We start from the raw sequence: 65,101 nt of genomic DNA on the forward strand, positions 1-65,101 counted from the left end.
GTGTAACAGAAATAAAAGCAGCAGCGTTTTAATAAAGATATGAAATAAGAATTTACTGCTGTACGGAACACTGTTAACATTACAGAGATTCCTGTTACAGTTCATTAAAATTGATTTTGCATTTATGAACATACATTAAATGAGTTCAATAAACACAAAAGTTACTGTAAATACAGAAGTTTAACATTTAATGGTTAAAACTGCATATCAGGTAAATCAGTCTTACATAACACTCCATTCCTCAGACCTAAACCACGTGACTTTTCTCTCACGCCACTGTAGAGTTGCCAGGTCTGTATTTTATCCCCTTCATCAAGATGTTATTTAGTGCCAAAACTTCACAAATAAACAGAATGTATTCTGCAGTACTATACACTTAATACTATTTGCAAAAAAACACAACACGGTACGCAACTGATGCAAGTTAGAAAGTTCTGCATTCATTCGGAGGTTGTACAGTTGTAATTTTGTATTTGTAAGCTGTTTTTAAATAGTATGATATTTACAGAATAAGTTTTGGCACTACATCAGTTTCATACCAATTCACCTTTGTTTTTTTGAAAGAACCTCCCCACAGTTAGTGATTGAAGGTTAGGACAGGACCGGCCCATGTGGCTGTGCACAATGAAGATGTTTAGATTGTTTAATGTGATTAAGGTTTAGCTCAAATATCTAATAATGTTCTATAGTAAACATGAAGGTGTATAGATTGTACATGCACGACAGGTGGGACACTGGTGCAACCTGCTGTTCCTGATCTACAGAATAAAACCTCTTTATATCCCCCAACAGGTTACATGCATGATTTTTATTAAAAGGGAATATAATAATGTTATCACATTCTATTATTTGTACTGTCATCATGTTTGCTTCAACTGGTTTCAAAAATGTAATCTTGAGTTATATTTTTATTGAATATTTGCTTTGCGCATTTCAGTAATGGAGGAAATAGATTCAATGACCTGCTTAATCACATAACTGCCCCGCCCTGTCTATTGATTTTAGGGTTTGGGTTAACTTTAAAATACAAATCTGGCAACCCTGAAAGGTTCCTTTTTACTTTGAGTGTAGAGAACTTTATCAAGAGTTTGTTCCTCTGGTGTTCAGTGTGCAGTGTAACAGAGCGGATCTTTAGTTCTGGGTTTGAATATTATCATTAATAATGAGTATTAATTTCAGTCAGTGTAATTCAGTGTTAATCACTGGAGGGAACAGAGGACTGGGACTCCAAATCATCAAACATCTAGTGAGCATCACTGACAGACCCAAAAAAATCATCTCAACCGCCCGAAACCCTGCAGCAGCTCAGGTAACCTCACACAGGACAACACTACACTATACTATACTATACTATACTATACTACACTATACTATACTATACTACACTATACTACACTACTAAACTACACTATACTACACTGCACTATAATATACTATACTACACTATACTAAACTACACTATACTACACTATACTATACTACACTATACTACACTGCACTATAATATACTATACTACACTATACTAAACTACACTATACTACACTACACTAAACTACACTATACTACACTGCACTATAATATACTATACTACACTATACTAAACTACACTATACTACACTATACTATACTACACTATAATACACTATACTGCACTATACTATATTACACTATACTACACTATACTATACTACACATATAAAACTACACTATACTACACTTATAAAAAATACTATATTACACTACACTTATATACACTACACTATACTATACTACAATTATATACACTACACTTTTTACTACGAATAATAACACTATGCTACACTACACTGAACTACACAACACTACTATAGATTATACTGAATCACGCTACATTAATCTAACAATCTGTTGTTTGTAGGAGCTGCAGAAACTCGCTCAGTCTCATTCTGAGGTTTATATTTTACCTTTAGGTGAGTTTTTAATATTTCGTTCTGACTTTTAACATTCAGTTAGTCCAGTAAGTTCCAATAAAATCATTTAAAGCTTTTGCAAGTTTAGTTATAATTTTTAGTTTTAAATAGTTTCAAGATTTTTATTTGTCACATGTGCATTTATAGTAATGAGGAACGCTGGATTAGGCGCAGAGAGTGCTTTTGAATTACCGTTTACATCTTATTTTTAAGATACTTTATGCAGAGAACCTTCTCTAGCAAACAAACACTGCTGAAACCAGAACCAGAAACCTCAAGGCTGTGGCTTGTACCAGTGCTTAACATTAACCTCAACATTAACCTTGTTACAAGGTGGAACAGTGGTATTTGGGTGCATGCACAGAAAACTGGGCGAGGCTGATAAGATTTTACCAGTCATGCTCAATAGTCGAGTGTAGGAAGAGTAAAATTGTATATTTTTGTTTGGTTCTACATTTGTAGATGTAATGCTTCGTTCTGTGTTATTAATTCTTTTCGAGTTTCCACCGGTCCTCCAAGATGTTCCGTAGCAGAAATCTAAATCTAGAAGGACGTGTTGATGTGAAGCACAGTGATGGATTACCACCCAGAACTGTTGGAATCTCTGATCACTGCTTGTTTTTACAGACGTCGTTAACGAGGCGGGAATCGAAGCTGCTGTAAAGGAAGTGGCGTCCATCGTGGGTCCGGCGGGGCTGACCTGTCTCATCAACAATGCAGGAATGGCCATTCATGATGACATAAACACTGTGACGCGTGACAACATGCTAACCACGTTCCAGTGTAACGCGGTCGCTCCGCTCTTCATCACTAAGGTAGAGTTGGTACTTCATTAAGAAGAGAATATGAACAAACCCCAACTGTCAGAAAAGTTGGGACATGTGCTGGGACATTCTCTTGAGTGTTGAGATTTACAGTATAATGCAGCGCAAGCTAAACTATGTAACGGGTCTGGTTCCACCGGGAAATGCTCTGCGTGGGGCAGGAATACCCTGGACGCAGCACTAATCCATCCCTCAGATTCGGCCATCCGCCACCTCAACAGAGCCTCTGTAATAAAATAGTTTGTTTTATTAAACTGAAGCTCTTTGGGTTGTAATAAATGATTCTTTTGTCCTGAAACATGTGGAGTTGTGGATTAAATGAGCTCTACAGACCTGCTCACTGATGTCTGACCTAAATGTGAGCGGTGGGAGTGATGGACTGTGTTTGATGGTGTTTGATGTGTGTTTCAGGCGTTCTTGCCGCTGTTGCGAGCGGCTGCAGCATCAGTCGGTGGTGGCAGCAAGATGGGGGTGCACCGATCCGCCGTCATCAACATGTCCTCAATCGCTGGCTCCATCCAGGAGAACAGCGGAAAAGGAGAGTTTACCAAATTTAAAGTCTGCTCTTACCGAGTGTCCAAGGTAAAAAAAACTAAATCATGATCTGAAATCCTTTGCTCAGAATTCACACTCCAGAACGTTCTTGTTCCTTCTGGTTCCAGGCGGCTCTGAACATGGCGACGAGGTGTTTAGCAATCGAGCTGAAGTCGGACGGGATTCTGTGTGTGACCCTTCATCCCGGCTGGGTGCGCACCGATATGGGAGGAGAGGAGGTGTGTAAGCACAAACGTACACCATCGATCTGCCAGCAGGGGGCGTAATTGCAGCAGTTATAAGGAATCCCTGTTCGGGCATCGTCCCTCCCCTTACAGACACAGCCAATAGTGTGTCCGTGTAAGCACCCAGCCAGCACAGATCCGCATTTTAACAAAATGTCATGAAATGATTTGATGAGTACACACGGCTCCTTCAGATAACATTTTTTAAAACTGCACTTTGAATCACAACACTGTTAGAAATCACAGCATTTTATTTCTGTCTCTTTAACCCTCGACAGGCACACTTGAGTCCGGAGGAGAGCATCTCGTCCCTGCTGGCCGTCATCTCCAAAATGAGTGAGAAGGATCACGGGGAATTTTTGGATTATAAAGGGAATCGGGTCGCCTGGTGAATTTGAAGTTCGGCTGTCTGATGAACGTCATCGAGTTATGTTACGATTATTCATTTATCCTGGAGATTCGGGGATATCTGTGTGGTGGGTTTAATAGCTTAGATAGTCTAATCATGGTTTAAAATCAGTCTAAATGAACGTATACATGTTAATCATTACACCGTCGTTATTTAGCTTTTGATACCACTAAAGAAAAGCAAGATTTGGCACAGAAGTCATATCATTGTTTACAGTGTGGGAGTTTTACTCAGCAGCTTAATCTCCAGCGGCACCAGCGCATTCACACAGCATAAAAGACCTATTAATGTTTACAGTGTGGGAAGAGTTTTACTTTTTCAAGTTCATTCAAAAGACAACTGTGTTAAGGTGCAGCTATTTACTACTGACATGGACATGGTGAGATGTAAAGATGTGTCTCTCTAAACAAAGATCAGAATCGTCAAGACTGAAATGTTTATCATGTTACAAGATTATTATTATTATTATTATTATTATTATTGGTGCTGGTTATTTTAATGATTTTTGCCTAACAAATTAGAAAATATTATTCTAATCTGATCATCTTTCTGTAAACTCATCATTTTATTCTGTAACAATAGAACTGTTTATGTGTTCGTGTAACAGAAATAAAAGCAGCAGCGTTTTAATAAAGATATGAAATAAGAATTTACTGCTGTACGGAACACTGTTAACACTACAGAGATTCGGTTACAGCTCATTAAAATTGAATTACTGATTTTGCGTTTATAAACATACATTAAATGAGTTCAATTAACACAAAAGTTACTGTAAATACAGAAGTTTAACATTTAATGGTTAAAACTGCATATCAGGTAAATCAGTCTTACATAACACTCCATTCCTCAGACCTAAACCACGTGACTTTTCTCTAACGCCACTGTAGAGTTGCCAGGTCTGTATTTTATCCCCTTCATCAAGATGTTATAGCTGCTATTTAGTGCCAAAACTTCTCAAATAAACAGAATGTATTCTGCAGTACTATACACTACAACACGGTACTCAAATGTAAGGTGCAATTGATGCAAGTGCACATGTGTATTAGAAAACAGCTCTGCATTAATTCTTAAGTCACACATGTATTTGCAACAGTTGTATTTTTTAAATGTTATGCTATTTACAGAATAAGTTTTGGCACTAAATCAGCTTCATACCAATTCACCTTTGTTTTTTTTGTTTTTTTGAAAAAAACTCCCCACAGTTAGTGATTAAAGGTTAGGGTTAGGGGACAGGCCCATGTAGCTGTGCAGCACCTACACAATCCGCAGCACCACCATGTTTATACAATGAAGCTGTTTAGATTGTTTAATGTGATTAAGGTTTAGCTCAAATATCTAATAATTTTCTATAGTAAACACAAAGGTGTGAACGACATATAGATGCTCCATGCATGACAGGTGGGACACTGGTGCAACCTGCTGTTCCTGATCTACAAAATAAAAAACCCTCCTTATATCCCCCAACAGGTTACATGCGGGATTTGTATTAAAAGGGAATATAATAATGTTATCACATTCTATTATTTGTACTGTCATCGTGTTTGCTCCAATTAGTATCAAAAATGTAATCTTACCCGCTCAGGTGGCGCAGCGGTAAAAAGAAACGCGCTGCAACCAGGGCTGGATTCTGAGAGCGTGGTATCGAATCCAGCCTTGCTTTACCGGTTCGAAGCTGAGTGGCTATATGAGCAACGATTGGCCGGTTGCTCATGTGGGGGGGCGGGACAAAGAACCGGATGTGGGTCTCTCTCTGTCAGAATGCGATCGCGTTCTCTGCCGGCTGATTTGAGGCGCTTACACAGAGATGGGAGAGGGTGCCCTTAGGGTGTGTCTCTCCGCATGCAATGCTAGGTGGCGCCAAACTCGTCAATGTGTGGGTGGCAAAGATGCATCTGGCTGCTGCTCGTGTTTCGGAGGGGATACGGGTTAGCTTCAATCACCTCCGTCAGGGCAGGGTTCGGCATAGACAGAGAGGAAGCACGATGCTAATTGAACAATTGGATGCGCTAAAAAAGAGGAGAAAAAGGGGTAAAAATTAAAAAAAATAAAAAAATGTAATCTTGAGTTATATTTTCATTTTATATTTTGCTTTGCGCTCCAGTAATAATATCCAGACTCATTCTGCTCAAATCCATCATTTCAGAAATGGCAGAAATGGATTCAGTAACCAGTTTAGTCACGTTACTGGTCCTGATTCGTCCTGACTATTGATTTTAGGGTTTGGGTTAACTTTAAAATACAAATCTGGCAACCCCGAACGTTTCCACTTTACAGTGACAGTGGACAGTAGAAAACTTTATAAATAGTTCATTTATTATTAACTGTGTAGTTGTCAGCAGAGTTTCAGAGTTCAGATCTCAGTGTGCAGTGTTACAGAGCGGATCTTTAGTTCTGGGTTTAAATATTATCATTAATAATGAGTGTTAATTTCAGTCAGTGTAATTCAGTGTTAATCACTGGAGGGAACAGAGGACTGGGACTCCAAATCATCAAACATCTAGTGAGCATCACTGACAGACCCAAAAAAATCATCTCAACCGCCCGAAACCCTGCAGCAGCTCAGGTAACCTCACACAGGACAACACTACACTACACTATACTATACTATACAACACTATACTATACTACACTATACTATACTATACTACACTTATATACACTATACTACACTTATATACACTACACTATACTATACTACACCATACTATACTATAGTACACTTATATACACTATACTATACTACACTATACTATACTACACTTATATACACTACACTATACTATACTACACCATACTATACTATAGTACACTTATATACACTATACTATACTACACTATACTATACTACACTTATATACACTACACTATACTATACTACACCATACTATACTATAGTACACTTATATACACTATACTATACTACACTATACTATACTACACTTATATACACTACACTATACTATACTACACCATACTATACTATAGTACACTTATATACACTATACTATACTACACTATACTATACTACACTTATATACACTACACTATACTACACTTATATACACTACACCTAAATACACTATACTGCATTACACTTAAATAGATTACACTACACATGAATACACTTTTCACTGTGAATAATAACACTATGCTACACTACACTGAACTACACAACACTACTATAGATTATACTGAATCACGCTACATTAATCTAACAATCTGTTGTTTGTAGGAGCTGCAGAAACTCGCTCAGTCTCATTCTGAGGTTTATATTTTACCTTTAGGTGAGTTTTTAATATTTTGTTCTGACTTTTAACATTCAGTTAGTCCAGTAAGTTCCAATAAAATCATTTAAAGTTTTTACAAGTTTAGTTATAAGTTTCAGTTTTAAATAGTTTCAAGATTTTTATTTGTCACATGTGCATTTATAGTAATGAGGAACGCTGGATTAGGCGCAGTGAGTGCTTTTGAAGTACCGTTTACATCTTATTTTTAAGATACTTTATGCAGAGAACCTTCTCTAGCAAACAAACACTGCTGAAACCAGAACCAGAAACCTCAAGGCTGTGGCTTGTACCAGTGCTTAACATTAACCTCAACATTAACCTTGTTACAAGGTGGAACAGTGGTATTTGGGTGCATACACAGAAAACTGGGCGAGGCTGATAAGATTTTACCAGTCATGCTCAATAGTCGAGTGTAGGAAGAGTAAAATTGTATATTTTTGTTTGGTTCTACATTTGTAGATGTAATGCTTCGTTCTGTGTTATTAATTCTTTTCGAGTTTCCACCGGTCCTCCAAGATGTTCCGTAGCAGAAATCTAAATCTAGAAGGACGTGTTGATGTGAAGCACAATGTTGGAATCTCTGATCACTGCTTGTTTTTACAGACGTCGTTAACGAGGCGGGCATCAAAGCTGCTGTAAAGGAAGTGGCGTCCATCGTGGGTCCGGCGGGGCTGACCTGTCTCATTAACAACGCAGGAATGGCCATTCATGATGATGTACACACTGTGACGCGTGACAACATGCTAACCACGTTCCAGTGTAACGCGGTCGCTCCGCTCTTCATCACTAAGGTAGAGTTGGTACTTCATTAATGACGGGAGAATATGAACAAACCCCGGGAGTGATGGATGGTGTTTGATGGTGTTTGATGGTGTTTGATGTGTGTTTCAGGCGTTCTTGCCGCTGTTGCAAGCGGCTGCAGCATCAGTCGGTGGTGGCAGTGTGATGGGGGTGCACCGATCCGCCGTCATCAACATGTCCTCCACCCTCGGCTCCATCCAGCAGAGCCGGGGAGAGACATTCTGCTCTTACCGAGTGTCCAAGGTAAAAAAAAAAAAGAACCAAAATCATGATCTGATTTCCTTTGCTCGGAATTCACACTCAGGTTCCAGCACGTGTGATGATCATTCATGATGCTCCAGATTCACATTCCTCAGACGAGTACGCTCGTGTCCGCACACGTTCCTCAGAGTTCTTGTTCCTTCTGGTTCCAGACGGCTCTGAATATGGCGACGAGGTGTTTAGCGATCGAGCTGCAGTCGGACGGGATCCTGTGTGTGGCCGTTCATCCCGGCTGGGTGAGCACCGATATGGGAGGAGAGCAGGTGTGTAAGCACAAACGTACACCATCGATCTGCCAGCAGGGGGCGTAATTGCAGCAGTTATGAGGAATCCCTGTTCAGGCATCGTCCCGCCCCTTACAGACACAGACAATCATGAATTCTAATGAAATAATTTGATGAGTACACACGGCTCCTTCAGATAGACTTATTCAGATTGACTTATTCAAGACTTTTTGATGATGAACATCCCCTGATTTTGTCATTGATCTGAAGAACCAGTGAATTCTAACATTTTTTACGTGATTTCAACACTGTTAAAAATCACGGCCTTTTATTTCTGTCTCTTTAACCCTCGACAGGCACCCTTGAGTCCGGAGGAGAGCATCTCGTCCCTGCTGGCTGTCATCTCCAAAATAAGTGAGAAGAACCAGGGGGAATTTTTGGATTATAAAGGGGATCGGGTCGCCTGGTGAATTTTAAGGTCGGCGGGCTGATGAAGGAATCGATTATTCATTTATCCTGGAAATTTGAGGATATTTATGTGGTGGGTTTAATAGCTTAGATATTGAATTATATAACAGACACAGAAAAGCCTGATTGTGTCTGATTGGCTGGCAGGTTTGACGGGTGCAATCGTTTTCTTTTTTATAAGAGGGCAGCTGTAACATAGATCCAGTCACAAGTCTAATCATGGCTTTAAATTAGATTCTGAATAATTTTGCTTTTTTAACATCTGGAGAAGCCTAAAGGCTGATATGCTGGTCGACTGGACTCCTTGTTGCTGCTGCAGATGCGACCGCTGCTGGCAGACCGGTGTAACTGCACTAGTGGTGTAGAATTGTATAACTGTCCAATAAACAGTTGTGAAACCTGACTGAGCTTGTCTGGCCTTTTACTTCAAAAACAGATTTTATTAAAACAGACTGACCCTCTGTGTGATCTTTTCAGCTAGAATAACAGCCGCTCTACTGAGAAGCTTCACACAAGACTTGTGTGAATTTGTGACTATGTGTGTGGGAATTTGTGCCCCTTCGGCCAGTCAAGAAAGCCACAACTCATGTTCCGGTTCATCCCAGAGCTGTTGAGTGGGACTGAGGTCAGGGCTCTGTTCAGGAGCTTTTCTTCACGTCTTTGTAGAGCTTTCTTTGTGCACAGGGGCCCAGTCATGCTGGAATATGAAAGGACCTTCCCTAAACTGTTGCTGCAAAGTCAAATGCATATTTTCATGGCTGAAACACATGAATTCAGTCATTAGAAGGGGCGTCCCGATTTTTTTGACATGTAATTTATTGTCACCCTGATTGTTTCAAGCCTTGTATGAAGGTAAGTCGCTGAGTGGATGGTGTGTGTGTGTGTGTGTGTGCATCAGTTCCAGAAGTATTGGCACCCCTGCTAAATATAGGAGAGATATCTGATTATTAATTCAAATCATTTTCATCTACTGCAGTATCCTGGTCAGGGTCGCAGCGGGTCCACATTAGGCAGGAACACCCTGGACATAGTGCCAATCCATCGTTGAGCTGCTGCCGTACCCACCGCTCAGACATCGCCAATCATGTCTGTGTCTAGCCTAATAGACTGCTTTGTTAAGAATTCACCTGAACAGAAAACAGACCATTTGCCGTCTTTGGTCACTGAGTTTGGCATGTTCTTCCAGTGTTTGTATGGGTTTCTTCTACTTCCTATTATCAGTTATCATGCAGAAGATGGATTGCCTGCTGTAAATTGCAATCTGATTAAGTAAGTAAGGTAACCACTAGGCAGTGTAGCCTAGTAGTTAAGGTACTGGAGTAGTAATCAAAAGGTCGCTGGTTCAAGCCCCTCTACTGCCAGATTGTCACTGTTGGGCCCTTGAGCAAGGCCCTTAATACTCAGTTGCTTAGACAAAATACTGTCACAGTACAGTAAGTCGCTTTGGATAAAAGAGTCTGCTAAATACTGTAAATGTGAATGAGGTGGGTAAATAAGTCAGACCCAAGCTCGGATAAATAGGGACGGTTGTGTTAGGAAGGCATTTAGAGCCAGATGAGGTACGTGAACCAGAATAATCGAGCTGTAGCAACACATAAAAGAGGAGCGGCTGAAAAGAAGAGAAAAATAAAATATAAAAACTTATTTCTTCAAAAAATATAAAATTAGAAATGAATTTACAGCTCATGAATATAAATGGATTCTGTGAGACGATGGGACGCAGAGCCGAAAGCCATTTACAACTTTTATTTATCCACACATCAGTTCACATCAGCCACCAGAATGAGACTGAAGCGGACGACAGTAACGGAGACGGAGTTCAGACGGTCACGCCAGGGGTCAGAACGGAGCCTCGCTGTGCTGAGAGCTTCAGGGTTGGTTCATTTCCTCTGAGGTCAGAGAGAACGGCAGGTTGTCCAGGGCGCCCATATCTGCAAAACAGGGGTCACGTCTCGGTCCGATTAAAATGTAAATGTTCTGGATCTGCGTGTTTAAATCCACGCGGGTGCGTTAACGCTCACCTCTCAGTTTGAGATACGACAGGAAGCCGACGATGTTGTGGACGATGTCTTCGTCTGATATTCTTAAAGATCCTTACAAACACAAACACAAGAAACTCAATAATATCTGTGGTAGGAGCTTCATGTCTGATCTCTCATCTTTGGCTTAAAGATAAAAAACAACCTTTTATTTGATGTTTCGACAAGAATTGATGTTTTATAATACAGAACATGGTCAAAAGTATTGGGGCGCCCTTTCTAATTACTGAATTTATGTGTTTCATCTACAAGTCATCATACAATCAGTGATATAAAGGAAAGCACATGTTTTCAGCATATATACCTGTCAGCAGTGTAGCCTAGTGGTTAAGGTACTGGTCCAGTATTCAGAAGGTTGCCGGTTCAAGCCCCACCACTACCAGGTTGCCACTGTTGGGCCCTTGAGCAAGGCCCTTAACCCTCAATTGCTTAGACTGTATACTGTCACAACTGTAAGTCGCTTTGGATAAAAGCGTCTGCTAAATGCCGAAAATGTAAATATAAATATATACTTTGCAGCAACAGCCTTAGCCTAGTGGTTAAGGTACTGGACTGGTAAGCAGAAGGTTGCTGGTTCAAACCCCACCACTGCCAGGTTGCCACTGTTGGGCCCTTACACAAGGCCCTTAACTCTCAATTGCTCAGATTGTAAGTCACTTTGGAATGAAAAAGCATCTGCTAAATGCCGAAAAATACCTGACCTCAGCCCCACTCAACAGCTCTGGGATGAACCGGAACATCAACTGAGACTTTCATGACTGAATGGGCGCAAATTCCCATACACATACTTAAGTCTTGTGAGAAGCCTTCTAAGCAGAGAGGTCTAATACTCACATAGAGTATTAACACTGTGATCTAGCGTCCAAATACTTTCAGCCGTATAGTTTATAATCACTCAACCCTAGTGTTTACATCTCCTTATCATCAGCAAAATCTCACAACTTAGATATAGCCAAACCCCCAAAACACCAGGTAAAAAGAGACATGCACCCGTGAGGTTAATCATCACCGTGATCGTTACCCGATTTGAGCTCGTCCTCCACGGCCGCGTCCCTCTTCCCGGCCAGGCCGTGCTTATCGCTGAACATCCTGTGGCTGTCGATGGCATCTGATCACAAACACAAGCACACGTGATATTACACGCATCATCGACACGCCTCACACGCTGCAGTCCTGACCCACACAGCAGAACCCCGTCAGTCTCAAATGAGGTGCATTATCCTGAAATGATGCACCCGTTTTTTAGGCATCCTGCAGGGCTTCGGTCATTGGGAATTGCTTTCACGGCTCGTTTCTGCACAGCTTCAGAGCACAGTCACGTTACAGAGGTGAGGAGAGGGAGGAAGTATGAGAAGAAGAAGAAGAAATGACCAGGATCTCACAGCGAAGCCAGCACAGTCGGACAGACGGGCAGAGAGGAAGCAGGATGTATATTTATTGCTAACTCTATGTTATAGACCACCAAATTAGATTGCCCCTCGCTCCCCAAGACATAGCCAATCATTACTGTATGATACTGATAAAGAACCCTGTACATCCCAGCGTAAGTGGGCTAGCATAATTCAGTGCAATTATGTCCAGTTATTTATTCACTTTGCACTGGTTAAAATAAATGTTTTAATTCTACAGCTGTTAAATCGTTTACATTCTGCGCTGACCACACACACACACACACACACACACACACAGCGGTTTGCATAAAATCACAGAGCAATTTCCCGTGCTGACGTCAGCGACCTGCAGGAGCTAGCTTACATTCACCAAGCAGCTCTTCTCTCCCCCTTGCACTGGGAGCTTCCTTTATCTGTATTAGATGATCAATACGACCTGAAACACATGGATGAAGCAACTTTACCCAGCTTACACACTGCTGCACAATGTGTGTGTGTGTGTGTGTGTGTGTGTGTGTGTTTAACCTGAATGCAGGACAGAATTAAGACACACACACACACAAACACACACACACACAAACACACTTATACCAATACCAGCCAACGACAACACAACATGGAAAAGTGGACAGTACTGTTAAATAAAAGGGTTTTGAATGTTTTTGGTTGAGCTCGTAGCCGCTGATGCGCCGGTGCTTTCACATCATTATCACGTGAAAATCTTCTTCCCCTTAAAGCTTCTTTCAGCCTCCAAACAGGTGGAGATCAGACGGAGTAAAGCCGGACTATAAGCGTCTCTCAGACACGAGCGATTCCTCCTCCTCCCACCCTCACCGTGATGAAGAGATAATCAGTGTTATTCACTTCACCTGTCAGTGGTCATAATGTTATGCCTACTCGGTGTAGTTTGACCATAATATATGGTCAAAAGTATTGGGATGCCCCTTCTAATGACTTAATTCATGTGTTTCTGTCACAATCACTAGCAGGTGTAATAAATCAATTTTTAAAGGGAAATATGCTTCCAACTTTGCAGCAACAGTTAGGGAAGGCCCTTTCCTGTTTTAGCATGAGCGAGCTCTATAAAATATCTAAAGTAGCTCCAGTGTCCTGCACAGAGCCCTGACGTTTTCTTTTTTAATCTATCTGGCTTTAATCATTGAATTCGATATTCTATTATCGGTGTTTCATACAGACAGCAGATTTATCATTCCTCAGTACTCAGCCTGTCCTAAAGGAGAATAAAATCCAAGTACTACCCTCATGACCCCTCAGGGACCGTCCTGCGACCCCCTAGGTTATGAGGCACTGTTTTAATTAAACGTATCTGATGCAGCAGACTGAGGTGGAGCCCCACTGATCAAAACCACACAGATTCGAGGTGAACTTGTGTGTTTGTGTTTAAACTCACGGGGACCGAGCAGATATCCGGCGCTGTTCAGGGTCCAGCCGCGCTTCTCTTTAGCCTGCAGGATAAAATACAGGAATACAAATCATTTACCGTGTTTTTAAATATCCTCTGTTTATTTATGATGAGTTAAATACAGACCACATGTGAAAAACACTGGGAGCAAATTAGCTGCCACTTCATCTTCTATATTCTATCAATTCTTCATTATTACTCTCCTGCGTCATGTTCGGATTCATTGCCAAATCTCCAGAAAACCCACAATACAATGCAGCACAGTGGCACAACTGGTAGAGGTGCCACACCGCTCGATGGTACTGATGACCTGGGTTTGACGCTTGTTTCCTGTCACTGATGACAGGGTTTGGCATGTTGTCCCAGTGTCTTTCTGGGTCTGTCTGGGTACTCCGTTTTCCTCCCACCACCTTTAACATACAGAAGGTGGATTGGCTCCTCTAGCCAGCCTGTATAGTGAGGAGTGAGTGAATGTGTTTTTAGGGAAGTTGTAACCTAGCGGTTAAAGTACTGGACTAGTAATCAGAAGGTTGCTGGTTCAAGCCCCACCACTGCCAGTTTGCCATTGTTGGGCCCCTGAGCAAGGCCCTTAACTCTCAATTGCTTAGACAATTTACTGTCACAGTGCTGTAAGTCACTTTGGATAAAAAGGATGAGCTAAATGCTGAAAATTTAAATGTTTTTCTTTTTATTGCTCCTAATGTGTTCAGATGGTGCAGGACCCACCATGATCCTGACCAAAATGAGAAAGTGTACTATAATCTGTGATTATTATCAGTGACAGCGACTTAAATAATTTAACTGGTGGTGTAGAAAGTTCAGTCTCTATGATCGACTACTGCTGGGGAGGTAAATTCACTGTCAGATGTAATTCAAAAACCATTAAAAAAAAATTTATAATAAAAATAATAACTGGAACATATGTGAGCTCATTTCAGTGAGCTTTAGATAACCAGAGGAGAAGCCACACCATAGAGTTAATGACAATATAGACCTTTATACACCGTGTACGTATATCTTTGACCCAGCAGATCTTCATTAATAAAATAATAAAATCCCAAAATTGGGATAAAATATAAAATGCACATTCCTTTCAAGTCTAATTAAACCTTAAAATTCTGTTAAAATAGAAGAAATATAAATAGATATAAAACTGATACACACCGCAATGACCATTCCCAGCGTCTCTGTCAAAAGTGCCCCAAAAACCAGAGAGAAACAGACACCGCCGATCCACTTCTGCATCTGAGAAAAATAAAATAATAATAATAATTATTATTATTATTATAATTACTAACATGCACTCAGGTGCAGCTTTAAAATATAAAATGACAGAACCAGAAAAGCGTTCTCACCCTGAGTGTGTTCAGTTAGACCTGGTTTGATGAAATGTGAAGCAGGTTGGAGCTGCAGGTTTGTGGTTCTCAGGTTTTTGCTGGTTTTTATACACGCAGCAGCTCTACGTCACTAATAATCACCTCTACTGTATCTCTGTCTCACTGTGCTCTACAACTACGTTAGCATAGATCCCTTCATGCAGGCTGTAGATCTGAGCTGCTGTCCAGTTTTTATTGGGTTTGAATGTTAATGAAATATAACACATGAACGCCGGTGTGTTTAGTCTGAATTCATTCGAATCTGTGACACAGTATATGGTCAAAAGTATTGGGACAGCTCTTATTACTGAATTTGTGTGTTTTAGCTACAACAATTGCTAACAAGTGTAATGGGTCAATTATATAAAGGACTTTTAGGCAGCAACACTTTAGGGAAGATCCGTTCCTGTGCACAATGAGAGCTCTATAAAGACATAGGAATAGCTCGGTTTATAGAAACTCCAGCACAGAGTCCTGAGCTCAGCCCCACTCAACAGCTCTGGGATGAACCGGAACACCAAGTGAGGCTCTTTTGACCACCATCAGTGCCCAACTCTGTGGTATTCAGCTAGAGTAATTTATCATTAACTATTAAATAAAAATACAAAAACACATTAATACATTAATAATAATAATAATAATTATAATAATAAACATAGTAATATATTAATAAACATAACAATAATAATAACTTAATGTAGTATAACAATAATAATAATAAAATATAGTGTAATAATAATAATAATAATTTAATGTAGTATAATAATAATAACAATATAATAATAATAATTTAATGTAGTATAATAATAATATAATGATAAAAATAATAATTTAATGTAGTGTAATAATATTAATAATAATAATTTAATGTAGTATAATAATAATAATAATATTAAAATGTAGTATAATAATAATAATTTAATGTAGTATAATAATAATAATAATATAATAATTTAATGTAGTGTAATAATAATAATATAATAATAATAATAATAATAATTTATTGTAGTATAATCATAATAATATGATAAAAATAATAATTTAATGTAGTGTAATAATATTAATAACAATAATTTAATGTAGTATAATAATAATAATATTAAAATGTAGTATAATAATAATAATTTAATGTAGTATAATAATAATAATAATAATAAATTCACTAAAAACTAACAAACTATATATATATATATATATATATATATATATATATAAATATATATAATTTTTTTAAATAGAATTACTCCTTAAAAAATAACAATGGTTAATTTTTTTAAGCTTTATTTATTTTATTAATTATTATTGTTTAACAGGTTTGTCATGTGTCAAGGGTTAAATTCGTGGAATGCATGTAAAAGCTCTGTGGTGCTGATGATGCTATAAATAACACAGAAACTGCAGCTCTTAGAGATGCACTGGATTTAATATGGATGACCTGAGGAATGCCTGGTGAGAACATCATGTGTAAGAATGCTTTATTATTTCCCGTGTAGCCTGGAGGATGGTACGTACTCCCGCAGCACTGATCAGACAGGACGATGATGCCTGTGATAACGGCATGATACTGAAACATCATTCAAGAACCAGCAGATGTACTGGAGGAAAATGAGCAGATTAAAAAGGACAAAGATGATGAAGAAGAGCAGACTAGATGTTCTGTAGAAGAACCGTGTAATGGATCTCTCGTTCATGCTCTCTGTCTCTGTCTGGACTGCTGAGTTGATCATGTTTTTCTCTGATGAACAGACGTCTAGTGCTTTAGTTTCTCCAGATTCTTCAGCTTCTTTCTGAAGGAGTCCGTTATGAGACTGGATGACTGAAGGACTCCCTGGATTGCTGGTTTGAATGAAAAAATGATAGTTATTAATTTAAATGCCATGAATAGAGCTGCACAATGTGCTTTCTTGCTGTCTTTCTATCTTTGGAAGGAGATGTGCCCATCAGTCTGAGCTACACGACTAGCCACGACAAGCAGTGCCAGGATTAGGACCTAATAATTGTTATTTATTTATTTTTTGTCACACAATCAAGGTTGACTTAAACAGTTTGAACATTTTGGTGTCTCATGGCAGTGAGAATTAGTTTGTCTTAATGGAGGCGCTTTGAAAAGATCAGCGGCCATAAAAACTGAGCAGCGATACCACAGTGGCAAGAAACGTGGCACCATTCCACTCTACAGGAAATCATGATCAATACATACAATAAACTGTGCAGTATGAGCCACGAGACACCAAGACTATCTGATGAACTGTAGTATTCCAAGCCTACCAGCAGTCTGACCGGTGATCTTGACCTTTGCACTTCTCTCTTTTGCATGTAGGCAGATTGATGCGGAGCATGCAGACGGTTCGAGAAGATGAAGCATGTTCAAGCGTGTTCGATAGTTTGTCCACGGTCCTGTTCAGTCGCTCTGTTATCTGACCGGGAAGCTGTTTAAACAAAACAACAAACAAATAATAAAATAAGAAGGTTCTATTCTGTCAGAACTTATTTTATAATATCATCAAAAACAACCCAGCATTCTCAGAGTGAAGCAAGAAACATGGAAAAAGGAAATTGTACATGCTTTTCTTCATCTATACAAGAATACATTTATGCATTATTGCATTACAAAATGTAAGCTGCAATTCACAGAACAGTGTAACTCTGAGCTGCATTCAGAGCATTGCTGCCAGGGGGCGCTAGAGCAGCAACATTTTGTCTATGTCTAAGAGGGGTGGAAAAAGAGACCCTGACTAGAATAAAGCAATAGTAAACCATGACAGTGAAATTAAATTAATATATATATATATATACCACCTTTGTTAAGCCTACCATAGAGATAAACTTTGTTTGTATACATTTACCAACTCTAACAACTGTAATCTGTTACAATCAGATAATGTTTGAATGGTGGACCGTTCCCACCACTTTAATGTCACTAACATGGTAATGCCATGGTAGTGCACATTGTACCGGTACAGTATATCAGATGTTGTTGTTTGTTTATATATGGTTTAATTTGGTTTATTATTTACGACGGTGTATTAGGGCCACTGTAAAAAATATTTTTACGTTTCGATTTCGAGAATAAAGTCAAAATGATTTTGAGAATAAAAATCGTTGGCTTGTCAGTTCAGAGAAGCGCGGGTCTCAGTACCAGGATCGGCCTCCACTGCGCATTTTTGTGGTTACTGTGGTTATCCAATAACCTGTGATTACTTTTGGGTGTTGGTTTTATTGTACGCTTTTATCCACATGACATGACGACTAAACCCGTCAATGCAATCGTTTATAGCGATGCCATACGGCTTTAGTTTATCGTACGAGTCCATAAGGCTCTGAAGTACTGGCGACGACGCAGACGCAGACCACACCGGTGTCGCACGTTCTTCTAAATAAACCCGGTTTATTACTAAGCCGTTTCAGCGTCCTTACACTAATAACACGCTGGTGCTGATGTGCAGGAGATTGGGGGATTTCTTTATTTGTGAAACTGATACGAAAGTAGAACTTTACCAGATCATGAACATCCCTCATTTTAACACCAGGAGGGAGCTGTGGTCGTAATATTTCCACTTTAATCTCAAAATCATTTCGACTTTATTCTTGAAATTAATTCGACTTTATTCTCTAAATCAAAAATTAAAAATATATATTTTACAGTGGCTCTAATAGGCTGTTGTAATATTTCTATAGATGACATTACTTAAAGCTTAGCCTGACTGCAGTGAGCTGCTGAAAATCATCTGACTGCCAAGTTGTACAATCGACCCCGTCGTCCCCTAATTCTAGTTCGAATTAACCATTTAAACACATTAAATCGTTTTAAAACTACACATTCTAACTAAACTAAAACAATATAATTAATTCGGATCTTACCTTGTGAATGATTCGGTCTGTATGATCGTTATAAACCGGTTTAATCATTTTGTTTGTTTTGTTTTGGTTTGAAAAACGCAGCTGACTGAAATAACTGATTTCCTGAGGTAACACTGACAGGACGGTAGTGACTAAATAAATCGCTTTTTTTTTTTTGAGGAATTTTAAATGGAATATTTTGCTGTTTTAAGTATTTTGGGATTCTTTTACTTGGCAAAAATCGGAATTAAAACCGAGTGGATTTTTATTTACTGTCTTTTATAAGACTGTGGTTGCGTTCAACACTACACACTAGCGTGCTAAACAGTGGAACTACTTCGGACTCTTTAATGTATTCGTATTTAGCAAGTGCTGCTAACCATAAATGATGCTTTAAATTCAATACATGATGTTTTGTAGTGTTAATGATTTGGTAATTTATCTAAATTAAACAAAACTTTTCCACAAAATGTCACCTGATGTATTTATTTTTGTATTAATGTGGTAGGATGAAACAAAACACATCCACACAACAAAAACACACTTCAATTCCACACCAATCCAGCCAGGGATCATTTTACTGTTTTTATTAATTATTATTTTATCATTTTAGTCAAATCAGTTCGAACCATGTCTTTCAGAAATACAGCTACTCACTATTATTTATTTGTTCATTAGATTTGATTTTAACTTTATGTTTTACACTTTGGTTCCATGCAGGACAGGACAGGTAGTTACTGCTTACACAATTCTATTCCATTTATTTATAAAGCACATTTAAAAGCCAAAGCTAACCAAAGTGCTGTACAGCAGAATACAACAAAATACACACACACACACACACACATATATATATATATATATACAGTATATTTGTCTTTAATTGTTGTATTCTGCTATATATATATACATTGTTAGATGAATAAATATGGAATAAATATGGATGTAATAAAGGTATGAATGCCTGTCTCAAAATCTTTAAATGATAAAACAGATTTCAATTTGGCAATGTGTCTTAATTCGAAAATAACCCCTAGATTTTTAGAACAGAAGTTCAAACTGGGGAAGGAAAGTTTCAGATCATCGCCAATAATTTGGGAACTTGCAGATGAACCAAAGATGACTACCTCAGACTTGCTCCCATTGAGCAATTACACAAGAGTCATCAGTTCAAGTTTAATATCAAACACAGTCATGAAGACAGACATAAGGAGAACATGCAAAACTCCACACAGAAAAGACCCAGACCACCCCAACTGGGGATCAAACCCAGGACCTTCTTGCTTCTTCCTCACTATTATAAAGGACTTCCAACCGTCCTCCTTCAGCAATTTATAGGATTAATTACATTTTTAAATAAAGCAATCATTCATAAACTAAACAGATAAAAAAACTATTTTAAAAAATGATCATGAATAGGAAGCAATGAAATGAAAACAAAAAATTATTTTCACTGAGTCTTCTTTTATTGCATATTACGAAATGTCCCAACATTTCCGGAAATGGAGATTGTATACAGTATTTATATAGAATGGTGGAGGGGGTGGTTGTGTTGTTTTGTATGTTTTTTTTTTTTTTTGCAAAATAGAAATGTGTACTTGGAAATGTTACTCATCTCTAGCCCTGTGTGTGAGATCTAACTACCATGGTTTCCTCCTGTACATGCTGGACTGGAGAAGGATTGACTCATCTCATTTTCTTCTTCTCTTCATCATTAATACCTGTGACATTTTGCAACAAAGAGAGATACGTAATCATTTTCTTTATACGCTGTGACTGTGTGCACTGATTTTTTAGTTACAGTATTTGGTCAGTGAAAGGTGAGAGTAATGACTTTGTTTTTATGATCCTTGGTGCGAATGCGTCATTCTTTTATCTATAAAGGAAACTATAAGTTGGGGCTGCAACAAAAGAACTTTTATTTTAGCAATGCAGCAAAAACAAAAGTCATGACGAACACCAAAGAAGTTCTGGAGATTATAGTGGAGGGTAGAAGACCGGAACAAGTGGACTCTCTATCTGCAAAATGTCCTGGTGACAACAATCGAGTCAACAATGGCAGTGGGCTTGGCGGTGATTGTCAAATTGACAAGGATTTGTAAAAATGAGTCAACTAGCACAATCACCAAGCTATGACTGACTGATAAAATCCCTGGTCTGGCCAGTAGTCACATGTGAACGTGAAGCCTAGAAACTGAAGTAAGATGAAGAAAGATGCATTAAGGCTGTTGAGAACGAGTGCATCAGAAAAATCTGATGGTGGTAGGTTACGACAACTGAGCAAGTGTACATAATGACCCTTAGTGCTGATCCCAAGCCCGGATAAATTGCATCAGGGAGGACATCTTGAATAAAAACTGTACCCAATCAAGGTCTTGAATGAGGAGTTGTTTATCTTTGTAACATTGAGATTGATTTAATGTGACACTAATAATACTGACGTCTGAGGCCCTGGTTTATTAAGGTTCCATGTGTGTAAAGTATGCAAATTAAATACATGCAAAAGGCGGCACAAGTGGGTAGCACTGTCGTCTCACAGCAAGAAGGTCCTGGGTTTGATCCCCAGGTGTGGTGGTCCGGGTCCTTTCTGTGTGGAGTTTGCATGTTCTCCCCATGTCCGCGTGGGCAATTATGTTCCTTTCTGTGTTGAGTTTCCTCCAGGTGCTCTGGACATGCAAGACTGGCGACCTGTCCAGGGTGTTTCCTGCCTTTCGCCCAATAAATCAGTAACAATACATGAGGGTTGGCTAAGTCTTAGGGGAAATAGCCAAAGCATATAGCCCTGCAATGGATTGGTGCCCTGTCCAGGGTATTTCTGCCTCCCGCTCAGCATCTCTAGGTGGAATTGGTTCTGCTGCAACCCTTGTTGTTTTTGTGGCGAGTAACTACCATCAGACATACTTAGAATTTAGGCAGAAGAAGTTCAGACCCCACATGCCCTGACTACATCTGGAGTGGTAAAAACATGCATACATTTTATCTTTGGATGAATTTGTCCTTATTTAGATTTATTACTGGGATGGATACGGTTTACTTCAGATGAACTGTAGAGCAGAGAAGGTTTGGTTAATATTATTTATAATATTTTTAATGTTGTGACGGATCTATATGATAAAAATGCTCTTGTACTTACTGTTGGAGGATCAATATCCAGTGGAAGAAGATCAGGCCATGTGATCTGCTCTGTGATATGATCTGTCATTGAGATAGCTCTGATAGCATGACAAATCCATAAATCTGTCATTTTAATGCTAATCATGTGTCATGTGGCTCCCAGAAGAAGACACACACCACTAAGAATGTTGTTTCGAGGCTTTATGGCATTCTGTCCAGCTGTGTTCCTGTAATCCCTTTTCTTTGAGGAGGAACTTCAGTGCACCCGTGCTGTTTTTTACCCGCCACAATGGCCTGGCACATCCAGGCAGCGCCTCTTTTCTTGAGCCTCATTGAGCCTAATCACTGATATTTCGTGAATAGAGCCCATTTGCTTTGATGGTGCCATCGGTGAAGATTGCTCTAAAAGCATGAAAAGTCAGCAGGCTTTTTTCTTTCTCTTCAGCTACTGGAAGTGTGAGAGAAGGTGACGGTGTGAGCTAGCATGACTTTATGGGCTTTTCATGCTTGTCACGACGCTGCTGTCCTGAAGATCTGGTGCAGATCTGATTCCACACCAGTCCCTGTGCACTCAAACTTACCCCTTACAAACTGAACTCACTGTCAAATAAATGACGAGTTCTTAACACAGATTCATTTATACAAGAATAATACATGTAATACAAAATATTACTCACATATTACCCTATTAAAAGCTCAGAAATATGATTCCGACAGTGAAACATGGTGGTGGCAGCATCATGCTTTGAGGGTGCTTCTCAGCAGCAGGGCCAGGGAGACTTGAGGGACGGATAAACGCAATCAAAAACCTTCAAGCCATCCTCTAGAATGCCAGCAAACTCTGGGCGACGGTCATTTTTCAACATGGCACTGACCCATAGCAATGATTTAGGGCAAGTCTTTGAAGCCTCTTGTGCCACTGGCTGACAAGAGCTAAAATTATCATGTGCACACCTGTCAGTGGTGGAGCCGAACCGCGTACAGAGAGACTTACTATGTGTTCCATGAATTATTTATTACTAGTGCTGTCACCCTGACCAGGTGGCAAAGGCTGCGATTGTACAGCACCAATGAAACCCCGTCAACCAGCCTCTTCAGGCATCTGCCCAGGTCGATAGCACCACCGGAGATTTGAACTCAAAAGCTTGAGATCAGAAATGAGGATTACATTAATTGTAAATGATACTCTTGTTATTTGGAGTATTTGGATCATGTTTTGAAGATGAATGATTACAGTATGTGATGGATTGTCAGCATTAAGCTTTAAATTCATAAACTTCTTAAACTAACGAGAGATTTAGAGCAGTGATGTAAATGTAAAAATGATCTGGCCTGGTCTGTAGATAGGATTGATTTTTGGGAAGCAGAGACAAACCTCTGAGACCTGGACGCTCCGTAAATACGTCTTTAACGAGAGGTTAATCACATTTTTGTGGACAGTAATTTTGAAAGAATACCACCAGTGTACCTCTGCCTACTGTCAGTGTGGCACAAGTATCATTAGAAACATGGTTTAGACTTCTGAATTTGTGTAAAATTGACTTCTGCTCGTTATTGACCTGCACTGGGGCTGCAGGAAACATCAGTCTGCTTTCAGAGTGGATCAGCATTAACAAAATAAAGCAGAAACACCAGAGATGAAATTGTGCAGATGAGGTTTATAAGGGTCACTGTATCGGTAATTTCTGGTTCTGCCATGGTGTTACAGTCGGGACATTTTTATATAAATTCTAGGTCACTTTTGTAAAGAAGTAACTGCAAGTTCTGATTAGTCAGGGTCACAGTGGGTCCGAGTTCCCCAAAACATAGTCAATGATGTTTTTATATACAGTACAGTAGTGTTCAAAAAAATAGCAGTGGTTTTAAAAAAGTGAATAAAGCACAAAATCATTATGATAACTTTTATTTCCATAAATGCAAATGCACTGAAAATACTCCACTTTCAATTCTAATTCAAAACATTAACAAAATTTAGCCAGTTTGTGTTCATCCTTTACAGAAAGTTAAGAAAAATGAATATTAGGCTGTTCAAAAAAATAGCAGTGCAGCATTTTTCTTTAAAAACTCAAAAAATGTATCTATAAACTGATTTTTTTTTTTGAGGTTTCACTTTACTTTAATATTTAACTAATAATAACTAATATTTAGTGGCATAACAATTGTTTCCGAGATCTGTGTTGCATGGAGTCGACCAACTTCTGGCTCCTCTGAACAGGTATTCCAGTCCAGGATGATTAGACGACATTCCACAGTTCTTCTGCATTTTTGGGTTTTGCCTCAAAAAAACGTGTTTCAGACGTCAGAACACAAGTTCTCTCTGGGATTGAGGTCAAGGGATTGTGCTGGCCACTCTATTACCTTAATCTTGTTTGTCTGTAACCAAGATGTTTTGGGTCATTGTCATGTTGAAACATCCATTTTAAGGGCATTTCTTCTTCAACATAGGGCAACATGATCTCCTCAAGTATTCTGATATATTTAATCTGATCCATGATCCCTCGTATGTGATAAATAGGCGTAACACCACGGTATGAAAAACATCCTCATATCATCATTTTGTACCACCGTGCTTTACTACCTTCACAGTGTACTGTGGCTTGAATTCAGTGCTCGGGGGGTCAATGTGTTCCTTGGCAGATTTGAACCCATTCAGGAAACGTCTTTATCTTAACAACGGGACTTTGCAAGGAGTTCTTGCTGGTAAATTGGCTTCACTTAATCATCTTCTGTACTCACTGCTAACTTCAGATGTTCCTTGATCTTTCTGGAGGTGATCATTGGCTGAGTATTTGCCATTCTGGCTATTCTTCGATCCATTTGAACAGTAGTTCCACGCTTCCTTCTGCGTCTTTCAGGTGTTGGTTGTCACTTCAAGGCATTTGAGATCATTTTAGCTGAGCAGACGATAATGTGCTGCACTTCTCTGTATGTTTTTTCCTCTACAATCAACTTTTTAATAAAAGTACGCTGATCATCAGAACAATGTCTGGAACAACCCATTTTACCCAGTATTTCAGAAGGAAATGCGCTATGACCAACCTGTGCAACATTTGCCCCCCTCCTACCTTAAATAAGGGCCAAAATTGACACCCGTTCTTCTGCAGAATGAATGACTTCACCAATTAAACACCTCACTGCTATTATTTTGAACAACCCACTTTCAATCAATGCTTCGATTACTCAGAATGAGCGGCATGCATGTCCTAATTGTTGGTTTTGTTTTCATTACTCTACTACACTTTCAAGTAAATTTTTTGCTATGTAGAAATATAACTTCTACTAAAAACAGTGATTTATCAGGTTAATGGTGTTGGACTGCTATTTCTTTGAACACCACTGTAGATGCCCAACCGGCTGATAGCACCGCTGGGAATTCAAACCCTAGATCAGTAGTATTGGACTAGTGTGTAAGACCACTGCTCCACCAAAGGTCTCTTTCATCTGCTGCATGTTTAAATACATATTATGATTATTCTTATTAATAATAAATACTGAAACCCTTATAATGCAAACCTTATTTCTGGAAAAGGTGAGACACTTTCTAAAAATGGAATAAAAACAAAGTCTATAATTAGGGCGCCCAGGTGGCACAGCGGGATATTCCGCTAGCACACCAGCACCGAGATTCTGAACTCCTCAGTTCGAAACTCTGTGTTGCCTCCGATCGGCTGGGTGCCACCTAGCGGGCAAAATTGGCAGTGCCTGCAGCAGACACGTCTCTGCTAGGGCGGGATGACCGGACTACGTGGGTGGGGTCTTCAAACGCTGTGTAAGGACCCTGATTAGCGGATAGAGGCGCCTGTGCAGACTGCATGGGTGGAAAAATGTTCCGCTAAGGGCTGCACGCCGGTCGGAGGACACGTGAGCACCAATATACCCACCTCACCTACAATCAGGGATCCACCAGCAGAGGAAGATAAATTGACTACAATAAACTGGGAGAAAATGCAGAAATAAAATAATAATAAAACAGTCTGTAATTAGTGATCACTTGAATTTTAATTTAACAGACAAAATTTTCAGTGACAAACTTTTCTGTTTGTTAAATTTAGAAATTGACGCCTGCAGCACTGTCCAAATAAATCTTGGACTGAGGCATGTTCAGCACTGTGTCATCACCTTTTATTTCAGGTTTGCAAGTGGAATCTACTTTTTTTATTGTGTTGAAGGTGTTTTTTTTCCAACATTTCTGGAAATGAAGTTTGTATAAAACAAACCCACAGATTAAAAACATTATTACTGAATAAATTGTTAAATAAACAAGTTGTTTTTTTTGGGATGCAGATTGAAGCAGCAGACAGGAGAGCAGGACGTGATAAACAAGATTCATCTTTTACGTTTTGTTAAAACCGTATGATGGATGAATCCTGATCTCAGCTCCTGTTCAAGCGTCGCATTATAAGTGAAATGTGTCAGCGCTGAGGGGCAGAACTATTATCCCTTATCTTTCTAAATAACCCATAATTACAGAGTCACATTGTAATGCGTCCCTATTACCAACACTGTACTCTATTATAAGGTGCTAAAGACGCGGCGGCTCAGGTGTAATTTGCTTGTATTAATGGCATCACGACTGTTGTGCTCCTCCCTGATACCAGCGGGATAATTAAACCAAACACAACTGAGTTTGGTCTTCAGGGTAAATTAGTCTCGGCTCAGACGAGGCCTAAATGATCTCGTGTTGAGACTTAATCATCTAGCCAAAATTGTTGGGACTGATCCAAGATTAGAAACGAGGTCTAGAACTGCTTTATTTAGTACTGTGCTGTGAAAAAAAGTATTCACCCCCCCCCCCCCCGTCCTTCTATTTTTGCTCAATAATCTCATGAACATGTTTCAGAGCTTCCAAATAATAAGAATCTAAGATAAACAAACAGAAAGAAACACAAGCTACAGCTTTTACACCATTATTCCATTTAATACAGATAAAGATTTATTCAAACCCTCTAGCACCCGTGAAAAAGTAAACACCCCCCTTAGCTACTAAATAAACCAGTTAACCAAATTCAGTTATCAATTAAGTTCAATTTGACCTGCCACACCCAGACATGACCACTGCCAGACCTGCTGAATCTAAACGTCACTTGAATAGAACCTGTCTAATAATGTGAAGCAGATCAGAAAGTCTCAAAAAGTCTTGAAAGGGTTTTAAAGCTATTGCAAAGGCTCTGGGACTCCAGCGAAACACAGTAAGAGCTATTATCCACAAATGAAAACTAGGAACCGTGCTGAACCATTCCAGATGTATCCGTTCTTCCAAAATTTCACCCAGAACACATTTATTTGGATTTGGGTGGCCTGTCCCATTCTTCATGGCAGATCTTCTCAAGCTCTGTCAGACTGGGGTTTGAAAAGGGGACGGGGCCACCCCAGTGTTGTTTTGGATGTATGCTTTGGGTTGTTGTTCTTCAAAGATATTAGTGTTTTGGTTGCATTTATCCATCTCCCTGCCCATGGCTGGATTCAGTTCCAGTCCAGTAACAAACCAAACACCCACCTTCACACACCTAAAAGAAGACAACCACGTGACTGTGGAAAGGATCTCCGGAGGTCTAGGAACATGCAAAATTCCACACAGTGATGAAAGGCAAAGCTAAGGATCAAATCTAGTACGCTGGGAGCGATGTTGCTGTGCAGCACCCACACTATAAGCTCCTCAGCTTGAGTAGAGTATTGTGTAGATGTTGTTGTGCTTCCACCTGCTGAGGTTTAGGGGTAACTAGACTCTGCTGAGCTGCGCCTGTGCTGATTTATAACGACTAAATTATCATCGAAAATATTTTAGACGTGTCCAATTCCCTACCAACATTTAACAACCACTAGACTGGTCTGTGCCCGAGTCTTCCTCTATATGGACACTGCTTATGCTTAAAAATAGTTTGGGGAAGGCCCCTTCCTCTTTCAGCAAGGTCAATAAAATTACTTTTGACCTCAAACCCACTACACCTTCAGATCGAATTAAGTCATACACTGCCAGAGCTTCTCATAAATGCTCCTTTGGATGAGTGGGGACAAATCCCCATGAACAATCAACAATCTTTTAAAACATAGAAGTGAGTGGAGACTGTTAGTGACAAGGCAGGGGGATTTATATTCATGCCTATGTTTTTAATATAATCAACAAGCTCACGGTCAGATGCCCAAATACTTTTGGCCATATAATGTGAGTGATGTGGAGAGAAGTGAGGAGGAGGTGCCTGAAGATTTGATATTCTGAGGTAGGAGGTAGAACATCAGCAGCAGCTGAGATCTAAATAAAACCTACATAAATAACATGTATAAATACTTGATTTAACATGATTAATGAGGACTGTGTGTCGTAGCCTACTGGTTATGGTACTGCTGGTTCAAGCCCCACCACTACCAGGTTGTCACTGTTGGGCCCTTGAGCGAGGCCCTGAACACTCAATTGCTTAGATAATATACTCTCATGGTTCTGTAAGTGGCTTTGGATGAAAAAAAAATGCCAGAAATGTCAATGTGTGTGTATGTTTGTGTGTGTTCAGCAGGACTTGTACCTGTGTATATGTGATTAGCATGGTGTGTGTGTGTGTGTGTGAGGAGCATTCTGAACCTTTAAAAAAGAATGAAATGAGATCAGAACTGCACCCCTTCACTGTAATCAGGAGTTTTATTAGTAAAAAATGAAAGATCTGGAGATGGAGAGAGGAGATGCGAGTGTGTGACCGAAGCGCTGTGAGGAATCACACCCGAGTCCGTCACGCAGTAAAAACAGGTAAAAACACGGAGGTGTTCGGGGGGGGGGGTTCACTTCCACAGGCCGTTGGTGAGCGGGCGCCGGTTCGCTACATGCAACTGGACTCCACCTGAGCTTCTGAGTAACGACGGAGGGACATCAGTCACGTCTCGCTGACCCGCGGAACGTTCACGATACAGATGAACCAGCTGCTGAATAACACAAATAAACGGCGACGCGCACGAGGAGAGAGAATCCGTCCGAACTGCAGCTCCCTGTTTGTGGGGTTGGTTTTTTCTGGGGTGTTTGAGTGCGTTATTGGCTCCTGTGATAACGTTTCCTTTTATAAAATATTTTATTCATACAATCCTGGGGAACTATAGCAACAGTACTAATCATTTTCGAGTGGCAAGAGATCAGACAGATCACCTGATAAGAACAGTAAGAATAGAAACGAAGGCGAGAGGAAAATGTTCATACAGGCTGAATCTGTACAGGTCTGTAAGGTCAATATTGCTGGTCCTGATCGGAGAGGTACAGCGCTGGGCACGCTATCATACACACACACACACACACACACGCACACGCACACACACACACACACGCACACACACACACACACACGCGCGCACACACACACATCACACCGGTCCATTCACCACCGCCGCTGCTGCCTCGGACACACACTGCTCCGTTCTGTAACACACAGAGAAGAAAACGCGTCACACTCATCACATTAGTCTCAGACTGAGCCAAAATATTAGAAACACCCACCTAACGTCTAATATTATTTATTTATTAGTTTATTAGGATTTAATGGTGTTCTCCAGTTTGGTTCCGTTAATGACAGGACAGATAATTACAGGTTACCCATGATTCATTAGTATAAGTCCAATATAAGTCCACCTTCATGGCCAATTGTGTCTCTCTAATTCTTTGGACTGTGGGAGGAAAAGCGGTTCCTCACCACGACTGCCTGTGAGACTTCGATCCAGTCGTCTGATCATAACGATCTGGTCCTGATCGAAGTCCCTCAGGTCTTCATGCTGATCAGATCTGCTGCGTTCAACACCTGAACCGTGAGGAACCTCCATCAGATCCCTCACCCTCACATGCACCATCGGATCGACATCTAGTGCTGGAGCCAGTGTATCGCAGGGCAGACACACACACACACACACACACCTGTAGGGCAATTCAGTGTCTCCAAATAACCTGACCATGTTTTTTGGACTGTGGGAGGAAACCAGAGCTCCCGGAGGAAAGGGGGTGGGGGGGCAGGGTACCCGGAAAGGACCCGGACCTTCTTGCTGAGGGCGGCTACCCACCGTGCCGCCCTGGAACCCAACCCGCAGCTTTAATTCTGATACTGAACTGAGGTGTGGGAGCTCAGACGTACTCACTTGGTTTCCTCCATGGTCGCCGCGTCCTCCAGAGGACCGTTGAGAACCTCGCCGGTAGGTTTCGAATTCTCCTCCGAGTGTTTTGCACTGCCGGATAAAAGAGAGACTCGGTTACTATATAATATAGCACAACTGAAACTCATTCATTTATCAGCCTGGTCAGGGTCTTGGCAGCTCCGGCACCACAGTTACTAACTGGTACCTTTTCATTTACATTTTTGGCGTTTAGCGGACGCCTTTATCAAAAGTGACTTACAGTACTGTGACAGAATACAGTCTGGGCTATTGAGGGTTAAGGGCCTCGTGCAAGGGGCCCAACAGCAGCAACCTGGCAGTGGTGGGGCTTGAACCAGCGACCTTCTGATTACTGGTACTGTACCTTAACTGCTAGGCTACAGCTGCCCATTTTATTCACCCACCCACTCAAACCCAGGGGTGATTTATAGCAGCCACTATACCTATTAACAGGAGGTGGAAGGAAATCAAAGTACCTGGAGAATACACACTCAGACTTTGAGAGAACATGACAAACTCACTCTACAGAAAATTTTATTGAATTTTTGGGCAGAGGTAGCTCAGAGGTAAAGGAACAGGACTTGTAATCAGAAGATCGCTGGTTCAAGGCCCACACCTCCCAGCTTGCCACTGTTGGGCCCTCGAGCAAGCAGTCAGAGACGGGGTCTCACAGAGAGCTGTATAGCGTACAGAGAGTCCGGCACAGACGCCTGGACTAACCAGAGGATCCCCTATCAGACACGGCAAATCAAAGCGCCCCCTACTGCACATTTAAAGCGTTGTTTTTAAAGCAGAATGAAACATAACGGTTTACTTCAATGTTTCTTACCCAGATTTCTGACAGTTCTCAGTCTCGCTCCTCTCGGTCTCGGCGTCCTCGGCCACCGTGCACTTGGCAGAGGCGTCTTCAGAGGTAGATCCGTTCTCCTCCTCACTGAAACGAACAGATCACAGCGTTCACGGCCCGCCCGTCTCGGTCGGAACTACAGGAACATGCACGGTGGGAGTGAAGCTCAGAAGCGTATGGGGGGGGGGATGAAAACAACACGACTGGGGAAGCAGACGGAGACCAAAATCTGATCGGAGCCGGTCGGGGATGAGAAGTGGCCTCGACGTGGGGCTGGTTAGAGGAAGCATGTGAGACCGAACATGGGAAGTGATGAGTGACGTTCGTGAGTGTTAGTGTGTATGAAGCGCCTTAAGTATTCGCCCCAGGATTATTTGTTGTTTCTTTTGGATCTTTAAACTAAATTCAATATAAACTTGAGACGCCCTGAATGAAGACGGAACATTCGGGAAAAAAAAAAAACCCAACTCTACGGCTCTATTAATAAATAATCAACCAAGCGTGATTGATAATTGGGTTTGATTACTGCAGGCTGGTTCATTAAAAACAGAAAGAAATGACACAGTAATTGATGAGCAGAGAAAATATCTTCTATTCCTCTAATTAAATAAAACCAAAAGAAAAAACAAACTGATAATAAGTGCAGCTCAGTGATTAAGTTACTATACCGGTAATTAGAAGGTTGCTGGTTTAAGCCCCACCACAGCCAAGCCACCACTGTTGGGCCCCTGAGCAAGGGCCTTAACCCTCAAATAAGTGGCTTTGAATAAAAAGCACCAGCCCAACACTGATCCACCAAGGTTGGCGTCCTCGTTCTTCTCCCTCCTCAGACATGACCGACTGTCTGCTGGACGCCCAGCCATGCTGATAGCACAACAGATTTAAACTGACGAGCTTCAGGTCTGACACGGCTCGTGTCTTTCATCGGGATAAATTAGCTAAGCAATAGGGTATATCTAAATCTAGGACCCCACCCCACCCCACCCCCGCATTCCTGGCACTGGCGTACCCCGTGGATGAGCTGTGTCTGATAATAAACATGCAGATGGAGATGGAGGAACAACCATCACAACAGAAGTGAACATGACTGAGTGGGGACTGGACGGCGGACACACATGAAGACAGCGCACATTCCTCCTGTACGTACCGATACGATTTCAACACTCTGATCCCCCACGCACGCACGCAGAGAGAGAGAGAGGAAGCGCATGGTCAACACTCTACCGCCACCGTACACACACACACACACACACTTCTGATACAGTGTCGACCAGGGCTTCTCAACCTTCCTGAGGAGGAACCGTGAGGCTGAGCAGGCTGAGAAGTCCTGGTGTGAACACGTCATAATACAGCCTGCTGTCTGGACACACACACACACACACTAACAGCACATACACACACACACACACAACATGACAGGGACCGACAGGAACACAGACAGACAGACAGTAGTCAGTGATTCTCAACCTTTCTGCCCACAAACTGACCCCTGGTACCTTCAGCTATTTCACTGAACCCATGATCTAGGGTTTGGCCCTGATGCCCCAACTTACAAATAAACCCACACTCGTATAATTACACCTTAATACAGATTACACATCAACGAGAATTTATTTACATTTATAAGGAACTCTGTTGGTTGCTCTGCACTGATTCGTCCACCACGCTTGTAGTTCTTTGTGAGGAGAGTCGTGCCGCACTGAATGCCGGGATCGATCTTCAGCGCTGAGGAGGCGTCGGACGCTCCCTCGTCATTCGGTCCGATCATCACTCAGAATTAAGGCGCCTCTTTAAGGGAGCTAAGAATTTAGACACGCCCTCTTCTCTTCTCGGGAGTGTAGGATGGCGTGAGATACGTCTATGCATGTTGTGTTTAATTCTGTTTCTTTATCTTAAAATGTGACAAATTAGCAAAACTAGAAAGAACTGGGTGGGTGGGGGGGGGGGGGGGGTGAATACTTTTTCACAGCTCTGTGTGTGTTCATGTGGTATGAGCTACAGACTGAGAATCACTGCTGTAGAATCTGATGGACAGGGACAGACGAGACAGCCAGATTAGAATAATCCGTCGGTGCATTTTTCCACTGCGCACTCGCACCAGAACCGGAACCGACCGGAACCGACCGGAACCGAATGGTTCAGGTTTATTTTGCCGACTCTAAACTGCGCTACGACCAAAGAGGGTCGTGAGTAACACACGACTCCTCCGACATGTGTTCGGAGAACCGTACTGCGCATGGAGAGTCACACGCCGATGTCTATTATTCCCCGTCTCTGTGCAGATCCATCGATCAGCCAGCAGAGGGCGTAACTGCAGCACTTATGAGGGATCACTACAGCAATCCCCACTCTCAGACAGCCAATGACTGTCTGGACAGGCTGAGTTCGAGTGGTCAGAATGGGTGGGCTAGCGTGGTTTACTGCTGCGCCACCCGAATTCCAAACGTTCTGGTATTTGCACAGTGGAAAAAGACCCTTGGACAGAGCTGTTTGGACCGCCGCTGTTCCACGTACAGAATATTAAAGAACCGAACGAGGCGTTCACGATGCGGAGGGAACAACGCTGATCCACACAGAGCGGCGCAACGTAAAAACAGAACCGATCCAGCAGTACGGGACGCACAGACCATAAACGGAGGGTGAACACAGAGCGAGAGGGAAACGGACCAGGACGGTTAAAAGAGGGTGAAGGGGCTCACCTCTTGAAAACAGCAGTTTCGGTTTTGGCATCGACGGTAAGGCTGAGCGTTTCCTTCATGGAGCCGTTGGTGACCGTTTCGGTGATCCGATCGGCGCTCGGCTCCTCCTCTGCGTCGGAACCTCCGGATTTAGGACCTGGGGAGGTGGGCCACTGATCCACCCCTGCAGAGGGTTGGAAAAATAAAGCAGGTTTAATTCATCCATCAGCAAACCATCTAGATGAACGTTTCTTGTAGATTCCAGTTGAACTGGTGCTTAGTAAAGCCACTTATTAATAACAGATGTATGATAATTAAGGCCCTAACTAATTTGCGTCACATGAAATGAAATGAGCTTTTTTCCGGTGTAAGATGCAATTTGCTGTGAAATTAAAAATTTAAAGTTTGTGTTTAGCAGAGGTGGAGAGTAACGAGTTACATTTACTCGTGTTACTGTAATTGAGGAGTTTTTTTTGTGTACTTGTACTCTTTAAAGTAGATTTTACAACCAGTAATTTTATGTTTACTTAAGTATGTTGTGTATTAAGAATTGTAATTCGCAACATTTTAAATAATAAAATCGCGTGAATTCTACGACGGGGAGTCGGATCTTTTGGCTCGGTTCCTTTTAAAGAGCCGTTTATATATAAAACGACTCCCAGAATCGCGAATCGGTTCCTTTGTTTCATTTTAAAGGGCCGTTCAATAGATTCGAATCATTCTACGACACATCACTAGTGGTTATACAGTTTGAAAAGGTTTTATGGGACTAAAATGACACATGACACATCCCTAAATGTTTTAAATGTTGTATCAACATGTTTCTTCTATTATATTTTAATTAAAAACAACTATTGTAAGATTTATATCCAATTGTACATTTTAAATGAGTTACTTTTGACTTGAGTAGATTTTTAGACTAGTAACTTTACTCGTACTAAAGTAAAAATTCATTAAAGTAATAGTACTTTTACTTGAGTACAATATTTTGGTATTCTTTCCACCTTTAGCGATTTAACGTTTTTCATTCATGTAGCGTATGAGGCGTCCTAGCAATCATACGGCAATTTAGTGTAAGAGACGTTTCTGTGCTGTCGTGTGCTGACAGTGTTTGATGTGCGTTTTCATATTGAAGAATTTTGTCCCTGTGTGGATTCCACAATCGGTGTAAAAGTGTGTTTCTCTACACACGTGATCGTCTCGGTGATGCACCTTAAAAGAACAAACCAAAAAAAGTAGTCTGCTCCCGATAGTACGTCTATGTAGAGTTTATTTCTTTCTTTATTGGCTCAACAAACTCTAAAGACGCTCGGTTACACCAGCAATCCTACGGCAATTCAGTTAGTGAGCCGATTCTGTGGACGCACGGTGGGGGGTGGGGGGGGGGTGTCAAAACACAGAGGAGAATTTTGGTATTTGAGACGGAACGTGAAGCCTCACACTGTCGCTGGATGTTCTAGGTTTACATTCAACTATTAATGTAGCTTCATTTATTTTATCATTTAATTTATGAGTGTAATTTAATGACGGACATGAAACGTGGCTCTTTTCTTTAAAAAACAATCACAGAAATCTGTGATCTCAAACACATTTCACTGTGAATTCAGTAAGACTTTAGTTATAACGTGATGGCATTGTGTCTAAAAAGTTTAGAATTTTAGAAAGACAGGATTGACAGGACCAGAATCAGGACCAGAATCAGGACCAGGATTGACAGGACCAGAATCAGGACCAGGATCAGGACCAGGATCAGGACCAGGATTGACAGGACCAGAATCAGGACCAGAATCAGGACCAGGATTGACAGGACCAGAATCAGGACCAGGACCAGGATCAGGACCAGGATTGACAGGACCAGAATCAGGACCAGAATCAGGACCAGAATCAGGACCAGGATTGACAGGACCAGAATCAGGACCAGAATCAGGACCAGGATTGACAGGACCAGAATCAGGACCAGGACCAGGATCAGGACCAGGATTGACAGGACCAGGACCAGAATCAGGACCAGAATCAGGACCAGGATTGACAGGACCAGGATTGACAGGACCAGGATTGACAGGACCAGGACCAGGACCAGAATCAGGACCAGAATCAGGACCAGGATTGACAGGACCAGAATCAGGACCAGAATCAGGACCAGGATTGACAGGACCAGAATCAGTACCAGAATCAGGACCAGAATCAGGACCAGGACCAGGATCAGGATCAGGACCAGAATCGCCCTCTCTCGGTCTAGGTGCCCTGCTTTAAATCCACTATATTTTGGAAAATGGGGACTAGAGCTCTTTAAAACCAGAACACACCATTGAAAGACGTTCTCCAGAGTTACCTGCGTAACACTCACCTGCGGGCGCATTAACACCCAGGGGGTCAGCCGGCTCTACGCTCGTCTCCATGGCTACCGGAGAGTTGCACCGTAAAGGATCTTTAGGGCTGGAACATAAAAATTACATACTGTTAATGTCATGACCGTTTTGTATACCTTTAATTCCCCTCGTGCACTCTATGACACGTAGCTGGCTGAGGGGGCTGAGGGGGCCGCGGGGTGACGCCCGCCTCCATCGCCCGTCCTTACGCTTCAGGTCATCGCTGGTGGATCGTGCCTCATTCAAACAGGTCAACCTAATTTGAGCTTACCTCTATCTAGTGGACATTTTGAGAAATGCAATTTATTACAGGTAGGAACGAAGCGGTGCATGTATACTCCCCATGCGTGTGTGGCTTTTCTCCGGGTTTGAATCGTGCCAGTAGGTGTAATTGCTGCTCTAAATGTCACCTGCATGTGTGAGTGAGTGGATAAATGAGTGCGTGATGCTTTGTGATGGTTTCGACACACCCTGTCCCAGGGGGTATTTTTGTCTTGCGCCCCAGTGTTTGTGACACCGGACCCACCGGACCCCACGCTCGCCCCGTTATGATGAGGCGAAACCTTAAAAAGTAGATCGTAATGACCTGTCGACTGAAACAGTAGATCTCAGGCCACAAAAGTATGTGCACCCCTGCCGTACAGTCACAGATCAGCATCTGTGTTCTAGCGTGTTCCACCGACCTGACGGGAGTGAAGCTGGAGAAATTGGCCCAGCTGGTTTCTGTGGCCTTGTTGTTGGTGGGCGTGCTCCATGTGGAGGAGGAGGAGGAGGAGGAGGAGGACGTGGCTGGGGCCACTGAGCCGCTCGTTTCCATGGGAACATCATCAAAGTTGGCTGTCCACGTATGGCCTGAAAAGATCATAAAAAAAAAAAACAAAGCGATGAAGCGGCGAGTTCATTTACGTCAGCTGTTCGGTTACGTTCCGTATGATATGTCACGTTCCCCGATCGAGATTCCTGGACTCATGCTGTGCATACCTGCAGGACCAGAAATGGTAGATGATAAGCGACACGCCCGTTTTCCTTTTAATGAAGCTATTTAAGTTATTTGGACAACAATGCGACTGTATAATGAATGCATACACACTGCTGGTCTGATGTTGAGTTCAGCCCTCTAGGACTAAAAGTGTCTAAAGCTGGGGGGGGGGGATTCATTTTTAATCTGTATATTGTTTTCGCCGTACTGTAACCACACCTATTTTATTTTTTAACCCCGAGCTGGTTCTGATGCGACCCTTTTCACCCAGGTGAGGGTGAAGCACGTAGATTTGAGGCTGCACTGCCAACAACGCCGTTCCTGGTGAATCTCACCATCAGACTTGGTTCTTCGACAGAACTGAAGGACCATGAACTCTTATTACATTCATATTTTACACAGATCGGGTCTATTTCATTCATATTCATCTAAATGGATCCTTTGGGTCACCTGAGGAGGATGGGGGTCCTGTTGAGTTCCCTCAGGGTTCACTCCTGGTAATACTTAAGGAGTTTAGGGGATACCTCAAGGGGGATTAGGACAAGGAATCAGTGGAATAATTGTAAAACATGCAGTATTCCACCAAATCACACACTACTGCACTGAATACTGCACACTATTTAGGCAATATGATGCGGTTTGGGACACAGCCCTGTGTAAAAAAAAAACCCTCGACCAGCCAGCGGGGGTCGCATTCGCAGCAGAATTGAGGAACTCGGTTGACCTTCCTCCCTCGGGCACGACCAACTTTGTCTGCTGGATGCCTGGAAAGGTTGAAAGCACCGCTGAGGTGCATTAGACTACCACACCTCTTCAGGAGAACTGGATCCAACAGCAAGTCTATTTCTAAAGCCTTCGCTGTTATGACCGTATACTTAAGTTACTTTACTAAGATTCCAGGGCCTCAAACCCAAAATATTCAACACCGTGCACTCGAAGTAGTGACGTCCTTACCGTCTCCACCGTCCACTTCCATTCGGTCGTCAGTGGCAGTGTTGGGGGGCTCGAACGGGTCCCTCTTGGCGTCGTCCTCCTCCGAGTCTGTACTCTCCTCACTGTCAGTGCTGCCTGAACTTCTGATACAGACAGAAGCAGAGACGGACCGAGACAGATGAATATCAAGCGTATAAGTATGTGGACACCTGACCATGAGCTTGTTGGACATTCCAAATCCATCAGCACTGATATAACACAAGATTTCAGGCGCCTGTATGTGGAAATGTTCGTGTCCACTTATTAAATAAAGAATCGTTGAGGTCAGGCACTCATGATCCGATTCATCTTAACAAGTGTCCATATACTTTTAACCACAGTCTGTGTGTCTTTTGTCTACATTTAAAGTTTCAGAGGCTTTGTTTAACCTCGTCTGTATATTAATTGGCCATTTAGGAGCTGCACCTCATATACAGATGCACTCTGTGAGTATACAATTACTGACTGTAGCCACTCTGCTGCTCCGTGCATTTTGTCACCCCACTCAGTGCAGAGTGACCCAAACTAACCAGATTGTTTGCGTGGATGCATTGTGAGCACTGCAATAACAATACCATGGTAATACTGTACATACCATGCAAAGCAAGTGCAGCAGTGTTGTTGGGACTTACGAACGCCTCGGTGTAAATACTGGGAGCAGAATAGCACTCCGACAAAACACCGAACACTGCACGCTATGCAGGCAATATAACGCGGTTTGGGACAAGTGCAAGCTAGTAACGACGCGCCGTGCTGCTCGGTGACATGCGCGACCCTCGCGCAGGCGCGTCGACCAGCCAGCAGGGGTCGCATTCGCAGCAGGACTGAGGAACTCGGTTGACCTTCCTCCCTCAGGCACGGCCGATGTCGTCTGTTGGATGCACGGACAGGTCTAGATAGACTAAAGACAGTACGAGCAAGCTAACAGGGGGTGTGTGTGTGTCCCCCCCCCCAATAAAGAACAACACTGCTGCACATGCAACACCAGCGCTACGAGCGATATAATAACCTGGGGCGTCTCTGAGCTTCAGGAGCAAACGTCACATCCTTCTCATCCCAGATGTCCTCCTCGTCCGACCCAGCGTCTTCAAACTGCTGGATTTTCTCCTTACAGCAGGCCTCGAACAGAGCCATGTTCGCCTGGAAACACACACACACACACACACACACACACACACACACACACACAGGGGCACGTTGTAGCATCGACTTACGCCAACATCATCACATCACAAAACAACAAAATACCCGAAGTGTGGATGATTAAATACGTTTACATCCACTACAGGGACGAAACTTGAACGTGGAAACACTTTTCTTGCACATTTTACTCATCTGTTGGCTCAAATATTACATGTGCTGGAACATTTGCACACTCCACACCTTCCTAACTAAATAAAACACATCGTATTAACGACAATCGTGCATTAAATTGCACAAGACTGTATATAGGCGAGAGAGGTACAAATAATACAGTAATCTCATATTAATGAGTTTATCCTCACACTAAAGATATAAAAGGCAAGCAAAGGAATATTAGAGCTGGTTTTCTCTAATAGGAACCCATCATGGAATACATGATGCTCAAGGGCCCAAAAGAGGCAACCTGGCAACAGTAAGGCTTGGCCTGGCAACCTACTGAATACATTTACGGCATTTAGCGGACGCTTTTATCCCAAGCGAATTTCAATTATGTCTGAACACGCTTTTTGAGCAATTGATGGTTAAGGGCCTTGCTCAGGGGCCCAGCAGTGGTGAGGTTTGAACCAGCAACCTTCTGATTACTGGTCCAGTACCTTAACCACTGCGCTATCACTGCCCACTGAATGCTAGTACCTTAACCATCCACGGTATTGGACTATTAATGAGAAAGTCGCTGGGTCATGCCTTACTGTTGGGCCCTTAAGCGAGGCCCTTAACCCTTTTTGCTTGGATGATATACGGTCCCAATTCAAAGTAGCTTTGGATACACGCCCAGGTGATATTCCGCTAGCACACCAGTGCCGAGATCCTGAACTCCTCGGTTCAAAACTCGGCATCGTCACCGAACAGACACGTCTCTGCTAGGGCGGGATGACCGGACTATATGGGCGGGGTCTTCAAACGCTGTGTAAGGACCCTGATTGGCGGATAGAGAGGCGCCTGTGCAGGGTGCATGGGTGCAAAAGGGTTCCGCTAGGGGCTGCACGCGGGTCGGAGGAGGCGTGAGCAGCAAGATCCAAGGCAGCGCAAGACAGGCGCAAGCATTACCGTTGGGCCCTTAAGCACGGCCCTCAACCCTCTTGCTTGGATTGTATTCGGTCATGATTCAAAGTAGCATTGAACAAAAAGCTTCAGTGGCATCAAACTCAGTGAGGTGTTTATTATAGTGTAATTATAACCCCAGTCGACTCAACCAGATTAACCACAACAAGCCTAACGTTAACTAGCACACAATTAATCACGTGTGTGAACATGCCGCCGTCGATCATACTTACACTCTCGTTAGTATTCAAGGAAAAATTGATGTCTGATATTCTATCAAAGGGAATACTGCAAGATCAAAGAGAAGAGGGTTTAGTTCAGGTACAGCTAACACACACACACACACACACACACACACACACACACAAAATATATCAACACCCCTCCACCCAAATCCAGCTCATCAAACAATACAGCTCCCAGTTAAGCATTTCAGCAAATCTGTACATGAAATATGCACAGAAATCCATATTACAGCCCTACCATGCACCTCACAACCACCTGATTCCAAACCGCCCCAAAGTAGGCAGTTTTAGGGACGCCTCAATTCCATTTGGGGAATGAAGGAATGAAGAGACTTCTATAGCGAATATAAATCAGCGCTCGCAGTCTGAATCCCACAGAGAGGCACGCTCACGTGTCAGGATCATCCGTCACTACAGCAGGTCTGGACCGGCCAGCAGAGGGCGCATGCATGCTGACTGGAGCTACAGCCACACTCACGGAGTGCTTTAAGGTTGCTGACTATTTTATACAAGACTGTTCATCTCAGGCTAGTGATGCAACACAGCTGGAAACACCTGATCGGTAAGTGTCCTCGTCTGGGGACGTGGGGTCACGAACGCCTCATTCAATCTTATTAAAGAGATGCGAACCTACAACCAGTGATTCCAGGATCAGGAAACGTTGCGGTTGCTTTCTTTAATGCAAACCTGCCGTCATTAATAGTCGGCGTGACGGATTTTCCCCACAATGCTGCGGCTCCGATTTAAAGTGGAATCAATCAGTTGTAGCTACATCATATAAACAATTTAATGGGGGGGCACATACATGGAGCTTAGCGTGGCTCTCAGTACGCGATACGGCTCGGCTCTCTGTGGGAACCCAAAACCGGCAGGTGATAAGAAGCGGACGCAGACTGGACATATTTCTGGGGGGGGGGCACATGGAGCTTAGCGTGGCTCTCTGTACGCGATACGGCTCTCTGTGGGAACCCAAACCCGGCAGGTGATAAGAAGCGGACGCAGACTGGACAGATTTCTGGGGGGGGGGCACATGGAGCTTAGCGTGGCTCTCTGTACGCGATACGGCTCTCTGTGGGAACCCAAACCCGGCAGGTGATAAGAAGCGGACGCAGACTGGACACGTTTCTGAGGGGACGTGTGGTGCGGTGATCCGGCTCTCCTTGATCAGATCATGGATGGATTGTGCAAGCGGCAGCGGATTCATAATGGGGAATCGGAAATGACTAAATTGTGAGATTGTGATTAAAAGGGGGGGGAAATACAGAAAAAAAAAAAGCTCTAATATGGATTTCTATGGAAAATACCCAGAATGCACAGCGGAATGATGAATGAAAGTGATCCCAGGGTCCCAAAGTCTGAATTCGCGGTTCTAAATTGTTCAGCTTCCACAAACAAGCTAATCTAGCAATTAAATCACAACAATTTAATGAAAATAAAATCCTCTCATGTTTAACAGCTATTAAAAAGAACCTGTCCTTGGTAGTGAGGTTAGACTTTCCCTAAAACCCGGAACATTCCACCCAGTAAAACCAGCACGTTTAAACTCCCAGCCCACATTTCAGACCCGATTCCCCCACAGCGCCCCCGTCTGGCAGAACACAGTAAAAAAGAAGCGATCATGCAGGATGAGTACTCACTCCACGACATCGTCCTGATCAGCAAACTCTTCGTCATTGAAGCCGAACTGCTCAATAAAATTGGACGTCATTTGTTGCATCTGATAATCAGAAAAGGCCTGGCCAACCCAGGACCAACCATAATGATATAGTCTTGACATGAGCGCTTAATTATTATCATCACACACACACACACACACACACACGCGGTATAGCAACACAGAACCTACACACGTACAGATGTTAGCATTAACGGACGGTGCATTAGTGACAGAACAGACAGAATAATGTGGACGCTACACAGTAGGCATGTGCTGATATCCGGGTGCCATTCGCGTGTAGTAACTGAATCTAGTAACACACACACACACACACACACACACACACACGCACTTCACGACGTGTTTTGGTCGAATCTCGGGCACCTTCATTTCATTCGTACAAGGTTTCCAATTGCGTCACGCTTCCTCTCCGCATATGCCGATCCCCGCTCTGACCGAGGAGATCGAAGCTAACCCGCGCCCCCCTCCGACACCTGGGCAGCAAGCCGCATGCATCTCATCACCCGCACGTCGACGAGTGTCGTGCCACCTAGCGTTGTGTACGGAGAGACACACCCTAGGAGCTCTCCTTCCTCATCTCCGCGCAGGCGCCTCTAATCAGCCGGCAGAGGTCGTGATTGCACCAGTCCGACATCCGGCTCAGTCCCGCCCACCCGAACAACAACAGGCCGATCCGTCGTTCACGTGGCCGCTCGGCCTCAGCCGGCAGGTGGAGCGGAGATACGATGCGATGTACTCCAGATCCAGCTCTGGCTCCAGCGTGTGTTTTTACCACCCGAGCGGCTACAGGACTGATTAATAAACCTAGGATTCATGTACATAGATTAATAGATCAAATGGAGCCGCGTGGGGAACGTGCTGAAGCACGAGAACACCGGGAACAGTCTACCGATCGATCACAAAACGTTCTCTTTAAAATACACAAGTAAGAACTAAGAATAAATGTGGGGTCACAGGAACGAACGCAGAGACGAACCTTCTCAGTCAGATAAAGGGAGAACCTGCTAATGCTCTTCCCGTGAGCTTCAGTAGATACAGATAGCGTCCATTTCCACAAATCCGGAGTCACCAAATTTCTTATATTTTACTGTAGTGTCAGGTTAAAGAGTAGGGACGTAAACAAATACTATTATTTCAGTGTTACAGGGAGTTTTTATGAACATTTTATATTATAGATCCTAAATTTGCTGTTAGATGAATGTGCAGGACACTTTGCTCCATCAAAAATGCATTTTAAAGTTAATTTTATATACATTTATACATTTAACGTCTTACATGAGACGAACGGCCCCTCTAATAGTGCGTCACGGTTAGCGTAGTACTGCAGTACACGGCTGATAATCAGGAATTTTAATTAGTACTGGAATTTTACAGCTAATCTAGGAATGTGTGATCACGTCGGGTTAAACAACGTTCGGCTACCCAGACAAAGTGAATAAAATAGGGCCCTAAACCAGCGGAGAACCTGCCAGACTGAACCGAACACACTAGGAAGAAACAGTGCAGAGCACAGACTGACCCTTATTATCCAGCATCAACGCCTGACCTTACACACACTTCAAAACGACGTGGATCACCTTCCCGGTACGGACCACGCCGCAACACCCACGAAACAGGGGCCGACGCCGTACCCGTACCCGTGCCCACTGCTGCATCGGCGTTCACCATATCGGACGACACACGGTGGATCGGCACACGCCCAGAGAGAAACGAGCTGAACGAGGAAGAGCTTCTATCTGATCCGACGGGAGTTACAGACTCACTTGTTGCAGCGAGGAGTCGTGATGGAAGCCGCTGTCCTTGAAGTCCACCTCGTCGTCGCTGGACGAGTGAATGTGGTGCGTGTTAACCTGCGGGAAACCAGAGCGGCTCTGTTACTGAGGAAATTCAGGCTAAAAACAACGTCACAACCAGCACAAGCACAATAAAAGGGGGTTATTTCTTTATTTATTTGGGTTTTAATGCCATTTTGCAACACAGGTATTTTGTTTCTGTCTGTTTATTTTATCTTTTATATTTTATTGATATGGCTGAATGGCAGGTTAAGGCTGTTCTTGTGTCGTCTTGTGTACGAGTTCCTTTTATGGTTTCAGGCGTGTGTATCCGTCGTCTCTCCAGGATGTATTTTATCGTAATAGGCGTTTGTTAGATCTCACAGGTTGGTGTTACTCTGGCGTGGCCGATTCTGCACCTCGTGTATTGCGTATCTAACACGTTATCTATGTTCGGGGGAACGTTGCTGGTCCGAGTGTTCCATTCAGTTTGCCATTCGTCCTTGATGTTGATATCTGATGTAGATATTGTCGTATTTTGTTTTATTCTCATTTCCAGCCATCACACAGTGTCCTGGTACCCATCGTAACTTTGTCATATTACAGATGTGTTAGATTGTTGATTATTCTTTGGTTTTTTTTATAATAGGTGGTCTAATCTGAATCATTCTAAGACTTTAAGGCATGATTGTGAGTCTGTGCATCTTATGATTTTGTGTTCTTGTTTTTCTTCTGCACATTTTAGTCCCATAAGTAAATTCAGGGGGGGGGATTAATTTGTTCTTCAGGGCTGGAAAATGTTCATTAAGGGGTAAAAACCCCAAAAACATTTACAATCAAAAGCTAAAACCGCAGGTGGAGAACCAAGAATCAGTACAGCAAATAGTCCGCTGATGAACGTGTCTCTGCTTTCCTGCGAAGTTGAAGAAAGACAGACCCAAACCTGCTTCAATGGAACCCACCACCCACTCCATTTACTCTCCATTCCCTATCGTGAATCCTCTGTCGACTTCTTCACCGCTGTCACGAACAAGCGGCTCGTCTACATTACAGCATTTAGCAGATGCTTTCATCCAAAGTGACTGAAAACAATCCAAGCAAGTAGAGCAGAAGGGCCTTACTCAAGGGCCAAACAGTGGTAAGCTGGAAGTCTTCGGGTCCTCTGAACCACCGAGCTACTAGCCGTATACACAGCCCGGCCCGGGTACAGGAGGTCGTGCTATGAGCCACATACAGTCATGGCCGAAAGTGTTGGCACCCCTGAAATCTTTCCAGAAAATAAAGTATTTCTCCCAGAACATTATTGCAATGACATGTTTTGTTATACACATGTTTAATTCCTTTGTGTGTATTGGAACAACACAAAAAAGCAAATTTGACATCATTTCACACAAAACTCCAAAAATGGGCCGGACAAAATTATCGGCACCCTCAACTTAATATTTGGCTGCACACCCTTTGTAAAAAATAACTGAAATCAATCGCGTCCTATAACCATCAACAAGCTTCTTACACCTCTCAACTGGAATTCTGGACCACTCTTCTTTTGCAAACTGCTCCAGGTCTCTCATATTTGAAGGGTGCCTTCTCCCAACAGCAATTTTAAGATCTCTCCACAGGTGTTCAATGGGATTTAGATCCGGACTCATTGCTGGCCACTTCAGAACTCTCCAGCGCTTCGTTTCCATCCATTTCTGGGTGCTTTTTGAAGTATGTTTGGGGTCACTGTCCTGCTGGAAGACCCATGACCTAGGACGCAAACCCAGCTTTCTGACACTGCGCCCTACGTTGCGACCCAAAATCCTTTGGTAATCTTCAGATTTCATGATGCCTTGCACACAGTCAAGGCACCCGGGGCCAGAGGCAGCAAAACAACCCCAAAACATCTTTGAACCTCCACCATATTTGACTGTAGGTACTGTGTTCTTTTCCTTGTAGGCCTCATTCCGTTTTCGGTAAACAGCAGAATGATGTGCTTTACCAAAAAGCTCTATCTTGGTCTCATCTGTCCACAAGACGTTTTCCCAGAAGGATTTTGGCTTACTCACGTACATTTTGGCAAACTGCAGTCTAGCTTTTTTATGTCTCTGTGTCAGCAGTGGGGTCCCTCCTGGGTCTCCTGCCATAGCGTTTCATTTCTTTGGAACTTGATTGGGGCTGCTTATCCACCATCCGGACTATCCTGCGTTGCAACCTTTCATCGATTTTTCTCTTCCGTCCACGTCCAGGGAGATTAGCTACAGTGCCATGGGTTGTAAACTTCTTGATTATGTTGCGCACCGTGGACAAAGGAACATCTAGATCTCTGGAGATGGACTTGTAACCTTGAGGTTGTTGATATTTTTCCACAATTTTGGTTCTCAAGTCCTCAGACAGTTCTCTTCTCCTCTTTCTGTCCTCCATTCTTAGTGTGGCGCACACACAGACACACAATGCAAAGACTGAGTCAACTTCTCTCCTTTTTATCCGTTTTCAGGTGTGATTTTTATATTGCCCACACCTGTTACTTGCCACAGGTGAGTTTAAACGAGCATCACATGCTTGGAACGAAGTTATTTACCCACAATTTTGAAAGGGTGCCAATAATTTTGTGTGTTTTGTGTGAAATGATGTCAAATTTGCCTTTTCTTCTCTGCTTTTTTGTGTTGTTCCAAATACACACAAAGGAATTAAACGTGTGTATAACAAAACATGTGTCATTACAATAATTTTCTAGGAGGATTCAGGGGTGCCAACACTTTCGGCCATGACTGTAAATCCCCCAACAGGCGTGAAGCACGCAGGCGCAGGAACTCCATTCGACCTTCACTGTCTGTTGGACACCTGGCCCGGTTGGTAGCACGGCTGAGATTTAAGCGGATTAAATGCGGTCCATGAACCGTTTGCACTTACTAAATCTACAGTGTTTTTCTTGTTTATATCTGCTAGCTGGCCTGAGGTGAAGACCTCCCATCTCTCCCGCTCGTCCTCCTGAAGCTCTGTAACCACACACACACACACACACACACACACACACACACACACACACACACACACACCAAACAATCAGGACTGTGGCTGTGGGGCTTCCTTACAGCTTGTAAAAAACATTTTTACACAGCCACGTTCCGCTGGGATGAGTAAATCAGCGTGACTCTGGCTTTTACAGCTGCTTTTTTAATCTGATTATGAGCCCAAATCGAAGCAAACACGTCATCTTACTTTCAGAAATAACGGGCGGCAGAACTTCTCAACATCGGACCCGCACTGGGAGAGCAAGAAGAGGAAAATAATGCCATTCTACGAAGGAAGCATGCTTCGGAAACTTCTAGATTCTTGAGAACGCTGCTCCACCCGTGGGGAAACGAGACGTAAGGACAGTTTTACAAACGTCCCCCTGATAAATGTATTTATTAGGATTATAACGTCATGTTTTACACTTTGGTTCCATCCATGACAGGAACGGTAGTTACTCATTACACAAGATTCATCAGTTCAGGTTTAATATCAAACACACTCATGAACTATTTAGTATCTCCTGTTCACCTTACTTTCACATCTTTGGACTGTGGGAGAACCTACACAGACACGGGAGAACATGCACACAGAAAGGACCCGGGACCGCCCCACCTGGGGATGGAACCCAGGACCAGGTGACGGCGCTACCCACCGAGCCCCCTGATAAACAAATCCAATTAAAAGACGTTTGGTGTTTATTTGCAGGTCAGAAATCCTCACCTGAAATGAGCTGCTGAATCTGAGCCCCGTTAGGACCCTTGTCGCTGTTGTGTACTATAGAGTTGGCGATTCTGGTTAAATGCCCCATGTAACCTCTCCTACGACCCCCTTCAGCCCTGAGAGAGAGAGAGAGAGAGAGAGAGAGAGAGAGAGAGAGAGAGAGAGAGAGAATTACTACACACAGTATATGAAGTATGAAACTGAACATGGAGAACAGCAGGATATATACACCGATCAGCCATAACATTAAAACCACCTCCTTGTTTCTACACTCACTGTCCATGTTATCAGCTCCACTTACCATATAGAAGCACTTTGTAGTTCTACAATTACTGACTGTAGTCCATCTGTTTCTCTACATGCTTTGTTACCCCCTTTCATGCTGTTCTTCAATGGTCAGGACCCCCACAGGACCCCCACAGAGCAGGTATTATTTAGGTGGTGGATGATTCTCAGCACTGCAGTGACACTGACATGGTGGTGGTGTGTTAGTGTGTGTTGTGCTGGTACGAGTGGATCAGACACAGCAGCGCTGCTGGAGATTTTAAAACACCCAGCCGACAGCGCCCCGTGGGCAGCGTCCTGTGACCACTGATGAAGGTCTAGAAGATGAGCGACTCAAACAGCAGCAATAGATGAGCGATCGTCTCTGACTTTACATCTACAAGGTGGACCGACTAGGTAGGAGTGTCTAATAGAGTGGACGGTGAGTGGACACGGTGTTTAAAAACTCCAGCAGCGCTGCTGTGTCTGATCCACTCATACCAGCACAACAAAGCATGTAGAGAAACAGATGGACTAGTCAGTAATTGTAGAGCTAGTGGAGCTGATAACATGGACAGTGAGTGTAGAAACATGGAGGTGGTTATAATGTTATGGCTGGTTGATGTAAGTTTACTTACTGTTCCTTCTCGTTTGTGCTCCACGCCTCCAAAATTCTCTGTATCAGTCGGCACTTCTGGAAAAGCTGTGAAGGAGCACATGTATAGTTTTAGACGTTGTTTTCGGAACCTGTGTGTGTGTGTGTGTGTGTGTGTGTGTTGAAGTGAATGAAGGTTCACACTCACATTTGTAATGAGAATATTCTCCCTAAGCGCCTCCTGATCCTGGTCTCTGCTGATTTCGGGGTCGCCCTGGGTCGAAGGCATGGCTAACATCATGGCTATACAGATTTCTACTTGTATATGCAGGAAGTTGTTCCAGACGTATGTGAAATACATATCCTGAAAAGATACAGCAGTAACATATACGTGCGCTGATTAGACACACACACACACACACACTGACCTGGTAAATATCTTATATGAGTGTGTGTGTGTGTGTGTGTGTGTGTGTGTGTGTGAGACTCACGAGGACGACTCCCAGCATGTTGAGGTTGATCAGCTCCTGGTTGATGATGTGTGTGTTCGTCTGTAGCAGGCTGGCCACCAGTCTGACCACGTGTAAGCGCGTGTTTCCCACGGGAGGGTCCAAACTTCCCCACGTTGTCTTCAACACTGTTTTCTGCTCCCACACACACACGTTTTTTTCTTTTTAGTAAAATGTGCCAGGCTTTGTTTAGGAACGGACGCTGCATCCCAAACTACATAGTACAATCAGTACTAGGGCTGTCGCGCGAACCGCAATTTTGAAATATCGCGGTATAGACCAGCCAATCGCAGGGCGTGCCAAGCAACCGCATCACCGCGGTGTTCACGTTTTTTCTTTCTTTCTTCTCTTTTTTTTTTTCTTGTTGCAGGGTCCATCTTGTTTTATACGCTTACATTCGGGCGTAATAAATGTTAAATAAATTCATAATGAAAATGAGCTAAGAGCGACATTTTCCCACAACCTGTTCGCATGCGTTGCTGCTGAGCGTCAGGCTTTGTGTTTTAAAATGTAAGGCAAGTTTATTAATGATTAAATTGAGTTCACACTCAATAAAATACTTGTAATTTAGACCATATTCAAACAGCCTCGGCGTACTAAAACACTTAATGAGGGTTAATATGGCATTGCAGCCTGCAAATATTCTCTTGCTGGAATGATTTAAATGTATTTTTTTGTTGAATAAAAATGTATTGAAACGAATAATAACTTGAAATGTAGTATATATTGTTATGTTAATTATACCTAATAAATAGATAGTTTGTCGCATTGTAAAGTCGCATGCAGGTACAGTACACGTGTATTAGTGTAACGAGCACCATCAGAGAGACTGTTAGTGCCGTCGGGAACATCGCTACCCCACTCAGTTCCTCTCTAAACCACAGCAGGTGAACATGTTGGTTTTTCTAGCGCGCATGATAACGCAGGTTTAAACTCTTACAGACTTTATTCTCTATTCTATTTTTTTTTACCATATTTTGATTAGATGTGCGTTTCAAATATTTAGCCTAAACACTTTTTTTCGTTTCACACTGTATATCAATCCTAGGCTAGAAGCTAAATTTAAAGCTTTTATTAATAGAGTAAAGACGCGCATCGCTGCTCTGTTCTGTATTTAACAATAAACACGCATTTCATTGGTTTTAAAGCCGCCTCATCTTCGTCATTATAAAGCAATAATATACCGAATCATAGCCTAACAATAAAGCTTGTTTATATAGCTCTAAAATCCAGATCAATTAAGTCATTTAAAAAAAAATAAAAAATGCCGATATCACCACATACCGCGATATTGAGACGGGCTGAATATCGCAAGGGGAAATTCTTTCACCGCGACGGCCCTAATCAGCACTGAATGAAACACTTGTTTGTACAGTAGACTGTGGGTCTGTGTGAAAACCGAGCACTTTCTCTACACAGAAGCATTTCCCGTCATCCTACACTCCCGGGAAGAGGGCATGTCTAAATTTTTAGCTCCCCTTTCTTAGATTTCGACGCTCTACCTGAATAATCAGATTATGAGCTCCAGGTCTTATTACCCGTGATTTGGGACAGAGCCCCTTTAAATTTTGTTCCAATACTGTAAACAGATGAACAGAATTTGGCAAAAGAACCAGACTATGAAACCACTAAGATCAGAAGCTTGCACCGGACCTTTGGAGGCTCCAGCAGGAGTTGATGGAAGTCCTTCAGTCTTGGTCTGACGGCCTCCAGGATACTCTGATTCACAGAGAACGATGGATGGTTCATTCCTGGAGGACAGAGGTCTAAATGGCCCTCGAACCTGCACAAACAACAGAACAAGGCAGCACGTCACAAAACCCATCAGGACGCACCCTCTCCGACACGTGTGCATCCCCTAAACACTTCCCCTCCCAGGGATCAATATAGCATACAGAGGAACAGGCACGGCTCTCCGTTATTTAACATCTATGTGCATTGCCTTGGACAGCCAGCAGAGGCCGCAAGAGCAGCAGTAATAAGGGGTGAAACGTGCCGTCTGTATTAGGGACGACTGCACATAACGGAAGGATTTCGGTTCATTTGTTGATCGATTAATTTAACTAAGGGCGCAAACCATCTTTGACTTAATTCTTTAGTGGCGCGTCGGGGGGGGATAGCTCATGCTGAGTGTGAGAGAGAAGGGAGAAGGACCGTGAATGAAGTGATTCTGTTGTGGAAGAGAATCCCAGTAGTCCTGGTTAAGAATTTAACCCAGCTTGTATTCGGGTGATTCTTCAATTAGTTATAAACTTGTGTTAAAAATACTTTATTACAAAACAAATATTTTAGGTATTGAAAAGATCATTCATTGCATCACTAAAAAAAAATTACATACCAAAATAATTATCATGATGATTTAAACATCAATATTTTGCTTTTTTGCCTCGTCCCCAACCCAGACTTTAAAACTTCTCTGCTCTAATAAAATGCTAAAAAGTGATCTGTATTTTATAATAACTTAAAAAGAATATGCACAACCTGTGCATATTTGTGAGCAATACATTACCGTCCCCGGCATTATCGTCATTACCGCAGCAGTGCACGGTTTCTGTAGGGAATCGTTTGAAGGTGACACTTGTTCATGCTGTAACCATGGAAACAAAGACTCGCAAGGAAGCACATGCCAGCCATGAGAGAAGATTGACATTTTAATGTCTGGAAATGTATTCCTCCCGATCATAGAGTATATTTATTCAGCGTCGTTACCATTTACATCAGTACGGCAGAAATGTACTGTACACATTATTTATATGTATTTAAAGTGCATCTTGTACTAGCTGTTGACTAGCTTTAGCAAATCCATGACCTATCTAGTTTATTTCTTAAAAAAAGTAAAAATTGTCATTACTAACACATAATGATAATATGCCACTTCACAAATAAATATGAAATATTAAAATTCTATATAAGCTCAATTGTAGCATCATTAAGCCTTTGCTCTAGCATTATCTTGACATAATTAAAACTAAATTATTCCTCATTTTATTTCGCAAAAGTTAAGATGGTCAAAAGAGCCTGCGATTGAAGAATCACCCATATGTAGTACGTATATATGTTTGTAAATAGTTTTGAGTAATCTGGAGCACCTGTATATAGTGAATAAACACGTCTGGTTGGAACATAAGTCTCTTGTGCAGTGGTTTCCACACTTAAGCCACCGTGTGGGAGGAGAAGATGCTAGAAGGTTTTAAGACGGTCGCCGGTACTCACGCTGGCCTCCGCGTCTCGAACAGCGTGAGGAGGATCTGGATCACGCTCACTATCGCCGACTCGTTCCTCTCCTTGTCGAAGATGTTGGACAGCAGCTGCTCGACGGTCTCTTGTCTAGTGCAAGAGCATCCAAAACGATCAACGAACCCTCATTAGAGCTCAGACAGATGTATTAAGAGTGAAGTGCGTGAGGGTCGCTTACTTCTCCAGCGTGGCGAGCAGCGGATCGGGCTCCGACGAACCCTGTACCTGGAACATCTGATCTCGGCTCAGGCGGATGATCTCACACAGAGACTGAGATGCATTCGAGTGTCTCTGCAAAGAAATAGTACCAGTAATAATACCAGTAAGTATTCCGTCATATACGATACCCACCATAAAGTGCGTATAAATGAAATTAGAATTTCCTTACGTCCTCGTCCTGACAGGGTTGGACCATGTCCACCAGTCTCTGGATCACCTTCTCCTCGTTCAACCACTAACAGATTAAAAACAAGCAACGATTTGAGACCCTGTTAACACCATAGAGCTGGAAAACCCAATGTACACTAGTATTACAGATGTATTTAGGGTATGATTGCCAGTTGCCATATTCCAATGTTCCAAGAATAAAGCTGAAATTAAATGTTACTAGAAAATGGTCTATGTGACAAGAAGTGCACCCTGTATGACCTCCAAAACCCAGTTCTAGCTGGTTCGGATGCTGCGAATGCGGCCTCTGCTGGTTGATCGAGGCGTTGCGCGGAGATGCTGAATGATGAAGAGCAGAGAGGAGTCGGAGAGGACGACCTTTCATGAAAGATGGTCCGTCATAGTGGTTCCTACCGTACACCTGCGGGACGGTGTTACCTCAGGATTGCCAGGTCGTCACCGTCTGGCCCCTCTGCGGGTCCCTTAACCCCCCAAGAGACAGGACTAGAACCTGGACCTAAAGAAGGAGGAGGAGGCGTGTACTCACATTTAAGACCTCCTGTCTGAGCTGCTGTGGTTCGATGCAGGTGAGCATCCTGAGCAGGAGATCCATGATGGCTGAGGTTCCTATGTGTTTGATCATTAGATCGACAAAGTCTTCTCTCTTCCTTAAGAACTCCACAATCTACACACACACACACACACACGCGATTTTAATCTTCATTACCTCAGAGTAACCCCCTACGGTGGGTTCCTGATTATTTCGCTTGCCTTGGCGCTCAGGATTCACCTGATTGAACCTTGACCCAGTCGTCCAATGAGACGACTCAGCGTAGTAAAACAGTAATAATGAAGAGGAGTTTAGTGCTCCTGTCTCCTTCTTTTACTACATTAAACCACGTTAAGCTTCATTTGGGACTCTGGGAGAAGCTGATTCTGATTCTCACCATTTCTCAGAAGCTGGAGCTGTAACACAAGTTTAAAAGTGAAACGGAGGAAGATCCAGATACACACAGATACACGTGGAGCTGTAACCCTGGATCTGCACCTTATTCCATGGGTGAGGGATCTTTAATATTGGACTGATACAGGGCTGAACAAAAAGTGGTTCATTCAGTTTTTTAAAAGGATCTGGGACGTACTGAAATCAGTAGCACAATTCCACCTAACTGACGAGCAGTAAAGAAATGAAGAACACTTCAGCTCTGTCGTTTCCTTCTCTGTGTTTTCACTATGCCAACAAGCAGTATAAATCTTTTTTTAGTAAGTCCTAAAGTGACTTTAGAAGCAGATACCACTATATGTATTTAGTGCTTTACAGCATTTCTGCTTTTGACACGCCACCTAATTTCAGAACCGTGATCTCTCGCGCTTACTTTCAGGCCTCTCAGATCAGCGTTGCGAGAACGGTGCTCGCGGCAGGCACTGACGAAGCTGGCTTCCTCTAAGGGCAGCCACTTCCTCAATCTGGGTGTCGGTAACTACAGACTCAGAGCAGTGTGAACATATCTGGGTATTTATTGGGGACGTCGGCGGTTAATCGGCTACAGACCGAGACGTCACTGTCGTGGTTAATGCTGTCGGGTAAAAAGTCGTATCACCGGCGCTCGTCGCCGTGCGGCGGCGCCCACTGCTGTCCGGTCGGCCGTACCGCACGTGGACGGTGAATAACGGACAGCCGTGCGTGACGCTCCGTCTGCGATACACCGACGCCTCACCTGCTCGGGCTTTCTGCCGATGAGGATGCTCAGCACTTTGCTGAAGAAGCTGGCTAGGAGGGGATTGAGCGGCGGCTCGTTCTGCAGGAAGCCGTAGAGTTTCACGAGCAAGCTCTCGTCCTCGCCCAGTCTGTCGTTGATCTGTCCGACGTCTGACGTGAGGAGCTCGCAGGATATGTTCGGGTACCTGGAAGACAAGACGATGACACGATCATCGAGTATTCTCATGCAACCATCACGTAGTTAACGTTATACACGGTAGAACGGCAAGTAATAAAATATTTAAGCTAATATACATTCTAAAATCTGTCTTTGTGCCCCGTTTCAGTTTTCCTGCCTGAGCTTATACAGTTTGTTTATGTTTAACGCCGTATCAGCACATTTGGGCTATTGAGACGGCGGAACGTAGGCTGTATCTTAGCTGTAAGTCATTTTAATCAAGTTATGAACGATGTTTTGGATTTAAGTGAGACAAAAAATTATTATTATAGTATTTTGAGCTCATACAGTAAATTAATTACAAACCACAATACATGCAATAAAAACAACAATCTGTGATGTGTTAATTCGCATAAATCTCTATTCAACTGATCAATAGAAACATGTTTAGAACTTGACCCCTGCAACACACTCCAGAAAAGTTGGAATGAGGACGTGCCCCACACCCCCCCCCTTTATCTTTTTTTAAAAATATATATTTATGCCCCCTTTTCCTCCCAATTTAGCCTAGCCATGGGCGAGCCATGCACCGATCTCTTTACCCGGCAACCGAGGTCTTTACACGGGCGTTGACAACCACGCCCCTTGGTCCGGTCTTTCCCACTTAACAGACTGGAAGCCAATTTTGTCTGCTGCATGCATTAACCGATGAATCCCAGTGCACCACCTGGGTTCCCGTTGTTCTGTTTTTCGGACCATTAGAGAGGAGCTCAAGCCCAGAGAACACAGAACTGATGTACGGCTTTCTCGTCGTGTAACAGGGTTTCGGGTCGCTTCTCTTGATGCAGCGGCGAACTGTGTCGAGTGACGACGGTTTTCCGAAGCTTTCCCAAGTCTGTTCGGCTACATGACAATTTCTCATGCTCAAAGACTTCATGCTCAGTTTATCTGGACTGAACATCCCTTTCCATTTTAAGCCGATTATTAAATAATGATTTGCGTGTGCTTTAGGTGTAACCTTAGCTAACGTTCCACCCGCACCAGTCTGAACCGACGCGCTCGTTATTCATTCCCCGTATACGACGCGCGGCGAGGGCCGACGCTCATCGGCGTCTCACTTGTATTTGACTTTCTCCTGGACGTCGTCGCTGGGCTCCTGCGTGATGTAGCCCACCAGGTCCTCCATGCACTGCGGCCGCACCAGGAAGTCCACCAGCTTGTGGTTCTGGGCCTTGCACTCCTGCAGGACGTCCTCCTCGTCCATCACCTCCTTCAGGGTCACGTCCTCTTTGTCCAGGAGCGTGTCGATGTGAGACGTGGTGTGTAGGTCAAACTTCCAAAACATGGCGCTTCTGTGGAGAGGAAAAAGGTGTTTTATTTTAGAATCGGTAGCATTTCTTTATCGAAGAGCCTTCGGTGGTTTTTAAGTTCCGTACCTGAGCGTGACGCGGCTCAGAGGGTAAAAACTCTAGTTAAAAAGAAAATAACGCTGAAGCTCTTTGGGACTTCTGGCCCATTCCAGGCACTGCGGACAGGAAAGAGGCGCTGAAGAACAACACACACTCCGGCCACAGATAAACACCTGAAACGAACCACACAGAGCCGTTAGTAGTCTCGAGAAAGTCAGTATTCAGCAGTGTACAGTTTCCTAACGTTAACCCCGCTGATGGTGCTTGGTGTCCACACAGACCTGACCTGGCTAGGATTGGCTGGCCAAAGCCCCGTGATGGATTGGCTTGCACCTAGTGTTTTCCGACAGATCAGGACCCCCCAACTTGTAGGAGACCCATATTCATGACTGTGACAACCTTAAAGAACACTAGATGGCGCTTAGTGGCGCTCATCATTCACTTTATGTAAGATACACAGCTATTTGCTTCTAATTCTTTATTGCGAGCTGCTTGCACCACCCCTGCACTGACGGGAGGAGTCGCAGACTTGCACTAGCCCTTCGACACGTGTCCAGAGCCACAGAGAGCCGTATAAATGTATGGAGAGTCACACTATGCTACATGTGAATCCCCCCCACCCCACTGTGTAGAATACCAGAGAAACGCCATCCAACACGGCAGCTTCAGACGTTCAAACGAGTCTGACGGACGCCCCGCCAGGTCGCAGCACTGCTGCGCCACACGAGCATTCGCATTCTTGGTTTTTAAGTGTTTGTTTAAGCTGGAAGGGCAGTTACCAGTACTCAGCAACCAGTGGGCAGTGGAGTGACGCAGGTATGGAGGAAGAAGGTGCGTCGATTTGAAAGTTTCCATCCAAACAGACTGTGCATTTGTAGCTTCAAATTACCTGACTGCATGTTTTTGGACACAGAAAGGACCCGGACCGCCCCACCTGGAGATCGAACCCAGGACCTTCTCGCTGTGAGGCGAGAGTGCTACCCACCGTGCCACCGTGCCGCCCTTAATTAAACAGATTTATTGGTAGTGAAGTTTTCTGATGACCGATCCTGATCCAGCACACGTGGTAAAACACTAAACGGCGATAATCCTAACACGCTATTCGGTTCGGACTGTTCGGTCCCAAAACCGTCAGCCGCGACACTTTTACATTCAATAGAGCTGAAACAGTAGGACGGAAGAATTCGATCATTCGAAGACGAGCACTAGACTACAGGATATAAATACCTGAAATGACTAAGAGGATTATAAATAGACCGAACGTGCAGACAAAAGGTAGCGTTCGAGTTCGTTTGTTTTCTTTTATGTATTCCAGAGAACGCCTGTAGTTTAGGACACTTTGGAATGTGTTACTTATAAGAAAGCTTGCAAGACAAAGGTCATATACACGCTAGTCTAGTTGGGCGGGGTGGTGCACTTTTCAGCGCACTCCCAGTGCCGGTCCCAAGCCACAATGAAATAAGAAGTGCCAAATCAGGTACACCGACCCTTAAGCGACCCCTGATACAGGTAAAAGAACATAAATGCTTTTGGTTGTTGGATCACCTCCGATAATATATGAACCTTTTATTGTGAGTACTTTAACCCATGACCCTTAAGGAAGACAAGCTCTCAAGTTCGAATCTCAGCTCGGTTATTACAGGCACAGGACAATGACCGAAACGGGTCTGAAACGGTCGCTGGGGCAGTTGGGTCCACTGCTGACCTGTCGAGGTGCCTGCATGGGGTGCGCTCTGTGAGACAGGTGAAAGAAAGGGTGATGGAAAGAACTTCCCCAACCTGTTAGACGATTACAGACCTTCATCACCACTTCACTAAGTATGTGAAGACCTCTCTTTAAATATATATATATATATATATATACCGATCAGCCATAACATTAAAACCACCTCCTTGTTTCTACACTCACTGTCCATTTTATCAGCTCACTTACCATATAGAAGCACTTTGTAGTTCTACAATTACTGACTGTAGTCCATCTGTTTCTCTACATGCTTTGTTACCCCCTTTCATGCTGTTCTTCAATGGTCAGGACCACCACAGAGCAGGTATTATTTAGGTGGTGTGTTAGTGTGTGTTGTGCTGGTATGAGTGGATCAGACACAGCAGCGCTGCTGGAGTTTTTAAACACCGTGTCCACTCACTGTCCACTCTATCACACACTCCTACCTAGTCGGTCCACCTTGTAGATGTAAAGTCAGAGACGATCGCTCATCTATTGCTGCTGTTTGAGTCGCTCATCTTCTAGACCTTCATCAGCGGTCACAGGACGCTGCACACGGGGCGCTGTTGGCTGGATATTGTTGGTTGGTGGATGATTCTCGGTCCAGCAGTGACAGTGAGGTGTTTAAAAACTCCAGCAGCACTGCTGTGTCTGATCCACTCATACCAGCACAACACACACTAACACACCACCACCATGTCAGTGTCACTGCAGTGCTGAGAATCATCCACCACCTAAATAATACCTGCTCTGTGGGGGTCCTGTGGGGGTCCTGACCATTGAAGAACAGCATGAAAGGGGGGTAACAAAGCATGTAGGGAAACAGATGGACTACAGTCAGTAATTGTAGAACTACAAAGTGCTTCTATATGGTAAGTGGAGCTGATAACATGGACAGTGAGTGTAGAAATATAATAATATAATATAATATAAGGGGGGGGGGGGGGTCTTTTACATATATTTACATCATTCCTGTCAGAAGTGCAGGTCTCCAGGTCATTAAAAATTTTAAATTGGATATCAATATATTAGTCAGTTAATAAATGTATTATTTGTTTAGCTCTTTAAATATATTAAACTGTATTTAGTTTGTTATATCGATACAACGATACATTATTAGACACATTATTATGTCCTTTATGCAGGTCTACGCTGTTTACTGTTAAAATCTAGTGGTTTTGTAACCTTTGCTACTGGTTTCCTCAGACTGCGGCTCACCAACCAGTTCAAGATGACAGTGGTGCTAGGTGGCTAAAAGCTAACTAGAAATATTAAAGCAATTTGTAATTTAACGGCTTGTTGTCTTAATTCGTCTAACAACACGTACAATCACACGAATACAAACAGATAAACGATCAGTACTAAATCTTACGAAAATATTATTTTAAAGCTGGTTTATTTGCCAGGGCCGGGCTTTAGATTTAGCCACGTTAGCATTAGCTTCGGGTAGCTTTGCTTCCGCTGTTTTCAAGAGCGATGTAGCAGGTAAACCGCTGACTAAACACGTTCGGTTATAAATAATTTGTATTTATCACTAATTAAATATATAAAGTTAGTATAGATACACTGAATTACACTGCATTTTTTTAAAAGAAAATCCTTAAAATAGAATGCGCGCTGACAGACTGCAGTGTGTCTCAAATCACACACAATACACTACCTAGTGTGTCAGAAGAGCCGCAACGGCAGGTTACATGAAGCTCACTTATTACTGAGTGGTATGCGAGTTGGGATGCGTCCCAGTCTGACGACGCAAAAACACAAGTCTGATCCTGAGAGCACCGTCGATCCCTAGACATGCGCACTGCGACGCGTATGATGTAACGACTTGTGTACACTACATAGCGCACTTGCTAATACACAGACAGTAGTTTGGGATCGATCCCGACCGGCTAACGAGCCCGGCCCTTGAAAAAAGCATAGGGAACCAAGTTCACTTCAACTAGTTAGCATTAGCATCGATAGCATTGCTAAGCTAACCCCTTCAGTCGTTAATAACGAAATAAGAAAGCAAGTTACATTACCGATTAAGAGCGGTTTATGTAGCGAGGCTCCGACATGAAGCTTTAGAAGAAACTTCCAACTAAAATATTCCAAAAATAAATAAGTACAAATTTGTAAATGTGACTGAAAAAAAGTCTTTTTTTTACAACAACAGATTCTGACAGGCGCCAAAAAATACAGCACTTTCCAAGATGGCGGTGTCACTACCCCCCCCCCCCCTTTACGGAACCTGTCAATCAAACCGAACTCGAGCGTTCATTGGTCCGCAGTGGTCTCAATCAACAACAAGCTGTTTAAAAACTAAACACTTCAAATATAAGCCCTAAATGAACTTAAATACAAACATAAAATTAAACACCATAGTAATTACTTACATAAACACTTATTAAAATCAAATAATTCTTAATCCCTTTAAGCGTTCACATCATGAGCAGCCAATTATATTCCCCGATTAGTAGGTAAAGCCCAATTCTGATTGGATGGCCCGATTTTAATCCCGCACAAAATCCCGCCTCTAAAAATACAAACTAATCCACATGAACGTTTTTCTACCGATTTTAAACCTCTCACCGAATTAATCCAGCGTGTGTTCCATCCTGCTGAGATAAAACTGCTTCACAGATGAATCCTCATATGAATATAAATAAAAAGGCGGGTTGTTTTCAGTACAGATATAATAGCTCAGCTCGGTTTCAGAATCGCTCTGTTCTCTCTTGCTTACTTTGCAACGCCCTAGCAACAGAATGACGTCACTGTGATTGACGCGGACGCTGACCAATGAGCGCTGAGCTCCGGCTCATACAGACAGTCACTGGTTAAAGGTGCACCGGTCAATATTTCACTTCTAATTTTATGTAAATAATAAACAGGAAGTTTAGTGAAATACAGTAATGCTAAAATAGTAATGATAATAATAAAAGAAAAAATCGTTCCTCCTGCTTGTCACATTTTGGAAACGTCCACAAAAGCACTAAACCCCATTTTCATATTTCATAATCACTTTTCACAAACGAAAACATGGCACTACATGGCTACTCAGTTTCATTTCTGTTCATTTTGTACCCACTAGAGCCGAAACTCCAAACACTTTTAAACCAGTGAATCCACTTTACTCTTAAAATAAAACTAATATGTCTGTGTGTCTGTGTATAACTATATACTGTGTGTGTGTGTGTGTATATATATATTTATATATACTGTATATACTGTGTGTGTGTGTATATATATATATATATACGTATATATACTGTATATACTGCTATGCAGAAACATATTTATTCACACTTAGACAAGTATAGACTGGCAACTCCACCTTCTGCATTCATTTATTCATTTTCTTAACCGCTTATCCAATCAGGGTCGCGTGGGGTGAAGGAGCCTATTCCAGCTTTTCAATGGGTGCAAGGCACACAGTAACACCCTGGACGGGACGCCAGTCCATCGCAGGGCACACACACAGACACACAGCCATTCACCTATAGGGCAATTCAGATTCTCCAATGAACCTGACTGCATGTTTTTGGACTGTGGGAGGAAACTGGAGCTCCCGGAGAAAACCCACACAGACACGGGGAGAACATGCAAACTCCGCGCAGAAAGGGATCAAACCCAGGACCTTTATGCTGTGAGGCGACAGTGCTACCCACCGAGCCAACATGACGCACCTTCTGCATGTTTGTGAAAAAAAATGAAACCAGAGCATCTAGTTAAAACAAAAATCTATTATATATACTGTATATACAGTATATAAAAATATACATACCAAATTACAATAAAATAACCATTTATTATTATTAAAATCAAATAATTATTGTTATTATTATAATTGGTGTTTTGATTATTATTATCATTGTTTTAGTTGTTGTTTTATTAATAGTTAGTTGTTTATATGTTAATATTATTAATAATAATTGTGATTATTAATATTGTTGTTATTGTAAATAATATTGCAGTCAGATGTAGGTCAGTGTTTATGTGATGTGCAGCAGTGATGCAGCGGCTGTGATTCAGTGCAGCGAAACAAATTTAATCTGACAGTCTGACCCCATAATCTACACACACACACACAATCAAACAATCAAACAATGCATATAGCTGCACAGCCTCCACTGCACTGGGAGGGTTTGTTGTTGTTGTGTTGGAACAAAAATCAACAGACAGAACCTGATATTTGATGATCTCTCTTTATCTCTTACCTCGATCAGCTGATTTTCCAGACATGAAGAAGCTTCTGGAACAACTCAGCTGGATCTTTGACGCACTCTGCACAACAAATATTAATCAATAGTGTTGATTTTCTAGTATGGACTCACTGACCTTGTGGAGACCAGTTTAAAGCATTTCATAACCATTTTGGTTCAGTTCTGTTTTCTGCTGCAAAACCCGACTGCACACAAGCTTTAAGAATTTTTGAGACGTTCTTCCTTCGTTATTATTTTGTCCACTTTCCTCTGGCAGCAAAACATCCCCAGAGCATAAAACTACCACCACCATGCTTCACAGTGGATGTTCTCATTGTGACCATAAAACTCTTCTACACAAACATGTTCCTTCATCGTCTGTTGATCCTTAAGGTGCTGATTTTGGAGGAAGGTGGTTCTTTATTGCACAGCTGCCTCTAAGCTGCTCTGTTGCAATGAAAAGCTTGTTCTGTGCTCCAGACACTTTTAACACATCTGAGCAAAGCATAAGGTGCCAGTTTGAGTGATTTTTCCCAGCCATGTTAAAGGAACCACTGGTCCGTATACTGGTCCATTAACAGGCTGGTACAGAGGAAGATCAGCAGCTGTACCACCCAGTCAAATCTCCAACTTATCACACGGCAGAAAGAAGAAACGACACGATTTCCTTAAAATAGAACCTTTATTATATATAAAAATGCTTCTGATAGAAAAATCATCACGACGTGTGCATTACACGAGGAATCTGTACAGAACTATTCTGATCTGCAGGACGTCCGGAGCCCGGCGGCAGTGTGGAAGCTGCAAACAAAACAATGACACGAGCCGGAAAAAATTCACAGAACATGAAAAGAAAGAGACGACGCCAGTTCCGACACCAGCACCACATGGTTTCAACATGGTACAAAGTGTAATTCAGTCACATTTAGGGTTTACACTGGTGCATTAACGAGTTCCTGGGGTTAATCAGTCAGTGCTGCGGGTTCGGGTTTACATTTAATACTTTTAAAACTTATTCAGACCTTTTATACTCAAACAAACATCTTCCCAGTAGGCATGTTCCAAAAACCAGTTATGTGTTCGATATATCACAGTATGGCCAAAAGTATTCGGACACCTGACCTTGTTGGACGTTCCGTTTAAGAGCGACCTTTATGTGATCTTTTCAGCTTCACACAAGACTCTGAAGTATGTCTGTGGGAATCTGTGACGGCTGGGCAGGCCGCTGGAGATCCTTGGTTTTTAAATCTAATCTTTAAAAAGCTCGCTCATGGTGGAACATAATGAGCCTTCCCTAAACTGCTGCTGCAAAGTTGGAATTTCCTTTATATGATTAATTCATTACACCAGATAGAAGCTGTTGTGGCTGAAACACAAAGATTCAATAATTAGAAGGGGTGTCCCAATACTTTTGTCTGTGAATCCAGGTTAAGGACGTGTGTTTATATATCAAACCGAGAACCTGCCGGCGCGTTACGGCACTGATTCTCTATAGAGGAAACATTTCTGTAAGTGCTATACACGGAGAAATCCACATCATGTCCGTCAGTTACGATCTGAAGCACGATGAAGACGTTTACGGGTGATTTAAACCGTCTCAGTCTCATAAAAAAAGAAATAAAATAAATCTATCGTCTCTACGCTAATCACTGCTAAGCACCTGCGTTCGAACCCCTGACAGTCTAGCTTCATTCATCTACTAATAAATTTATAGAAAAATTCATCGAATCGTTTTAAAGGCGACGATCGGACACTATGTGCTACAGACAGATAAAACACGGTCGTACAGTCGGGTCCAAACGTCCGGAGCGCACTCGAGGAGCCAGCAAACGTCACACCCCAGGTAACCACGACCACCTGACCCATTTGTTTACTTTAAAGTCAAGCTACACATGGTTTAAACGTCTTTACAGTAATACAGGAATCACGCAGCAAGATCAAGGAGCAGAAAGTGGGTTTGAGCCCTTGAAATGGAGGTCACTGGACAAAAAAAGGCAATTTGGGGCCAAACTGGGGGCCCACGCTGTGGCTTCAAATGAGGCTTCAAATGTTTTTTACTTAGTTTAAAGTGAGCTACAGGACTCCTCAGTTTACTCCTCAGTTTCAGCATGAACAAAACCAATCCACTCAGCCTGGGCAAACAGTTTAACTAGGAATGAAAGATGGACAGGACTAGCTCGACTCTGAAGAAGGACGGTGCGACCTGATGGGGGGGGGGGGGGGGGGGGGGGGGGTGTACGGGGGAATCGAGTGCTGCAGTGTGTAAATGTTGTAGAACTACATTTCATTTTGCTTCAGATTTGACGACATACGTCTCGAACCTTCAGCTCAAAGCTGCTTTATAATGCCGTAAATCAGAATGGACTGATTCTGTCACTACTGCCCCTACGCTTTCCTTATATGGTCACAGCTTCCTGTCCTCGGTTCCCCGTCCGTATCAGCTCGTATACAGCGAGGAACTTACGGTGCAGTCCAGTGGGTCTCCAGCTCGGGGTCAGGACCACACGTGGAGTCCCTGACATGCAGACAGGGGTCAGGGGATCTTTCAAATCCATTAGTACGCAAATCTGTAGCAAAACAATGAAATGATTTAAAATAGTAAATGTTTTGATACTTTTTTTGTAGCAGTCCGGTCACCGTTTGTGAGGAGTTTGGCTTGTTCTCTGTGTGTCTGACACATGACAAGCTTTATTTTAATCATTTTAATCCCTTGAATGGGGTCAATGGACAAAAAAGGCTATTTGGGGCCAAACTGGGGCTCCTTTTGCCGACACTGTGGCTACAAACGAGGCGTGTTTCTCGGTTCTCATAAATCAGTGACTGACAGAATTATTGAAACGACGTCGTATTCGAGGGGCGCTCTCAGGATTTGGAACCCGACTGCACACTCTGTTACTCCTTCAGATAACCTGTGTGAATAATGAGCTGTGACTCTGTACACGACTGAAGCTAAATCAACGACGTGACGAGGAAACGGTTGGGTCTCGCCCCGACCCTGCGCTCTCGGTGCCGTTCGCGTGGATTTATAGACACGTACACGTGCAGGCGTGATTCTGCTGGCGTGATCATCGTGAGTTCAGATTCCAGGATTATGTACAATAGCAGCAACACACA

The 65,101-nt window shown here is 42.7% G+C and overlaps 6 protein-coding genes across 14 annotated transcripts in view; 3 read left to right on the forward strand and 3 right to left on the reverse strand.

Moving 5' to 3' along the window:
• Positions 1–51, forward strand: part of LOC134319232 (C-signal-like) — a 4,621-nt gene extending 4,570 nt beyond the window's left edge. Inside the window, exon 6 of the mRNA XM_063000291.1 lies at positions 1–51. This exon is cut by the window's left edge and continues 929 nt beyond it. The gene's annotated coding sequence lies outside the window, so the exon portion shown is untranslated.
• Positions 52–1,110: 1,059 nt separating this feature from the next.
• Positions 1,111–4,615, forward strand: LOC134319233 (C-signal-like). The gene is made up of 6 exons (XM_063000292.1): positions 1,111–1,309; positions 1,899–1,950; positions 2,578–2,765; positions 3,186–3,356; positions 3,437–3,547; positions 3,832–4,615. Exons 1-6 carry the CDS (start codon positions 1,163–1,165, stop codon positions 3,943–3,945), a joined length of 783 nt encoding a protein of 260 aa, XP_062856362.1. The 5' UTR covers positions 1,111–1,162; the 3' UTR covers positions 3,946–4,615.
• A 936-nt stretch (positions 4,616–5,551) lies between these two features.
• LOC134319235 (C-signal-like) lies at positions 5,552–9,406 on the forward strand. The gene is made up of 6 exons (XM_063000294.1): positions 5,552–6,525; positions 7,195–7,246; positions 7,853–8,040; positions 8,141–8,293; positions 8,464–8,574; positions 8,892–9,406. The coding sequence occupies exons 1-6, from the start codon at positions 6,379–6,381 to the stop codon at positions 9,003–9,005; spliced, it is 765 nt and encodes a 254-aa protein (XP_062856364.1). The 5' UTR covers positions 5,552–6,378; the 3' UTR covers positions 9,006–9,406.
• A 1,328-nt stretch (positions 9,407–10,734) lies between these two features.
• Positions 10,735–15,301, reverse strand: gal (galanin/GMAP prepropeptide). 2 transcript variants are annotated; one of them, XM_063000297.1, is made up of 7 exons: positions 15,212–15,301; positions 15,021–15,101; positions 13,845–13,899; positions 12,798–12,869; positions 12,064–12,150; positions 11,025–11,096; positions 10,735–10,934 (listed from the first exon to the last, which is right to left on the reverse strand). In XM_063000297.1, the coding sequence occupies exons 2-7, from the start codon at positions 15,099–15,101 to the stop codon at positions 10,873–10,875; spliced, it is 429 nt and encodes a 142-aa protein (XP_062856367.1). In that variant the 5' UTR covers positions 15,212–15,301; the 3' UTR covers positions 10,735–10,872. The 2 variants fall into 2 exon arrangements, with proteins under 2 accessions (XP_062856367.1, XP_062856368.1); XM_063000298.1 differs by lacking the exon at positions 12,798–12,869 and having other exon boundaries at positions 15,212–15,295.
• Positions 15,302–28,798: 13,497 nt separating this feature from the next.
• Positions 28,799–60,500, reverse strand: ppp6r3 (protein phosphatase 6, regulatory subunit 3). 8 transcript variants are annotated; one of them, XM_063000266.1, is made up of 26 exons: positions 60,378–60,500; positions 56,108–56,253; positions 55,790–56,023; positions 54,513–54,699; positions 53,342–53,479; positions 52,796–52,861; positions 52,586–52,698; positions 52,384–52,497; positions 50,824–50,953; positions 49,153–49,305; positions 48,870–49,025; positions 48,705–48,769; positions 47,803–47,918; positions 46,978–47,063; positions 44,077–44,163; positions 42,273–42,370; positions 40,624–40,678; positions 39,156–39,286; positions 38,129–38,250; positions 36,879–37,047; positions 36,174–36,262; positions 33,848–34,010; positions 32,296–32,313; positions 31,131–31,235; positions 30,283–30,373; positions 28,799–29,579 (listed from the first exon to the last, which is right to left on the reverse strand). In XM_063000266.1, the coding sequence occupies exons 3-25, from the start codon at positions 56,014–56,016 to the stop codon at positions 30,283–30,285; spliced, it is 2,679 nt and encodes an 892-aa protein (XP_062856336.1). In that variant the 5' UTR covers positions 56,017–56,023; positions 56,108–56,253; positions 60,378–60,500; the 3' UTR covers positions 28,799–29,579. The 8 variants fall into 8 exon arrangements, with proteins under 8 accessions (XP_062856336.1, XP_062856335.1, XP_062856332.1 ...); XM_063000265.1 differs by having other exon boundaries at positions 30,287–30,373; positions 38,129–38,247; positions 42,273–42,352; positions 60,378–60,498; XM_063000262.1 differs by having other exon boundaries at positions 30,287–30,373; positions 38,129–38,247; positions 60,378–60,497.
• Positions 60,501–62,650: 2,150 nt separating this feature from the next.
• Positions 62,651–65,101, reverse strand: part of LOC134319242 (low-density lipoprotein receptor-related protein 5-like) — a 53,817-nt gene continuing 51,366 nt past the window's right edge. The window contains exon 16 of the mRNA XM_063000301.1: positions 62,651–65,101. This exon is cut by the window's right edge and continues 4,820 nt beyond it. The gene's annotated coding sequence lies outside the window, so the exon portion shown is untranslated.

This window comes from Trichomycterus rosablanca, chromosome 8, assembly GCF_030014385.1.
Source record: "Trichomycterus rosablanca isolate fTriRos1 chromosome 8, fTriRos1.hap1, whole genome shotgun sequence".
Lineage (NCBI taxonomy): Eukaryota > Metazoa > Chordata > Actinopteri > Siluriformes > Trichomycteridae > Trichomycterus > Trichomycterus rosablanca.

What these genes read in the sequence shown, in the direction of transcription:
- LOC134319233 (XM_063000292.1), top strand. Translation starts at nt 1,163, where the DNA reads ATGAGTATTAATTTCAGTCAGTGTAATTCAGTGTTAATCACTGGAGGG. An exon ending in CTCCGCTCTTCATCACTAAG is followed by an intron (nt 2,766 to 3,185) that starts GTAGAGTTGGTA and finishes TGTGTGTTTCAG; the next exon opens with GCGTTCTTGCCGCTGTTGCG. An exon ending in GCTCTTACCGAGTGTCCAAG is followed by an intron (nt 3,357 to 3,436) that starts GTAAAAAAAACT and finishes TTCTGGTTCCAG; the next exon opens with GCGGCTCTGAACATGGCGAC.
- LOC134319235 (XM_063000294.1), top strand. Translation starts at nt 6,379, where the DNA reads ATGAGTGTTAATTTCAGTCAGTGTAATTCAGTGTTAATCACTGGAGGG. An exon ending in CTCCGCTCTTCATCACTAAG is followed by an intron (nt 8,041 to 8,140) that starts GTAGAGTTGGTA and finishes TGTGTGTTTCAG; the next exon opens with GCGTTCTTGCCGCTGTTGCA. An exon ending in GCTCTTACCGAGTGTCCAAG is followed by an intron (nt 8,294 to 8,463) that starts GTAAAAAAAAAA and finishes TTCTGGTTCCAG; the next exon opens with ACGGCTCTGAATATGGCGAC.
- gal (XM_063000297.1), bottom strand. Translation starts at nt 15,101, where the DNA reads ATGCAGAAGTGGATCGGCGGTGTCTGTTTCTCTCTGGTTTTTGGGGCA. An exon ending in CGCTGGGAATGGTCATTGCG is followed by an intron (nt 13,900 to 15,020) that starts GTGTGTATCAGT and finishes TTTATCCTGCAG; the next exon opens with GCTAAAGAGAAGCGCGGCTG. An exon ending in AGAAGAGCTGCTTGGTGAAT is followed by an intron (nt 12,151 to 12,797) that starts GTAAGCTAGCTC and finishes GTTTGTGATCAG; the next exon opens with ATGCCATCGACAGCCACAGG.
- ppp6r3 (XM_063000261.1), bottom strand. Translation starts at nt 56,016, where the DNA reads ATGTTTTGGAAGTTTGACCTACACACCACGTCTCACATCGACACGCTC. An exon ending in TTCGAGACGCGGAGGCCAGC is followed by an intron (nt 50,954 to 52,383) that starts GTGAGTACCGGC and finishes TTGTTTGTGCAG; the next exon opens with GTTCGAGGGCCATTTAGACC. An exon ending in GATCAGGACGATGTCGTGGA is followed by an intron (nt 40,679 to 42,272) that starts GTGAGTACTCAT and finishes TTGATCTTGCAG; the next exon opens with TATTCCCTTTGATAGAATAT.